The sequence below is a fragment of the Benincasa hispida genome, chromosome 1, assembly GCF_009727055.1.
Source record: "Benincasa hispida cultivar B227 chromosome 1, ASM972705v1, whole genome shotgun sequence".
NCBI lineage: Eukaryota > Viridiplantae > Streptophyta > Magnoliopsida > Cucurbitales > Cucurbitaceae > Benincasa > Benincasa hispida.
The window spans coordinates 34,622,381-34,686,302 of NC_052349.1; the positions used below are offsets into that span (position 1 = coordinate 34,622,381).

General features: G+C 33.3%; 4 protein-coding genes across 6 annotated transcripts; 2 read left to right on the forward strand and 2 right to left on the reverse strand.

Moving 5' to 3' along the window:
- Positions 1-26,052: 26,052 nt before the first annotated feature.
- Positions 26,053-30,188, forward strand: LOC120085424 (tubby-like F-box protein 8). 3 transcript variants are annotated; one of them, XM_039041395.1, is made up of 6 exons: positions 26,053-26,202; positions 26,680-26,757; positions 27,392-27,829; positions 27,948-28,035; positions 28,433-28,565; positions 29,174-30,188. In XM_039041395.1, exons 3-6 carry the CDS (start codon positions 27,479-27,481, stop codon positions 29,886-29,888), a joined length of 1,287 nt encoding a protein of 428 aa, XP_038897323.1. In that variant the 5' UTR covers positions 26,053-26,202; positions 26,680-26,757; positions 27,392-27,478; the 3' UTR covers positions 29,889-30,188. The 3 variants fall into 3 exon arrangements, with proteins under 3 accessions (XP_038897323.1, XP_038897328.1, XP_038897315.1); XM_039041400.1 differs by having other exon boundaries at positions 26,062-26,210; XM_039041387.1 differs by lacking the exon at positions 26,053-26,202 and adding an exon at positions 26,217-26,413.
- A 2,724-nt stretch (positions 30,189-32,912) lies between these two features.
- LOC120071869 (proline-rich receptor-like protein kinase PERK10) lies at positions 32,913-37,593 on the reverse strand. The gene is made up of 2 exons (XM_039024281.1): positions 36,388-37,593; positions 32,913-33,376 (listed from the first exon to the last, which is right to left on the reverse strand). The coding sequence occupies exons 1-2, from the start codon at positions 37,249-37,251 to the stop codon at positions 33,290-33,292; spliced, it is 951 nt and encodes a 316-aa protein (XP_038880209.1). The 5' UTR covers positions 37,252-37,593; the 3' UTR covers positions 32,913-33,289.
- A 1,529-nt stretch (positions 37,594-39,122) lies between these two features.
- Positions 39,123-43,379, reverse strand: LOC120089382 (pinin). The gene is made up of 10 exons (XM_039046834.1): positions 43,173-43,379; positions 42,961-43,068; positions 42,683-42,748; positions 42,261-42,434; positions 42,047-42,160; positions 41,074-41,145; positions 40,908-40,991; positions 40,708-40,808; positions 40,251-40,335; positions 39,123-39,842 (listed from the first exon to the last, which is right to left on the reverse strand). Exons 1-10 carry the CDS (start codon positions 43,254-43,256, stop codon positions 39,453-39,455), a joined length of 1,278 nt encoding a protein of 425 aa, XP_038902762.1. The 5' UTR covers positions 43,257-43,379; the 3' UTR covers positions 39,123-39,452.
- Positions 43,380-55,274: 11,895 nt separating this feature from the next.
- LOC120090408 lies at positions 55,275-58,448 on the forward strand. The gene is made up of 7 exons (XM_039048047.1): positions 55,275-55,712; positions 56,023-56,080; positions 56,313-56,393; positions 56,522-56,557; positions 56,681-56,920; positions 57,001-57,142; positions 57,403-58,448. Exons 1-7 carry the CDS (start codon positions 55,525-55,527, stop codon positions 57,885-57,887), a joined length of 1,230 nt encoding a protein of 409 aa, XP_038903975.1. The 5' UTR covers positions 55,275-55,524; the 3' UTR covers positions 57,888-58,448.
- Positions 58,449-63,922: the final 5,474 nt, after the last annotated feature.

Consider the following 63,922-nt stretch of genomic DNA (forward strand, 5'->3'; position numbering starts at 1 on the left):
GATTTTTTGTGTAATGAAAAAAAAAATCCCTTACCCTAAATGACTATAAAGATATATTTATATGGAGAAGGGTTAACCCTCTCCAAGAATTTTTCTTTATGCCCTTAGTGCTTATTAATTAAATAACCCTTATTTAATTAATTTGGTACATTAATTAAATAACCATATATTAAATCCTATTTAATATACATTTAATTAATTATCATAAATATCATATATTTATGCTAATCTCCAATCTATATTATTTCTTAATCAATTAAATAACTATATTAAATCATATTTAATATGGAGTTAATTAACATATAAATATCACATATTTATATGTATACATGAATCTAATTCATATGGATCTAATATTTTGAATCTTATTCAAATATATCTCTCTTACATAATTTGGATTATAGATCACATTTTTAATTAACCATTATATATTAATCTCATTTGATTTAAACAACTTAAATAATTCCTCATTATTATCCTTTAGCGAGCTAACGAGGGGACCTTATGGACCTATAGATTAGAAGCTCCAATGATATGAGATTAATTGGTTAAACTCCATTAATCCAATTAATCAATATTCATTAACTAGTGATAACTCTACTAAAGACCGATAGTTGCACTCTCTGCACTATAAGTATATTTTTGTGTCCATGGATATAACCAATCAACAGAACGATGACCCTTCAAAAATGCTCACAACTATAGTTGGGTCAAAATATTGTTTTACCTCTGCAGTTACATCTAACTCCTCAAGTACCACTGGCCCCTCTAATGAATAAACAATTTATAGTCAAACTATAAACTAGCACCTCTTGGGTCAATGAGAGGTTGAGGTCTCATTGTTCAAGACCCAGAACCATCTATTAAGGGATCAATTTATCTATTTTCTCAAGGAATGAGAATGAGTGAATTTCATCTTGTGCAGTTGTGTTCTCGGCTCCTAATCTAACTAATCCTTAAAATGGTAGGCTCATTGAGTCGGTTATCATGACCACTCTCACCCATACATATCAAAGGATTGTCGTCATAAATAGAAGTTCATAACTCATTCAAGATTAAGGTCAAGTCTCCTATGGTCATCCTAGTGAAATATTAGTTTCTTTAAGTAACGGTGTTATAAAGAGAAACTAATTATTTCGTGGTCCAATCTATGTATAAAGTCCTTTACACAGGATAATCCCACTCACATGTCTTTACATTAACAATGTGGTTCGTATTTTTTGTAACACTAACAATTACAAAGTGGGTTGTATCCACAGTGTTACTAGGATGACACCCAATCTTCTTCCATTTACTCCAGACCTTTTAGGTTATTACTTGAACAAGAACCACTTGTATGTCAGCCACATATTGTTCAGAGTGAACACTGACCCTGAAGTGGACTGCCAGCCATTTCTTAATGTTAGTAAGATACCCTACATCATTCCCAATGAGTAGGATATTGTCCACATAAAGTATTAGAAAAGCTACGTTATCGTTGATGATTTTCTTGTAAATACAAGGTTTATCAACATTTTGATCAAAACCAAAAGATTTGACCAGTGTATCAAATCTAATGTTCCAAGATCTAGATGCATGTTCAACCCATAAATGGATCAATTCAGTTTGTAAACTTTTTGCTCCTGACCTTGGACTATAAACCCTTCGGGCTGAGACATAAAGATATTTTCCTCAAGATTGCCATTAAAAAAAGCAGTCTTGACATCCATTTGCCATATCTCATAGTCATAATATGTGGCTATGAACAAGAAAATTTTTATAGACTTAAGCATAGCAACAGAGGAAAAAGTTTCCTCATAGTCAACCCCTTCCTTTCGAGTATAACCCTTTGCTACAAGTCTAGCTTTGAAGATATGTACCTTTCTAGCTACATCTCTCTTTTTTTTTTTATAGATCCATTTACACCCTATGAGTTTGACCCCTTTAGGTAAATCTGAAGGAAATCTTTTGGAAAGAGAATCTTGAGCGGGAGCAGATCGTGTTGGGGTTGATGTCCTAAACTCTCATAGGGTCCTGTAGTTTATAAATACCTCTATGAACAAATGCTTGTGATGTAATAATATGGGATATTTTCTTCACTATTGTCTATGAAATATGAGATATTTTATTTGCTTTGGAAGTTTCCCTGCTTAGTGCTTCGCCAGACTACAGCTCCTCCGTTAAGAGTGAACACTGACCCTGAAGTGGATTTCTGAGAATCCTTATCAGTCTAAAAATCAGAGTATGTGTATCCTATAAGGATCAAATCCTTAGATCCATACATAAGCATGTAGTCCCTCATTCTCTGAAGATACTTGAGGATGTTCTTGACGGCAGTCTAGTGACCCTGTCCTGGATTAGACTGATATCTACTAACTATCCCCACAACGTAACAGATGTTAGGTCTAGTACATAACATCGTGTACATCAAACTGCCAACAACAGATGCATAGGGGACCCATCTCATTTTCTCAACCTCTTAAGGTGTCTTAGGACATTGCTCCTTAGACAATGTAACTCCATGACGAAAAGGCAAAAGGCCCCTTTTGAAGTTCTGCATTGAGTACTTGATCAACCTTTTGTCAATGTACGATTCTTGAGACAGTGCTAGCACTTTATTTCTTCGATCCCGAAAGATCTAAGTCCCAAGAAAAAATTGAGCCACTTCCAAATCTTTCATTTGGAATTGGGTCGCTAGCCAGTTCTTAACTGAAGTCAATAAACCTACATCATTCCCAATGAGTAGGATATCATCTACATATAACACTAGGAAAACTACTAACTGTTGATGATTTTCTTGTAGACACAAAGCTCATCAATGTTTTAGTCAAAGCCATAAGATTTAATTGCAGTATCAAACCTTATGTTCCAAAATCGAGATGCATGTTTCAATCCATAAATGGACCGATTAGTTTGCAAACCTTTTGCTCTTGACCTTGGGCTATGAATCCCTCAAGTTGCACCATATAAATGGTCTTCTCAAGATTACCATTCAGAAAGGAAGTCTTGACATCCATTTGTCATATCACATAGTCATAATATGAGGCATTGGATAAGAGGATGCGGATAGACTTTAACATGGCAACAAGCGAGAAAGTATCGTCATAGTCAACTCCCTCCACCTGGGTATAACCCTTTTCCATAAGTCTAGCCTTGAAGGTTTGCACCTTCCCATCAGTACCCCATTTCCTCTTATAGATCCATTTACAACCTATAGGTTTAACCCCCATCAGGTTGATCTACAAAATCTCATACTTAGTTGAAGTACATAGACTCCATCTCGAGATCCATGGCTTTGACCCATTCATCTTTGTCAACATCTTTTATTGCCTTTTTGTAAAACTACGGATCATCAACATCGTCATTGACTACCATAGCCAGGATTTCAGTTAAACCCATATAGCGAACAGATGGGTTTGCAACCCTCCCACTACGTTGAGGTTCCCTTAACTCTAGAGGTGGATTTGATCTACAAGATGAACTCCCATCAATAACTCTTGTTGATGTAGCAGGCTCTTCAACAACTCTTGTCGAAGTTTCAGTAGTCTCTTTGGAAAGTTCTCTCAATACAATTTTACTTCTGGACTATGCTCCCTTCTATGATTCTTCTTAAGGAAGGTAGCGTTTGTCGACATAAACACCTTGTTTTTCGTAGGATCATAAAAGTAACACTCTCGTGTCCCTTTGGAATAGCCTACAAATAGGCACAACCTCAAACATGGTTCCAATTTCTTAGGATTAGCCTCAAGCACATGTGTTGGGCAACCCCAGATGCAAAAGTGACGCAAACTAGCTTTACGCCCTTTCCAACACTCCAATGGTGTTCTGGAAACACTCTTGGAAGGAACGCAGTGAGGATATAAGCTGCAGTCTCTACTGAAAAATCTCAAAACGAGTCCGGTAAGGAAGTTTAACTCATCATCAACCGAACCATGTTCAACAGGGTTCTGTTTCTCCTCTCCAATACACCATTTTGCTAAGGTGTACCAGGTGCTGAGAGTTGGAAAATGATTCCATGTTCTATCAAATAGTTCTGGAACTCAAAATCCAAAAACTCTCCACCCCGATCAGATCGAAGTGTTTTAATTCGTTTATCTAATGCATTTTCAACTTCAGCATTGAGCTCTTTGAACTTTTCAAAGGATTCTGACTTACGTTGCATCAAATAAACATACTCATACCTTGAGTAATCATCAGTAAAAGTGATGAAATACTTATAGCTTCCCCTGGCTCACACATTCATCGGACCACAAAGGTCTGAATGTACTAACTCTAAAGACACTTTGGCTCGATAACCTTTTCCAGTAAAAGGTCTTTTAGTCATCTTGCCTTCAAGGCATGACTCGCACACAGCTAAAGAATTTTCCTCTAACTCATTTAGAAGTGTTGGGATTGGTGTCCTAATTCTCCCGGAGTCTCGTAGTTCGTAAATACTGTACACATTGTTATGAATAAAATAAGAGTTATTTTATTTTGCATTTACTCATATCCAATAAACAAAGCTCCATGGTTATTGTATGTAAACTTAAGCATGTATATGAGATATACAAGTGGATCATGCCTTAAGTGATAACCTAAAAAGGTTGTAGTATAAGGATTAAGGAAGGATACCTGATCCTGGTGGCACTACAGATACAACTCGCTTTGTAGAGGTTTGCAAGTGTTGTAAACTACTACAAATGGTTGATCCTGACCATTCTTGTGGAGACATGCGAGCGAGGGTGTCCTATACAAAGAGTTTGTATAAAATCGGACCATTAGATGATTCATCTCTTTATATAACGTCGTTGATACTTGAGACTTACATCTCACCTAAACGACCATAGGTGACATGACCTTAATCCTGAGTTTTTTGGGAACTCTTGCCTTTGAGGGCGATCATTTGATTAGTATGGGTAAGAATGACTAGATTGCCAACTCAACAAGCCTACCTTTTTGGGGATTTGTCTGATTGAGGAGCTGGGAACTCAGTTACACAAGATGGAATTCACTCCTTCTCCGAAGTAGGGGTAAGTAGATAGATTCTCCCTTAAGGGCTGATTCCGAGACTTGAACATAGTGGTCACATCCTCTCTTTGGAAGAGATGACTTAGTCATAGTAGGACTATGACTTATGTTCATTAGAAGGGTCAATGGTACTTAAGGAGTTAGATGTAACTACAGGGGAAAAACGGTAAATTGGTCCAACTGTACTTACGAACGATTTGTGAAGTGTTACCACACTGTTGATTGGTTGATATGGACACAAAGTATATCTGTAGTGAGGAGAGTGCAACTATCAGTCTTTAGCGGAGTGTCCGGTAGTTAACGAATGGTGGATCCCATGACTAAAGAGTTTAGTCAGTTATTCTCGTATTGTTAGAGCTTCAAGCTACAGGTCCATAAAGTCCCCTTGGTAGCTCAATGAATTCAAGTTGAGAATCGTTCTTGGTGTTAATTTAAAGTGTTCAAATTGACAAGAGGAAATTCAATTATGTATGATATAATTGGTGTGATATATGAGATACATCAAGTGGAGGATTAATGTAAATATGATTTACATTAAGTACCATAAAATAGAAAAAGAACTATGGATTATATGTTTCATGAGATGAGATATTAAAACTATAGGTTATAAATATAATATGGTAAGCTGGTTATCATATATATTTATAATAATATTAATTATTTTATAATTATCTCTTTTTCTCTAATAACCAATTGAGTGGGAGGTTGTTGGTGATTTTTTGGTAACCGTGAGATAAAAGAAAAAATGTTTTCCTAAAATTGAAAGTTACTACTTTCGGAAAGAAACTCACGAAGAAGGCTATCAAGTGAAAGTGTTTCACTAAACGATAGCTAGTAGAGAGACTAAACGATTGTGGAGTATAACTATACGATAGTTCACTCAGCGGGTCGTAGCTAAACGATCGTGTGGCATTGCCTATCCAATAGGTTTCCATCTTCTACACGATCAAGCATATCGTCTATACGATAGACAATATACCATCTCCCACTTGCTTGATCATCTACACAATTGTTGTTCCTCCTGTCTCTTCCTCTAACCAAGTCTCTACAGAGCCCACAACTCATGGATTCTTACACTGAGAATACCAAGGTAACCATTGTGGTGGTGTCCTCATTCAACTCGATTGAATTCGAGGATCTAAAGGTCGTTCGTTGGGTTCGTGATCGTTGAGTTCGTTGTGTTCGTGTTGTACCAGTCGTGGTGTTCGAGTGTTCGTTTATTACTGTCTTGGACTCTTGGAGATTGATCGAGGGAATCGTGAAGAATGTTTCTTACATACTCTATCCCTTGACTCTCTCTTAAAGCGTGTTGTAATTTCTTGTTGTGCATGACCTATTAATTTTCGTTTATTGACTGTAATTGTTAATGTTCAATTTCGAATGGAATTTGGAACGATTCTTTCGTTGTTATGGAAATCCTCATGTATGATTTCCTTCAAGAAGGCCATTCTTCACCAATCTCTCAATCCTATTGAGATTGATGTGCCTTAATCGAAGGTTCCAAAGTTGGGCATTTTCTTTTAGAAAAGTTTAAGTCATTTATTTTGAGTTACGATGGGTTTAAACATTTCTGTGTCATGGAATGAATTTGTTGCTAACAATCTTAGCACATACAAATTATTTTCCAGTAAAGCTAAACATATCTCAACACCATCTTTTAGAATAAATACTTTATTCACAGAAAAGTTAAGAGTGTATTTACATTCAAGCAAACACTTTACACAAATCAAATTCCTCTTTAACTCGGGAACAACATATACATCATTTAAAATGATAAATCTATTCTGTAAAGTCAACTGAAGGCCTCCCACTGCCACAATTGAGACGACGTGCCCGATGCCTACTCGCATCGTCATCTAACCAGCCTCAAGTTGCCGCCAGGATCTAATCCCCTGAAAAGAAGAACAAACATGATTAGTGGCCCCAGAATCTATAATCCAAGCATAATCATCATTCTCCACTAAACAAGTTTCCAAAACCAGTAAATCATATTTACCTTGTTTGGCCTTGGCCTTAGCCTTCTTCTTTTCGTTTAGCCAACATGGGCAGTTCTGCTTCCAATGCCGATCCTGGTTGCACTGGAAACATTTTCCTTTTTCAACCAGCATTGGTTGCCTACCCCGTTGAGTGGCAGGTTATGGGTTAGCTTGTGCCTTCCCCTTCCCTCTACTACCCTTCTTCTTCTTCCACTTGTTAGTGTTGGAAGTATAAGGTTCAGACTTAGTTCCTGAGGTCGAACCTCGGTAGAACTTTTCAAGTGATGAAGCAATATTTGCCTCACAAACTGTCTTCTCCTTGCTGACATTTGCAACTCATTGAGGAGAGTTGTAAGGGTGTAATCAACCCTGTTCAGAATAACATTGCTTACAAAATGCAGGAAGCTTTCTGGCAATGTTTGCAGAATAATGCTCACCTGGCTGCCCACATCGATGCGGCCTCCATTCATCTTTGCCACATTAAAGTGGACGATCATGTTCAGAACATGTTCTCGAACAGATGTACCCTCCTTCATTTTGGAGTTGAAGATGCTCTTAAGAGCGTTATGCTTGAGCTGCCCGGACAATTGTCCGAACATTCCCTTTAGAGACTCCATGATCTCATGTGCAGTGACCATGGACTCATTCTTTTTGGCCAATACATCGTTCAGACTGGCCAAGATGTACGCTCAGGCCTTCTCATTCGCCCGTGTCCATCGCTCATACGCGTCTCGAACGTTTTGAGAAGTAATAGAAGGTGGAATAGGAGGACACTCCTCTGTAAGGACGAATCGGATGTCATCGATGATAAGTATTGTAAGTATTAAGTTTTTCCAACTAGCGTAGTTGTTGCTAATTAGTTTTTCGGCGGCTAATAAAGCTAATGTTGTGGTTGCCATAATTTAAAAGTTGCTAAAAACAAGAATAAACTTAATATGTCTACTTGCATTACCACTTTTTACACCAATTTTAGGTTTTAGCAAAATAGTTCTATTGTATCCTAAGTGAAAAGACATCTATTTTTCAATGATGCCTCGGCGAGGCAGAATAAAATTCACTGTTGGGGTGATCAAGTACCCCTTCACTGGGTTGAGACATTCTCAATCATTAGACAGAAACAACTTTTGTAACTGACTCTAGCAGTCACCATTGTTCGGTCCAGAATTTATTAACCTTTAACAATTTCGCGTAAGTGTAACCCCTCATTTTAGGCCCTAGAGTCTCACCTTACACGCCCATCGTAGGGAAAAAAACAAATTAGGATAAGAGACTAAAGCAACCTTATCCTTACAAGAGATTAAATAAAGAATTGTGCAAAACTGTCATCCTTTAGGGGGACACTCCCAGGGTGCCTCGAGGCGGTGCACAAAACGTTATCCAACCTAATGAGAAAGACCGTGGGATATGTTGTCACACATTCCGCTCCCACTTATTATGAACATTCTCTCTGTTCACCTTGGTATTGACCTACCCAAACACCATCCTTTAGGACGACACTCCCAGGGTGCCTCGAGGTCAAAGATAGCTCTCACAGTGTGAACTTTAGGGAGAAACGTGTAGAGGTTTAAGTAAAGTATCATATACCCCAAGTACCTCCCATTAAATGTTCTACCCAGGGATTCATTAAACTTAGACAATCTGGCTACTGATTTTATCTAAGTATGAGTTTAATTTGCTCAAAAACAATTGTTGCTTTTGATAATTAAACAAGTTTGAATCAAGTCTTTTTAAACACTTTAACAGACTATCATCAAATTTGCATGCATGCAACAAATCAATTTAATTCACCTTTCTAGGTAGGTTCCCAGGTAGGGGTGTTTCGTTTCCATCAACTTAAATACCCTAGCCTAGCCAGAATCCACCTTAGACAAAAGGTCCCTTATAGATAGATTTGGTACATATTTAATCTTTTATTAGTCGATTCAATCCTATTAAACTGATTAAAAGATTAAACTTAGGCTTCTAATTTCATTAGAGTCGTGATCTTAAGTCTATCTCAATCAAATTTTAAAACTCTTTTAAAACATGATTAAACCTAAGTTTGCATGCATGTCTTTCTTATTGATTTTAGTTCTAATTTCTATTATAACTCTTATAAAAGAAACAACTAAAACCATCCACATTGCTAAGCTAGACTAGGTATTTATAACTTTTCTAAATTAACCTATGTGTCATACTTCATGCAATATTCATTCATTACTATATATAATTTATATAACTTGTAATGAACTAAGTATACTTGCTTTCATACACCCTTATACTATAACACTTATAATATAAAGATGATGCATGGATATGCTTAATGCATGCATATATTATAACTCTTATATTATATGATGCATGAGCATGCTTTTAAGTAATTTTAGTCATGCAAGCTACTATATCATAACTCTTATAATATAAAGATGATGCATGACTAATGCATAACCTATGGTGGGTTTTAAAACTGTATGGCATACTTTATGACCTATAAATAAACGTACATCACATGTACATTCGTCAAGAATCAATGGACTGGGATGATTAACCTAAAAAAATCGGAAAAGTAAAGCTATGTATTACAAAACCAACGAGCCAACCGGTTCAAACAGGTGAACCAAGTCTTGAACTGCCCGAGTAAAGCATCATTCCTTTGATCGTATAGCAACTTCTTGTGATCATCTAGTGATGCTGAACAAGAATAAACGATTGTGTAGCATGTATCATGTGTTTATGACAATGCGATGAATCATGAAGGCCACGCGATCGTGCAGTGCATATCATGTAACGCATGCCTAAACGGCCAAGTAGACGACAATTATGCGGTGAAGCATGATCCTCTAAACGATCGAAGAGCAAGCGTCAAGTATCGTATACCAAGTGATCGAGTAGCCAGTTAATATGCGATGAAGCATGTTGGCTAACTCAATCGTTTAGTGCGCGCGTCTGCCATGCGACGAGTATTATAAACTCAACGATCGTTTACCTCAGCGTTTACATGATTGAGTAGCCAATGCAACATGACCAAGTAAACTCTTTACCCGATCGCTTAGCATCAGCTATGCGATCGTTTAGCAAATACTACACAATCGAGTAGAACTTTTCTACACGATCGCGTATCTAAACGATCGTTTAGCCTGGACACGATGCGACCAACCCTTGGTCTTCTTCCTTGATGAGAACAACATCTACACACGCTGAAGCTTCTTTACGAATGACTCTTACAGACTCAAACACTTTGAATACAAATAGCAATGTCATTATGCCCAGAAACACATGGACCCTTACAAATTGACTTGAAATGTAAAGAAAGGTTTAATAGACAGAGGCAATCATTCTGAAACATCCATCGAATCACATCCACAACTACATCTAACGTTTAAACACATTGCAGATGATATAAAACCCACCAAAACTTTAAATGTAATCTGATGCATCAATGGAATTTGGACTATCAGAACAACCTGGCTCTGATACCAATTGAAGAAACTTTATACAAAGAGAACCAGTGAGTGGAAGCAAGATCGTTCCAAACTCCGTTGTGACAGAACATACACATTTTACAATCAAACAGCATCAGTTATGCATAAACTCTAAATTACAGCATGCTTCATAAAAAATAACACTAAGGATCAAGTGAACTTACCCTTGAAGAACTTTTCTTCTTGTTCCCCCCGATCTAACAACATGAACATAACGCCTCAGCAATCTCCTCGAACAGGAACAAATAACTCTCGACCCTTGAATAACAAGTAGACACCACCACGAGGCTACCTTGGTATTCCCGGTGTAAGAATCCAGGAGTTATGGGCTCTGTATCGATTTGGTAGATGGAAGGAGGAAATGACAGATCATATAGACGATCGAGTAAGTGGGAGAAATTTGGAGTCTATCGTATAGACTGTGTACTCGATCATTTAGAAAACGAGTGTCTATCGTATAGCAAACTCAATGCATGATCGTTTATGCTCTCAAGCTATCGTATAGCTATATCATTTTATGCGTTCGATTACCAATCGTTTATTGATCGCATTATCAAAAAATGAAAACGATTTTCATTTTATCCATCAGTTACCATAACTGATCACAACTTCCCACTAAGTTTGTTATTAGGAGAAAAAACTGAAATTAATTATCCCATAATTGATTTAATTATAAATAAATAATATATCCATAACCTATAGTTTTAATATCACATCTCATGCAATATATAAACCATAGTTATTTTTCTCTTTTATGGCATTTAATAATAATTCCTCCAATTAATGTATCTAATACATCAAATCAATTACATCACATATAATTGAAGCCATTTAATTATATCATATATAATCAAATTTCCTCTTGTTAATTTGAACACTTCAAACTAACCCAAAAACAAATTCTCAATATGAATCCATTCAGCTACCAAGGGGACCTTATGAACCTATAGCTTGAAGCTCCAACGGTACGAAAATAACTGACTAAACTCTTTAATCACGATATCCACCATCCGTTAACTGTCGAGCATTCCACTAAAGACTGACAGGTGCACTCTTCGCACTATAGATATATTTCTATGTCCATTGAATGTAACCAATCAACAGTACGATGACCCTTCATTAATCGCTCGTAATTATAGTCAGGCCAATTTACCATTTTGCCTCTGTAATTACATCTAACTCTTTAAGTACCACTGATTCATCTAATGAACAATACTTCATAGTCCTACTATGAGTAAACCCTTCTCGGCCAAGAGAAGGTGTGGCGTCACATTGTTCAAGCACCGGAATCAGCCCTTAAAGGAGCAATTTATCTAATTACCCCTAAATCGAGGAAAGATGAATTTTGTCTTATGTAGTTGAGTTCCTAGCTCTCCAATCAGACGAATCCCCAAAGTTGCAGGTTTGAATCGGCGATCTGGCCACTCGCACCCATGTAAACTAAAGGACCGCCCTCATAGGCAAGAGTTCCCAACTCACTCAGGATTAAGGTCATATTACCTATGGTCATCCTAGTGAAATGAAAATCTATGTCATGAATGACATTATATAACGAGACTAAACATTTCATGGTCCGGTCTTATACAAACTCTTTTGTATAGAGCATCCCCACTCCCATGTTTAATATATGAATGGTCAAAATCAGACCATTTGTAGCACTTTACAACACTTATAACATCTACAAAGCGAGCCACACTCGTAGCGTCATCAGGATAAGGTTTCCCTCCTTTATCCATATACTACTGACCATTTAAGTTATCACTTAAAGCACGATCCACTTGTATGTCATCACATTCATGCTTAAGTTACAACGATAAATAGAGATCTTAGTTTATTGGTTTGTGGTTAATGCAACTAAAATATCTCATATTTCAAAGACTGGAGTGAATAACTGTCAACCCCATACTCTATTTTTCCTACAAAAATGAGTAACAAGCATGTTAAGTAAAATTATGAAAGGAGGAAAGAAAGTAGGAAGATGGAGGAAAAAAATTCTAAGTGTTAGAAATACTTAGTTGGGTAAGTTTTAGATAATATAACAAGTAAAATTTGGCTAAGTATGGAAGTAAAGTATAGGCATGCGTTGATGGAGAAGTGTGGACGCATGAGGTTGCGTGTGTAGCAACCAAGGCTTGTAGAGGCTAAGTGTTGAAGGCAAGGATAAGTTATGCGTTGGTGCTAAGGATGAACGCATGAGCTGAAAGCCATGATGCGTTGATAAGGTATGCGACCGATGGTATGCGGCCGATGGTATGCATCCACAGGTATGCGGCCAATGGTGTTATGCGGCAACGCTACCCGATGGCATGCGGCAACACTGTGCGATGGCACTATGTGGCCTATGCGATGGTGTCATGCGGCAGCAGTACTAGGCGACGAGCTAGGCGATGAGACAAACCATGGTGGATGCATGGTAAAATGTCTTGCGATACTAAGGCTTAACGCATGGTTGATATGATAAGACAACTATGCATGGGCTAGGACATGCGTTGGCTTAGAAGTATGCGACCAAAGAAGGGACGCAATAGCCTCTAAGTGAGCTATGCGTTAGCCAGATTGAGCAATGCATTGAGGAGGAGGTATGCAGCCATGGGGTTGCAAGCGTTGGCTTAGGAGCTGACCTTGCATTGATAACCAAGAGGGAAAGATTATCTTGGTGATTGATCAGCTAAGCCAGCTGTCATACTCAGGTTTGACATTATCCTTTAAGGATGAGGTGGCAGCTTGATGTTAAAAGGAAAGCATGCAGCTGTTAGTTTAAAAGAGAAGCTCGACTTCAAGCAAGGGAGAGAGAAATTCGCTTGGGAAAATGAAATAATTCCAGAGCCATTCAAACCCTGAGTATGTCTAGTTGCTGAGGTTGATATGCCGGAGGAAGATTCTAGCGGAATCGAGCTAGAGTATGAAGAATTCGGCTGGAGGTCAAATTCTCGGGTAAGTCGAGCTAGTCTTTATAATCTAAGGATTCCGGCACAACCACGAGGAATTCTAAGCTAAAATTTTAAGTTAAGCTTGCTAAGACATTTTAGAGAATGTTTGTAGAAGGAAATTTCTTGAGAAAAGGCCTGGAAAATTAGTTATTGAAATTGTAAGTTAAATTTGAAATTTTGAGCAAGTAGGTAACTGCTTGGGTTGAACAAGCAAGTAGCTTTAAGGGCTTGACGATGATGATGAGCACATGCATTGGAGATTGAATTGGCCTAAGGACGCGCTGAAAAGCATTAGACTATGCAACACATATTGAAGCCATAAGCGCAAGGTTGCGTTGGAGCTGATGGGCACAATCGGACGACCGTATGGGGCATGCGTCGATGTGCCACAAGACGAGCGCATGAGCTGAACGATGGGCGCAAAGGTTGTTATGCGATGGGCAATGGGCGTGAGTTGAAGGCTTGGACGTATAGGAGGCTTGAACGCCTAACGCAAGGCATGGATGCATGGTAATAAAGTTGCTGCCTAGTCAAGTTAAGGCCTAAGAATTTGGCTAAGTGTTCAACGCACAATAAGCATATACATGAAGAGGATTGCCAAAGACTGTGAGTGACTCTAAATGTTTTAAATATTTTAAGTAAATTCCTAATGCTTTTGAATATTTAGCAATGCATGTTTACTGAAAGGTATTTATGACAACTATTCTCAAATAGTTACCAAGCAATGCATCACACATCAATGTTATATTTATGCTATGCTTTACAATGACCATGAGGATGCGTTAGTATGGGATGCGTTTAGGCAACTAAGTCATTAAGAGATAAGAATATGCAAGTAAGTATAAGTAGCTCAGTACTGAAGTACATGGAGAAAGTACTGAAGCTCAGTCCTAGAATGTGAATAGCTCAGTATTGAAGTACACGGAGAAGGTACTGAAGCTTTGTCCTAGAATGTGACTAGCTCAGTACTGAAGTACATAGAGAAGGTACTGAAGCTTTGTCTTAGAATTTGAATAGCTCGATACCGAAGTACATGGAGAAGGTATCTGAGCAACTCGATACTGAAGTACACAGAGAAGGTATCTGAGCAGTAGTACCCAAGGTATGACGGTGCTTAAACTAGAATTACATGAATGAAAGAAAAATTGTTATTGGTAGTGTCGAGATGACTCCACATTCGCTATGAATTGACGTTGAGGAATTGAGTAAGGGTACTCTCTCAACTAAGGATGTAAGTTATGATTGTAGGAAGGGAACAGAAAGGGTTCCTTCCTAGTTAAGTTGTAATGCAGTAAAGGATAATAAGGAGTGAGCAAGAGGACCACTCTAGACTGATAGATTAAGGCATAGTCTAGCAAAGCATAAAATAGTGCTCCATGATGTTGATGATAACATGAATAATAGTTACCAAGTTTATGTTTTCAGTGAAAGCTTTCAGTTTTAATATGAAATTTATGTATGAACGTTATACTTTATATGTTAGTCACTCACTGGCCTTCTAGCTCATATTTTCAAATGTTTTCCTTTCAAGTAGCGGTCAGTTCCCAAAAGACTTTTCTGCTGCTGCTCTGCCACTCAAAGAAACAGGTTGAAGGAAGCGTAATTAAAGACATGTATTAGTTAGTACATATGTGTCTGTCTAGTGACTAGTATTCTAAATGTAGCTCACTAAGTTGTAATATTCATGTATAAATAATGTTGTGAAACCCTGTAATGTAAATGTATTAAGTTCTAAGTTAATATGTTCGTATATTAATGATATGTACATATTCAGGGTTTGAGCAAAATTTAACAGGTTAGATAGGTAGTAAGTGCTAGCAAAAGGATTGGTAACTGCTGCAGTCACCATTCCATCCAGGTTTAGAGGGTAATCTGAAGCTGGGTGTGACAATAACATATCTCATATTATTACATGACAAATGTTTGTTCATACAAATGTTTACAAACTACAGAACCCTGCGAGATTTAGGGCATCAACCCCAACAGAACATTGATCCCTGTACGTCTCTAGATACAGTTCAAGATTCATAAGACAGCCTTGGTTGTTAGTTTATTAGATTTAGGGTTATTAAGACAAAATAGACAACAATACAAGGAATAACATTTATTGAATCGATATCCATAACTTTTTATTGATGACGGTCAATTAATAACGTTTACTATCTATGAGTTTTAGGGCATAAAACCTAACAGTCTAAATACCAAATAAAATATCTTTGATTTTATTAAAAAAATAATTTGAGCTAACAAAACTAAAAACCACGAGATACACTAGATTTAGGACATCAATCCTAACATTTTTCACATTAGTGAGTGGCATCTTCCTAACAGGATGATCAGACAATTTGGCTTCCAGCAAGATGTCTCATTAGAGTGCAATACTGAATATCGATCGAAGAACTGCAGATTGATATGAAAATGTTACACATTTAGTAGTGTGATGGCACTATCGTAGAGGGTTTATTACAATGGGGGTTCCAATTGGGCAATTTGATAGAGATGCAACTCAAGATTACATCAATTGATATAATAATATTACAAGACGATGCATTACTCGTCGGGGAGCAGTTGTGGGTCATCTGGTACATAAATAAATATTGTCTAATTATTTTAAATTTAAATTTATCTTAAATATTATCTAATTGTTTCATAATTCACAAAGAGCGAGCAACAATAGCCTTTTTTATGTTGCAAATGATCCAAACCAGGTTCTTACTATATAATAAGAGCTACATGGAAGAGGTACATTATATGTACGATATACCTATTACACCTCAACCAGCTCCTAGGCATAGGGGATATGGTCAAGTAGAAGAAGATGAGTTTGATGAGGTTGATCACAATGTGGAAGAGTTGCCTCCTAAGATGCAAACGCAGAACCAGACGGGTTATATTAGTCTAATGACGATGATGACAACATTTGGTTTAGGATATTATGATTCAGAGGTTGGTCTATCGTCTTCATAATGCATGGACATTAATGCCTGCAGAGGAGCCTCTAGAGGATCAAAAGAAACCATAGCAACCTATAATTCAAAGTCGATGAAGACAACCAGCTTGAAATCGACGACGTCCGCCTTGTGGGACACATTGATTTTTTTAATTATTTTTAAATGAATGAAAAATATTTATTTTTTGTATTAATATGGACATTTTAATTTACATTTTATTATTTTCAATTACGAACTATAGTTGCAATATGGAAAAAAAATTGAGAATTTATTATTTACTATAATGTCTCTTAAAGTTAGAATAGTTAAAGATAAAACAACTGTAAACTTTTCTTATTACTAAGAAATAGAACAGTAAATTTTTATGAAGTACATTTTTTTTTAATTAAAAAAGGAAAAGGAAAAGTATAAAAAAAAACATTTTTTCAATTAAAAAAAAAAAAGAAAGGAAGAGTATTTTTTAGAAAAAGGGAACAGTTGAACATTGCATAAAAGAAAAGAAAAGAAAATATGTTGAGCGACGAACAATTAAAAAAAATCCGCCAGTCACATCACAAAAACTACCATATTTTCATAATTATTTTTAAAAAACTACGATATTTGAATAATTATTTTCAAAAGTTATATCTTTTCAATTTTTCCTCTATAAATAAAGTAGATTACTTTTTTTGTTATTTAATTTATAATATACTTATTTAAAATTTTATATGAATTGAATAACAACTAATGGTATTAATCTAAATTGTTTGATAAAAAGTTTTTTTCTAAAAAAAATAATTTTTATAAGATATTAAATCAATTAAATTTTGAAAATAGATGTGGTAAAATAAATTAATATGAAAGGGTAAATTTGAGATTGGTTAGTAGTTAGAAAGGCACTAGACTTTTAGGAAAGCTAAAATCAATAAATCTGTATCTAATAGCTTTTGCACATTAAAATAAATTAAATCGTAATTTTAGATAGATTTATAAATAATTTATTTTATCACATAGTGGAAGTGATGGAGATTTTTCTATGATCACTTTTTATACTTAGGCAATCAATTTATAGTTTAAACAAATTTGAAATAGGTTAGAATTTTATTTTATTTTGTTGATAGGACTCAAATTAGTGTGAAAATGACGTCATGTCAGAGTAGGTTAAAAATAAAAAATAAAGACGTAAAGCAAATGAAACCTAGAAAAGATTATTATTATTATTATTATTATTATTATTATTGGGTTCAATGTTTCGTTAAATAACAATAACGATAAAAGCATTAATAAATAATAATAATAACAATTAAGGAGTGAGGTTCCTGGAAGTTGCTTCATTTCCACTGACCAATTGTTGCATTAGCGTGGCTGAACCATTATGATTAGTCAAACCCAAAACTCAAATTAACGGTCCAATAAGATCCTTTAAAAAAAAAAAAAATTTAATTATACCATTAAATTTTGGGAATTATATCCATTTAAACCCTAAACTTTCATAACTATATCAATTTAAACTCTGAACTTTTATAAATACATCAATTTAAACCTCGAACTTTCATAAATCTATCCAAATACATAATTGAGGGTTTAAGTTGATACAATTATGAAAGTTTAGGGTTTAAATTGATACAAATATTAGTTTGGGGTTTAGGTTGATATAAGCTCAAAGTTCAGGGTTTAAATTGATACGATTATTAGTTTGGGGTTTAGGTTGATATAAGCTCAAAGTTCAGGGTTTAAATTGATACGATTATTAGTTTAGGATTTAAATTAATACAACACCTAAAGTTCAAGGAAATAAAGTAATATTTTAAAAAAAATAACTTTCCAATACTTCTATTTTATCAATTGAATCAACATTTTCAATACATCTTAAAAAATATTCATAAAACACGTAAAAATAAGAGACAAAATATCGTTAATGTAAATATAGTATAAAAAAATAAAGAAATTTGTTTTAAATGGCGAAACTACTAAGAATATTTTTAAGTATAACAAAAATGTCACGCAGTCTATCAGTCATAGACACCCAATGTCTATTAATGATAGAAGATAGTAGTTTATCAGTGTCTATCACTGAATGATAGTAACATTTTGCTATATTTGTAAATATTTTAGTTCATTTTCCTATATTTGAAAATTCATTTTACTATATTTGAAAATAATCCTTTTATTCTTATTACCTTTTGGGACTTTGATATTTGGACTAGTTGCATAAATAGAATTCAAGCCCAAAATAATAGAATATGTAGTACAAGGATAAAATAATTGCATATATAGAACAAAAAAATGGTAAAAGACTAAAAAACTCACTCCCAACCACCATTTTGCTCGTTTCTTCCTGGTTTTCTCAAATTAAAAGTTATCATTGATAGCAGCTACCAGTGATAACTGCTATCAACTGCTATCACTTATAGCTGCTATTAGCAGCTATCAGCTACTATCATGATAGCTTCTATCAGTTGTTTAAAATTATAGTTGCTATTAGTGGTAGTTTTGAATTTGAGAAATATTAATACAATATTGAAACATTAGCTTTTAATTTGCTATCAGTTATTAGTGGCTATCATTGATATACTTTCATCAATTGGAGTCAACCTTGAGATATTAACACTTAAGGCTATCAGTTGCTATCGATGATAGATTTATAAGTAGTTATTAACTTTGAAAGAAAACCAACAACTTTGAAAGATTAAGCTACACTAGTGATGGAAAACTATTAGTGGCTATCATGGATAGACTTTCATAAAAGACCATCAACTTTGAAAGATTAATACGGTAACTATCACTAATAATTTTTTATCACGGCTATCACTAATAGCAGCTATCAGTCACTATCATTGATAGACTTTCATCAAGTAGAATTAACCTTGAAATATTGACACTTAAGGCTATCAATGATAGACTTCTATAATTGGTTATTAGCTTTGAAAGAAACTCGATATATAGATATCACCAAAGTTCTATCACTGATATCACTAATATCACTCAAATTGTGATTATCAGTGATAGCTTCTTTCACTCAATTGGAATCAACCTTGAAATATCAACACTTAAGGCTATCAATGGCTATCAATAATAGATTTATAAGTCGTTATCAACTTTGAAAGAAAACCAAAAACTTTGAAAGATTAAGCTATACCGATGATGGAAAGCTAGTAGTAGTTATCACCGACAGACTTTCATAAATGACTATCAACTTTGAAAGATTAACACAGTAACTATCACTAATAATCTTTTATCACGGCTATCACTAATAACAGCTATCAGTCGCTATCACTGATAGACTTTCATCAATTAAAATCAACCTTGAAATATTATCACTAAAGGCTATCAATGATGGACTTCTATAGCTGGTTATCAACTTTGAAAGAAACTTGATGTATAGATATTACCTGAATTATACTACGGATATCACTAATATCACTTATATCGTGGTTATCAGCTATAGCTTCTTTCACTGATAACATCACTAATAAGATGCTAATAATGATCTCACTGATATCATGTTATCAATGATCTCATTGATATCATGCTATCAGTGATAGTTCTCTATCACCGATAACGTGCTATCGGTGATAGCTTCTATCACCCATAACGTGTTATCAGTGGTAGCTTCTATCATTGATAACATGCTATTAGTGTTAGATTCTATCAACGATAACATGTTACCAGTAGTAGCTTCTATCATGATAGTCACTAATCACCTTTTTGCATATTCTTGTCCTTTCCAAACATTTGTATGGCCGTTTTCTTTCCAATACCTCCTAAGGGCACTTATGTAAAAATGGCGAACAACCAAACCAAACCCTTCTTCTTCATTTGATTTTTTCCACTGGAATTTATTAGGTTTTTTTTCCTTTCAAAGATAATCTTTTCATCGAAAAATGACTTGACTGACCTCAGGTTTTGTCTATAAGTGTTCATTTTAAGCCATCAAGTCAACCATGGGATAAACTGGTGTAATCTGGCTTCAGAGAAGTTTGGACTCCAACTACCCCAGAGTTTAGACACGAAAATTTCACTAATATGGTTGCTATGGTCAGGTCGTCGTTTCATCAGGTTTACTATCTCTTTCATATCATTGATGTCACTGATATCTACCTATCGTTGGCTATCATTAATAGACTTTTATCAATGATTGTCAACTTTGAAAGATTGACACTCAAAGCTATCAATGACTATCATTGATAATCTTATATCATGGAAATCACCGATGTTTCTATATATGACTATTAATTTTGAAAGATTAACACTTAAAGCTATCAGCGATAAAAAGCTATAAGCGGCTATCACTGATAGACTTTTATCAGTGATTATCAAATTTGGAAGATTAACACTTTAAAACTATTAGTTTCTATCACCGATGAACTTTTATTAATGGCTATCAACTTTAATTAGCTATCATTTGTTAGCAACTAAATTATTCAGGTTCAAACAACGCTCTCCACTAATACTTCGTCTCGTGTTGGTTTCTCTGTTTATAATGATGATTGATCATGATTCTTTGATCATCAATAGTTACCAGTGGCTATCACCAATAGACTTCTATTAGTGACTATCAACTTTCAAAGATTAAGATTTAAAGTTATAAGTAATAGAAGTCTATCATTGCCTATCACTGATAAGCTTTTATCACGTGCTATCAACTTTGAAAAACCATAAATTTTGAAAAATTGACCCTTAAAATTATAAGTGATGGAAGTATATTTGTGGCTATTAACCTTGAAATATTAACACTTCAAGCTATAAGTGATAGAAAGTTTCACAATGACATGAAAACCATCCTAAATTACCAAAGTAGAAGAAGAAGCAAAACATAAAAATACATAAAAAAAAATTTTACTTCCACTAGTAACAATAGTAGAAGAGCCTTCCATAATTTCAAATTCCCCAAAAAAAAAAATGATGAACTTCTATATATTATTATCAGTGATAGACTCCCATCATATATATCTTTGATATCACTGATATCTATCTAAGTTTTATCATTGATATCACTTATACACGAATATTACTAATATCTACCTAAATCCTATCACTAACATCATTGATACATAGATATCACTAATATCTACCTAAGTTTTATCATTGATGGGCTTTAGTCAATAATTGAATAATATCATAAGCTATTAATAGACTTCAATGATATCAAAGGTTATCACTGATATCACCAATAAACTTCAATCACTGCAAACCCACTTTCTGGATGAGAAAAAATGGATTAGAAAAGGGGGGAAAAGGGATCTTGAAAGTCCAATAAAGCATACAGACCTTTAGATGGCAAAGAACCCAAAATCGAGGAAAGAAAACGAAATTGGACCCAAAAAGATGGAAGCGGAAGAAATCAAATAGGATGAAAATAGAAGAGCGAGATTGTTGGGAGAAAATATGGAGAAGAAGAAAATGGAAGGATATTATTATTGGAGAGAAAATAGGAAATTAAAAACTCAAACCATGAACATCCTTGTAAGTCTAGATTAAAATGATCGGGATGAAATCACACAAAATCAAGATTTAAGAAATTGAAAGAAGGGCAAAATTGGAAAAAAAAAAAAAAAAAAAAAAAAAAAAAAAAAAAAAAAAAAGAATAGAGCGGGCAAAATCTGTCATATACACAAATATTTTTGAAAAGTACTACAAATGTAAAATTAAAATACCCATTATAAATTTCCTTGATGTTTTGACGTTTAAAACATAAATAACACCAATTATTTTTAAAAAAATTTATTTTATCACTTCACTTTACTAGCTGACTTTCCATATTTTGTAAATAAATAAATAGGATTATTTTTAAATATAGAAAAATAAATCAAAATATTTACAAGATATAGTAAAATTTCAGAATTATCAATGATAGACATTGATAGACTTCTATCAGCGTTTATCAATGTACACTGACTATCAGTATCCATCATCGTCTAATACTGATAGTTCTAAAATTTTGCTATATCTTGTAAATAATTTTATCAATTTTACCCTTTGAAATAATTTTTCTAAATAAAATAAGAAATGAAATGGTAATAAATAGCCTTTTTTTTTCTTTTGTTGAAAGAAATTGTAGGTGAGAGACTTGAAAAAAAAAAACTAGTTTTTTTTTAACAGAAACTTTGAAAAAATTAATGAAATACAATTGGCATTTGGTCACTTCAACCATGTTCATACGTGCCTGATTTGGTTTGGTTTATACAATTTTTTTAATCCTATATTTAGTTTTAGGATATAAATGTTTACAATGTGTGAATTTTATTTCTATTTTGGTGGTTTTGACTTTTATTATATATATATATATATTTGTAATTTGGAATAATTTTTTATGGTCATAAACTTTGCAAGAAATTTGATTGAGTCTTTTTCATTAAATTTTGTAGTGCATTGAAGAAAAATATTGCATAGCCTTGTAGGTGATGGAAATCTACTACTCCATTTGGTTGAGCTGAAATTTTTAATAGAATTTGGGAGATTATAGAGAAATACTTTAAACGAAATTTATGAACGGGTTATGTTTAAATAAATTAATATAATGGTCTAAATCAAAAGTATACTTTGACTGGTTGTGATTGTCAAAAATATGTTATCGCAATTGTCATAGAATAGGAATATGAGAAGTGAAATAATCTTCGTTACACGAGATAATGATGTATAACAACATGAAGCTCATATATATTGGGTTTGGTATCAGTAAAACATATAAGAAGAGTTAAACTTTTGTCTGAAATGAAATTCATGTGGCTCATAAATCATAAGTTAAGATCAAGCAAAAATTACTTGTTTAATCTCACTTTTAATCAAGTCATGCCAAGTGGATAGTTCATATTATTTGGTTAGGTGTGTACCATTGACTTTAATTAACTATGTTAGGTTTCTTTTGTTAGGTCAAACTTAAGTTTGAGAAAATAATCTAATATTTCTAATTTTAGAATCTTAATTAAATTATAGTGTTTTTATTTTTATTTTTTAAACAAAATTTGTAGAATAAGATCTTAGTATAGTCATATTATAATTTGAGATAGTAAATCGCAATAGAAAATATTGCATGTACAAATAATTTTAAGATAAGTCCAAATTTAAGATACAAAATAATAAATAGTTTGAATTCACGTAGTCTTTTGCTCATATAGCACAATAATTTGGACTCCTACACTATCATTTTTATTTTGAGTAATAAAGTGTGAGTGACTTACCTTTTACCATAAAGACTAAATAATGTACTTCCAAGATAAAGGGGGACTTACTAAAGCTTATCAAAGAAGTAAAATTAATTATAAGGATACAAATGGTTGAAAAACTCCTAAAGTTAGCAAAAATAAGAAAAGTGCTACAAATGGTAGAACTTTTAATTATTCCAGAATGCATGAATACGTTTTGCACACAATTTCTCCCAATGCAGCAAATTTCTCAATTAATAAATATGGTTTTAAAGTTTTATAGGTTGATTTTTTCGGAAAGCAAACAACAAATCATTACAAAGACAAGAGAGTATTATTTATTTCAGTCAAACGACAGAGTCAATTAGGAAAATCATCCGACCAACACTAAAAATCGACCTCATTTGTTGTCCAATGAGTTATACCATCAACCACCCTATTCTAAGATCGTCAAATGCGACAAAACCGAATCTCCTACTACCCCACGAACAGTCTTTCACCACAAATTTCACTAGAGTTAACATATCTTCTTCACCTGTTAATAAATGCATTGTTGTCACGCAATCTGATTCTACTACCAAAAGTATATGCACAGTTGAACCCACTTCCCGTATTCTCACTGCTATCACACAAATCTCTACAAACAACACAACACTAAAATTGAATAATTTGAGAAATTACATAATTATATTTGTCAGTAAGAACAGATCTACCACACATCGTCTCACAATAATATGTATTATCTACTTTGGTAGCACCCTTTCACTATTTAAAATTTTAAGAAAGTACTGACAATTTTCTTTTTTAAAGATCACACCAGATTCAGCAAATAAAATGCTTGATATCAAGTAACATAAAATGTTCAATTAATCCTACACCCACACGAGAGAGAAAAATTGGTGGGTCATACCTAGTTAATCCCAAATCTTAAAATAAATAAATTAATTAGAAAATCACTAGAGTATTAATAGACTAAAGACTATAGAAAATCAACATAAATGAAAGTGGATCAAGATTCAAATAAGTCAAGAATCAACTAATCATTGGGTTAATAAAACTTATACACAATTAGGAAGAACACACTTCCTAATCCTAAGAGGATCAAGATGAACACTAAGTCAATTCTCCTAAATTGATAAACAATTATGCAAGATTTTGCCTTGGAGACCAATGAAATGAAAGTTTGATTACACAAAAGTTCTTTGAAGGCCCCTTCGCTTCAGCTTCTTAAAATACTTTTGATCGCTTATTTAGAATGAAGTTAAATAACGAACAGAAAGACTTTACACAAGACCCTTACACAATAGGGCGAGAGAGAGAGTCTTTGCATACCTTTTTAACCATGCCCTCCTATTATATCTTTATCTCCTTTCCTTCAGTTACATCAAATCTTAGTTGTACTTCCAATTGCTGATGAGAGAAGACTTAGATATATAACAAGAAACAATAAGCGGAACCCAACTCCAATTACTTCTTCAAGTGAGGTGAGGTACTCTTTCGGTTTGAAAAGGAGTCGTCCTTTTTCGGTCATAATCAGTTTGAACACATAAATGCAGTCCACTTACAGTACAACTATGTTGATCAAAATGCAAAAGATTCATGATTTGGTCAGTCACTTGTCCTCGTATTAGAAGATCACTCACTCTATGGTTGACATTCCATTCTCCTTAGTCATAGGTGCTCATTTGATTTTGATTTGAATGGGTCAATTCTCCCATGTATATGGTCAACACTTCAGGTGTCTCGATGACACAAACAAAGAAAAGACGATTTCAATCACGTCTCTTATCACAACAAGCCAATAGATGAGTAAGTTATTTTCACAATTCATATAAGAGTCGGACTGCCATTTCTTTGAGAGTACGATTCTAACCTCGCTCCTTGAAGTTTTTCCATTCTTTAGTTGATCCATTCTCCTCCAATCGAATGTTTACTTGTCGTTTAGGTCAATGAGTGAGATTTTTGCTCATTACATATTTGAGTTAGATGTTATTACAAATTCGAAGTAAAAATTAATCAATAGGCCTACATTGCACTTTTTATAATCATTTTCTTTTTCTTTCATTGATAGTTACTATTTCTAGTAACTTTTACTTAAGACATCAAAAAAAGATTCCGTGTGGAATTATACATACAAACAACTTCCTCGCTATAACATCGAATAGTGGAAATCAAAAGATGTGGAAAAAAAATGAATTGAAGCAAAACATCCCTTAATTGGAAACAAAAAATGGGTTTGACTTTATTACTTACAACCTAAAGACATGGAATTATTAAAAATACAATATCATTACTCAACTAAAAGGAAGAAATAAAAAACAAATATATTTTTTATTAGTATAATGAAAAGAAAAAAAAGGAAAAGGAATAATATCACATGGAGGAGGAGAGGAGAAAGCAAGTGATGGAAAGTACAATTGACCAAATTAAATTATACAATACAAACGGCCACACCCAATCAAAACCCACCAAAAACCCTTTTTTTTCTTCTTCCTCCTCATCAGACAATACACGGGAAAAGTCAAATGGCCATTTGGTCATGAATTGTTAGTGGGAATTATATTAATTGAAGTGAAATAGTTGAAATTCAATTTATTAAATGAAAAGAGACATAATTTTTATTGTGAATTTGCATAAGAAATTACTTGAAATTGAAAAATTTTGGGTGGAAAATGGAATCACTGTAGCTATTCTTCTTTGGTCCTTGATTGTGAGCTAAATTCAATGAGCCTTTGGGGTCCGCACGAGAGAGAGAGAGAAAAGGCCTGATAAAGGTAGCAATGTAATGTTTCTGATCCAGAGCTTTGATTTTCATCTTTCTTTCTGTTTTTCCATTTCTGGGATTTCATTGTTCATACCCATATCTTGGTTTCCTCTGTTACTTAGCCAAAAAGTTGAGTGGTTTTCGTTTTAGATTTTCCCCTTTTTCTTCTTTTGTTGTAGCAAAGGGAGTTTTTTGTTGCCAGTCCTTTATTAATCATTCAGGTTTGGTCTTCGTAACCCAGTTCTGTTTTTTTTCAAATCTAAGTACTCAACCCCATCTTTTACTTTTCAAACGTTTTCCCAGATTCTGAAAACCCCCCCTCTGATTTTCCGGGAAAATGTTGGGGTTTCAGCTTTTTTGATGATGGGGTTTTCTTCTCTTGTGATTTTACCCAGAAAAACTTTCCACCCACCTTCATTTCTCTCTTTCTCTCTTCAAAAAAGTTGTTGAAATTTCTCTGGCTCCTCATCCTTTCTTTTACTGGCAGATCTTTCGTGGTTTGTTCTCAGTTCAAGAGCTTGATCTGATTTTAGCTTCCTGATTGAGCTCGAAACATCTGTTACAGGTTTGTGTTTCAGCTTAATGATAGAGATTAATGGACTGAATCACTTGGTTTCTTCATGATTTTTAGGAGATGACTTGTCCTTAATGAACTAGTTTGTTCTTTTAGCTCATTTAGTCCATGAAGCCCTTCCTGATGTTGAATTTTGACCAAGTTTTTTTGTCTATGATGATGAAAATTAATGATTCTGTTGGTAACTTGCTTTAATTCCTGCACAATACTGTTTGATTTTTCTCATGTTGAAAGTGGAAATATTGATGGATTCATTTTCCATTTGGGTTGGAAAGGTTAAGTTTATATTTTGTTTTAGATCTATGTAGTTTTAAATGTTACTATTGTGCTAGATTTTCCTTTTGGAATTTGTGGAGTAGTCTTACTATCCCATGTTTATAGCCAGAAGTTTAAAGCTAAAGATTAGAATAAAGAGCCTGATTGAGTTACACTTGCTAATCTTGCCTCTTTAGACTTTATTGTGCATCCTAAAGCAGCTTTTTTTATTAATACTTCCAGCTTTTTTATGAATACTTATCTCTTTTCTTTTCACTTTTGGCCCTTTTCTTGAATTTTTTTTCAATCTTTTAGCCTTCGTTTACAAGATTCTGAGGCACTTTATGAGTTGCTTTGTATCCTTTGGCAGCCATAGGCACATGACAACTGGTATATAATCTACCAGGAAATTGTTGTAAAGAGGCGTCAAGATTTAGTATTATCAGTTTTGTGTAAAATGTCATTCCGAAGCATTGTTCGTGATGTGAGAGATAGTATTGGGAGCTTATCTAGACGGGGGTTCGAGGTCAAGTTGAGTGGTCATCATAGAGGAAAGTCCAATGCATCGTCACTGAATGATCTACATGACCAGCCTCCTGTTGTTCAGAATGGCTGCTGGGCCAGCCTTCCACCCGAGCTGTTGTATGATGTCATTCGAAGACTTGAAGAGAGTGAAAACACGTGGCCTTCACGAAAAAATGTCGTTGCCTGTGCTGCAGTATGCCGTTCTTGGAGAATTATGTGCATGGAGATAGTTAAAGGTCCAGAAATTTGTGGGAAGCTTACCTTCCCAGTGTCGCTAAAGCAGGTACAGCTTCCGGTTATATGACATTTCTCTTGATATACCTAGACGAGAAGTTTACAGGCTCAAATATTGGAAATTAGATACTCATTGTACGTTCTTTTTTTTGTTTTAAATTTTATAGCCCGGACCACGCGATGGATCTGTACAGTGCTTCATTAAGAGGGATAAATCCAACCTAACATACCATCTCTACTTGTGTCTTAGCCCTGGTAAGGAATATGCTTCTCTGCTTGATTTTGTGTGTGCCAATCTTTTCTTAATATGCTGATTGACATTGTAGATAGAGATACACTACCAGAATACTTAATTTTGGCATTATGACAGAAAAGTTTTTTCTGATCAAAATGAATTCTTGACAAGGTTTTTCACATTAACTTGTGCACTTCAAAGTTGTACTTGTTTTATGCATTCCTTCAATTGCAAGTTTATGCAAGGCGCTGCAAAACTGCTCGTTGATCAAGATTCAAGAAATTCTAAATGAACAAGATAGACCATGTTATGTGATTACTAATAGGCTTGTGAATTGGAAATTGCCTCTTGTTCTGCTGCCATTTAATTTGTTGAAAACCTTAAATCTGTTTATAATTCGGTACTTAAATGGTACAGCTCTGCTGGTTGAAAATGGGAAGTTTCTTCTCTCTGCAAAGCGTACACGAAGAACTACTAGCACAGAGTATATTATCTCGATGGATGCAGAAAACATTTCGAGATCAAGTAGCTCTTACATCGGAAAACTGAGGTGAGACTACACTTGAAGAACAGATGAAATATATTGTCTGATTCTGATTATTCTTATACATGCGTTAATTACAGCACTGAAAACTCACATTTTTGAGGGCACAAATTATGGTTTAGATCATATATAGTATACATTAAGTCTGAGAATGATTTCATATGTGATATAAAACTTAGGTCTACACTGTTGAATCGAGTAGTGTTTCCAGTAATGACATAGTACTGCAAGAGATTTTGTAAAATTCTAGCTGTCGAAAGAGAAACCGATGAAGGCAAAATGGAAATACAAGGAGGAGAATTTCCTATTTAACCCCTTAAACTGAATTTATGAAAGGTGTTGATCGAGCAACAACTTCTTTTGATAGTTAATTTTCTTTTCAGTTAAAAGACTTGAGGTGATAACTAGTTTTCATTTTATTCTGGTCTTCCATGATTGGTTTGATTCTATATTGGTGTGAAGTTTTGAACTCTTTGAGTTTTGTTCTTCATGGTGGCTTTCAATAAGCAATTTTTCCGCCAATCCTTGATGGGATTTTTTTTTTTTTTGGTATTCATCATTCATCCATATAGTCAAAATATCTTCCCTGATTCAATTTTTGTGTTTATTTCCAGGTCGAATTTTCTCGGAACAAAATTCATTGTCTATGACACTCAACCTCCATACACCGCTGCCCCGCTCCCTCCTCCTGGGAAAACTAGCCGTAGATTTTATTCAAAAAAGGTTTCGCCAAAAGTCCCAACTGGCAGTTACAACATAGCCCATATAAGTTATGAACTAAACGTCTTAGGCACACGGGGACCCCGGAGAATGCACTGTATAATGCATTCAATACCAGTGTCTTCTCTCGATGCTGGTGGCACTGTTCCAGGCCAACCCGAGCTCCTCCCTCCCAACTCTCTCGACGACTCGTTTCGTAGTGCATCCTTCTCCAAGGCCCTAGATCATTCCATGGAGTTCAGTAGTGCTAGATTTTCTGAAATTGGGAGGGCAGCATTGGATGGCGACGAGGAGGGAAAGATGAGACCTTTGGTTCTAAAAAACAAGCCCCCAAGATGGCACGAACAGCTGCAATGTTGGTGCCTCAACTTTCGTGGGCGAGTAACCGTTGCATCAGTGAAGAACTTTCAGTTGATTGCAGCTATACAACCAGCCGCTGGCGCTCCAACACCGTCTCAACCAGGCCCACCCGAGCACGACAAGATCATTCTTCAGTTCGGGAAGGTTGGTAAAGACATGTTCACGATGGACTATCGATATCCGCTGTCTGCTTTTCAGGCCTTTGCTATATGCTTGAGCAGCTTTGATACCAAATTGGCTTGTGAATAAAGAAAAGTATCCAAAGCTAATGCATATGATGAGCAGAAAAGAAAAAAAGTAACAACACCCCACTTTTATGCCTCTTTTTTCCCCCCCTTTTTTCCACCCCCTTAACTTTTGGATTTCACTCTATTAGTTGTATTCCTCTTCTTGTCATTTCATGGTTAGGTTAGTGAAATAGTTATTGTTGTGGCTATTGGTGTAAAAGTTAATTGTAACTGGGACATCTTCCCTCATAACAGCTCTTACATGTGCAACTTCAAAAACTTTGAAAAGGAATGAAGGCAAAAAGCCCTTTTTACCCCTCTCCCTCCCTCTCTCTCTCTATATATATAAAGCATAGACAATAAAGTAAAAAAGAGAGAGAGTATTGGTTTTTATGTTAAAAAGTTTGTGTAAAGTTGATATGATATGACTTCTTGAATCTTAAGAGATGCTTCTTGGATACAAGGTAAGTTTTTTATTATTTATTATAATTAATAGTTTTCTTTTTTCTTTTTTTTTTTTTTTTTTGAGATACTCATTTTAGGAGGATTTTCAAAAATTAAAAAAAAAAGTATTTACATAAAATAACAAAATTTAATCTTGAATTGGATTTGGAACTTGTGATTTGTGGAAAGGGTTGTTCAGAGAATATTCTTGAAAATACTTTTTTTTTTTTTTTTTACTTATTAGAACAAAAGTTTGGGATAATTTTTTTCTGGAAGAACTGATCTTAATTATAAAATTATGAACAGTAATTTCAAACACAAAATAGTCTCTACTTTTACAAATCATTAAAGAAAGGCTCACTAAACAAATGTTTTTACAAAGTTCTCGAAAACAAGTGAACAGTGCCTAAAATTTAGTAGCTTTCCTCTAGCGAAGGACAAAATTGTGCTAATCAATGCTTTTTTTTCTTTTAAATTATACAAAATATTGATTATGATTATCCTCCTGGACTTTCAATATTGCGTATAAATTTTAGGAAAAATTTCACTTGTGTATTGATAGTGTTAAATTTATATTAATCCTCAGCCCTCCAAATTGTTTCAAATTAAAAAACAACATCACTAGTTTCTCTATTAAAATGAGGGCTAACTTACTTCATAATACAACTGATTCATGGTTGACAACGCTTAGTTTAGGAATTGCAACAATTTTAAACTAAGTTTTAGAAGATAGAGTTTTGATTGAAATGGCAGGAGAACCACATATCGTGATTAAAGTAATTCACCAGAAAAGAAATCTACAATCTTCTTTTACTACGAAAAATTAAACACTAGAAAAGTCAAACACGTCTAGGATAGAAAAAATCTAGAAGAGTGGAGTCAATTGAAAGCGTTAGTTTGAAGGTTGAAGAAAAACAAAGAAATGGGAAAAAAAACTATGAAGAAACAATTGTCTCAATTTGTTTGGTAAAAAAAATACTTTTGGTCTCTAAACTATAATGAAAGTGACAATTTAGTCCAAAAATTTTAGTTGATAATAATTTAGTCTTTGTATTTTCAAATTTATAATAATTTAGTCTTTAAATATTAATAAGTAACAATTTAATCATTGTACTGCACAATTTGTAACGAATTAGCTTCTGTTGTGAAAAAGATTATTACGACTTAATGAAACTTCTACACATGTAAATCGATTAGTTGATCGGAAATCAATTTTTTTTTTTTTTTTTATAAATTATAAAGACTAAGTTGTTAACAAAAGTTGACATTTAATGAGTGGAAGGAACTCAATTATTACTAAGATTAAAAGTACATAAACTAAAATTGTTACTATCCTTTATGTAATGTCATTTTGAATGCGACTAAGATTTGCATTTGATATATTTTATAGTTCAAGGTCATCCATTTTCATCTTCATTTTAAATAGTTGTCTAAATCCAAAAATTAAAGTTAAAAATAAAAATTTTAAAATGATAAAGAGTGTAATTGAAATGATAAGTGTACCACTATTTTAAATATTATTACTATCACATCATATTTTTCATCTCCATTTCCACAAAAAAAAAAAAAAAAAAAAATTGTATGAATTGTTATTTTGAAACAAAATTAAAGCTTAAAATTAAAAGTTAAATATTGAAAGTTTAAGCATTATTGAAATTAGAATTTTTGTATGTTACATTCTTTTTCTTTAAAAAACTTTAATGACAAACATTTTTAAATTATTAGATTTGTGAACCTTAATATTGGTATTTAACAGGAAAAAAAAACATGATTTTTTTGTGCAACAAACAATGACAAATTTCTGGTTCACCGAATGGAAGGTAATTGAGACACCACCAAATGGTTGGTTCAATAGAAAACATTAAGATTACTTATAATTTCAGCCCTCAAATTTAAAACGGTAAGCAAGCATAACTCAACGACAATTATTATGTACTATCTCCCTTTAGGTTAGAGGTTCAAATTCTTATACCTCTATTTGTTGTGCTAAAAAAATGTAGTGACCAAAATTTAAATTTCAACACAGATTTAAAACGCAGTCAAACAAAACAATCAAGGCCATGTTTACTCAGGAAAACATAATAAATCAATGGTAATCTAAAAAGTGGATCCCATTTGATTACGTTAGGTGTTGTTTACTTGTATTTCGTACTCATACTGACATTTGGGGATCGTTTCCAAATCCGTAATAAAAAAACACAAACTAATTGATGAGAAAAGGATGTTCAATCCAATTGCATTTGAAAATTACATCAATATTGTTACCATTATCGTTACATTACAACATAAGAATTATGAATTTGTCACGTTTATCGTCATATTTACTATTATCGTTACCGTTTGATCTTAAATGGTAACAACAACAACAACGATAATAGTAAATATGGCAAATTCATAATTATAAGTAATTGTGATAAAAAGCAATCTAATTATGTTTGCGATTGTAGTCCATTACCATTGGTCTATCAATGGAATCTCATTACAATTAACAAATTTTCATTATAAATTGGTAAACATGACCTAAATGGTTCAACTCAAAATCAATTCAATCAACTCATGAACGAATGAGTTAGCTTCAAGATCAACACTTGGAATGTAAATGGATCAAAAATCAACTAAACATTGAAATTGATCAAACAAAGAGGACAAGTGAAGAAATACAAACTTCCCAAAATATAAAAGAATAAAGTTTTCTGATTCTCACCATTCCTTTTTGTTTTTAATAATAAGAATCAGAAAAAAGCATTGCTTTTGAATGACTCATTCCATGTGAAGTACTGAACAGAAGGATTGCTTGTTACTTTTAAACACACCTAATTGTTCTCTTTTTTTCCTTTTTTCTTTTTTTTGTGTACATTTTTTTTCTTTTTCTCCCCAATCATTCCAATCTCTGTTGAGTATAAAATGGCAGAGATAGAGAGTGAAGAAGAAGAAGAAGAAGAAACCAGTTAGAATAGAAAAAGAAGTGGGGGCAAAGAATCATAAACTGAACCCATCAAATCCACATTGCTTGGAACTCAGAGACTGATTCCTTGGACTTATCACTATTGAGCAATCCACCGACACCTGTCAATCATCGATATTTTTTCAATTTCGTCGTCGTTGTCATCAACAAAACAACAATATTTCGCTACGCACTAATTAGTAAGAGCTCACATCGAATTTCTTATATAGTTGACTTTCAATTAGGAATAGCATTGTCAAAACAACAACATCTAAGTATGGATCGTATTCGCTAGAGATAATACATGATATGCCTCAAGCATTTATCATATAAGAGTAATAGATGATGGCATAGTTTGGTTATCTTTAGAAATCTTTTTCTAAGAGTTATAAATCAATAACAAAAAATAGAAGCATGTTACAATAGTGTGTGAAATGATTAATATGTCAAGTCATGAATATATTTAACATGTTATTTATAGGTTTAAATTTCTTTTAAACATTTACTTTGGTTCTTTCTTGGTCTCTGAACCTTCAAAAGGTCAGTTCCAAGTATTCAACTTTCATACTGTAATTTTACTCTTCTTCAATGTTAGTTCATGTATTTTTTAAATTAATCTTCAATTTAGACCCTATTATTAATTTATTGTTAGTTTTCTCAAAAAAAATTTATTATCTATTAACATTTTCACTATAAATTTGAAAGCATATTCACACATATTGCATTTTCTTGTATGAAAATTATTATTCAACCTATTTAGATAGAAATATTAAATTCAAGATTTAACAAATTGCAAATACTAAAATTGGATACTTGAAATTTAGGCTAAAATTGAAAAACAAAGATCCCGTTTGGTAATCATTTGATTTTTTATTTTTGTTTTTGAAAAATAAGCTTATTTTATCCACATTTCTTACAATAATTTACATATTTCTTAAGTACAATGGTTGAATTCTTAGCCATATTCAAACAAAAACAACTTAGTTCTCAAAATTTAACTTGATTTTTTAAACCAATGATGAAAAGTAGATAACAAATGAAGAAATTTGGAGGTAAAAATAGTATCTATAGATTTAATTATCAAATACAAAAATAAAATAATTAATAAATGAGATCTAAAATGATATTTTAACCATTATTATATTACGTAGATGAATAGGGACAACACATGGTGGATGAAAGGATAAAGCAGTTTTGAATAAACTATAAATGTGAAAGTACTAAAAAAAAAGAAAGAAAAAAGCCTATAAATGTGAAAGGGTTGAAAACAAAAGTAGTTTTGTTCGGTCGGTATGGCCCACCAATTTGGCGCCTCCCTGAATGACCGCGTAAAAGTAAAGCAATTAAGCGACACCGTTTCCTTGAACAACGGTTTCTCGATGTTTTTTTCTCTCGACTTTTCAACCCTTTTTTTTTCTCTTTTTAATTTTAATTACTCTTCGGCTCCAATTTTCCTTTTCTACTTTTCAGTGTAATTTCATTTTTCTTAATTATGATCTTTTACATCCTTCCAGTTCCATTATAGTTTATTATTAATTTTTTAATATGATTATTTGGTGATTGTTATTTTTGCAATTTTTTATTTATAAAAACAAGAAAAGCATCCTCCAAACAATTATTTTCCTTTTTCCTTTTTGGAAAAATATACCATAATTATTTCTCTTCTTCTTGTGTTTGCATTTTTTTTGGGATTGAGAATTATTTTGGACTTCAGGGTTGGCCTATATATTGACTTTTGTACTTACTTTTGTTTTCTTATGTGTTTTTCCTGGTTGGTCTGTTATCCTAATTAAAGTTTGAAACTATTTGGATCATATATATTATAAAATAGAAGTAACAATTTAGTCGCACTCTAAACGTACTCACTCACTTTTAATTCTATAACAATTTAATCATTTTTCTAATATTATATATATATATATATATAATATTAGAAAGTTTGAACCAATAAATAATTTTTTTTAAAGAAAAACTAATAAATAAGTTGTTACAAACTATAATTTATGGTCTAAATTTTTACTTTAAAAATCATTTTTAATTATTTGAACAAGCACTTATAAAACTACCTTTTTCTATTTTTTTAAGTTAAAACTTTTATTGGAGAGTATGTAGTTTTGAAATCTTCATATCAACTTTTGTTGGGATTAATTTACAGATTTTCCATAGATTTCAATTAATTTTCATTTCTATTTTTATCTCTATATTTTCTAATATTCTAATTCAAATATAGACTTATGAATTATATAATTTCCTTTTCTTAATACTTTTAATTGAAATTTAACTGCATTTTCAACACTTGTATATAACCTTCGACAAATATTTTATTAAAAACACATCTAATGAACAAAAAGATGGGTCAATCTAAGTTTTATATATATATAAAAAGGTATTTCAACTAACACGAAGTTTATACTATCAATATAAGATCAGAGATTCAATTATCTTGAGATGAAATTTTTTTTAAAAAAAAATCTTAAATAAATCGTGAAAAATTAATAAAACTAGGTACTACACGAAATACTAATAATTTAAAGCAATAAATTGATTATTTCCCCTATAAATTCTTCATTTTAGAGTTTGGTAACCATTTTATTTTTTGTTTTTGTTTTTGAAAATTAAGTATAATTCTTCCTATTTTTTATAATTATTTGCATATTTACCAAGTACGATAGCTAAACCCTTAGTCAAATTCTAAAAATAAAAACAAATTTTTAAAAGTTATTTTTTTAGTTTTTAAATTTTAGTTTGATTTTTTAAAATATTGATAAAAAATAGATAATTAAGAAAGAAATGAAGAGGTGGAAGTAATATCTATAAATTTAATTTTCAAAAACAAAAAATTGAATGATTACCGAATAAAACCGAGACCTTTTGTTTTGTGGGTCTATTTCTTTTTTCGTGGCAATTGAGCTAGTTTCGTCTAATTCTTATACACACATTTATTCTTTTATTATTTTGTCCAAGAATATATTCATTCATTACAAAGAATCTAAAATCTATCAATCAATTATCTAAAAATGTGAAGTACGTGCTCCATAATATTCAAAAGCGAATAAAATTTAGGGGGAAAATAAAATTTCAAAGCAGGGTGAAAATGGTAATTAAGAAAGAAAAGAAAAAAGAAAGAACAGACCTGGACGCCGGGCGAATCAAAGTCCAAGACGCGGATCCTGGCGCCAACTTCCCCCAAAACCCTCAGTTCCACTCGATCGTTTAACGAAGCGTCTCTGATCAGATCGGCGGCGTCCGCCTGAAGCAAATTCACTCGATCCACCGCGATCGTCGCCTCCACTTCTCTCTGACTGTGTGCCTCTTGGTAAAATCCAGGAACTATCGCTTTCCCTAACGGAATCCCTCGGTACATCACTGTAAACCTCGAATTACCGTATTTGATTCCGACTTTGTTCGGATTCACCGCCGTGAACAGCAATCGAATGTTGAGTGATAACGATGCGGAGGTCGTCGCCGTTGTCGCGGAGGTCGTCGCCGTTGTCGCGGCGGTCTCGGCGTCGGAGGAAGACAATGAGAAGAGATTTGGAGCGGTTATCCCCATGTATTGAACGCCGACTCGTTGGAGATCGAACTGAGGCTTTTTAGGTTTGACAGCGAGGAGAATGACAAGGACGATGGCGAGAGCGAGGAGAGCAATGAAGGAGAAGAGGAGACAGAGGCAACAGCAGCAGCCTCGGAAGGAAGCTGATGAGGAAGATGACGACGATGCGGTGCCGTAACCAAAATGTTGCCGACGAGAGGTAGGCGGTGAAGGCGGAGACGACGGAGAGGGATAGCGAGTGTTGTGAGCGTCGGAATTTGACCTGGACGGTGGGAATGGAGGAGGAGAACGGTGAGTGTTGTGGACATTGAAGGGAGCTCTTGAAGGTGGAGGTGGGAGAGGACGGTGGTGGTTGTCGTTGTCGGCTCTTCTTGACGGTGGCGGTGGAAGAGGACGTTGCGTGTTGCGAGGGTTCACATGAGGCCGTGACGTCATTTCCTCCATTATCGATTCTCTCTGGTTTCTTCTTCTTTCAGTGAATCCTTTACTCTTTTTTTTTTTCCTTTTCTTTTTTTAAGTGAGAATTACAATAGACACTGTGTGTGGGCTTCGGCTACTTTGCTTAATACTTAACTAAAGCCACACTCGCACTGTGTCTAAAGTAAAAGTTTCTGACCCTCCTCTTCTCTATTTTCCCCCTTTTTCTTTTTCTTTTTTTCTCAATATCTTTTTATTCATTATTATATTTGAGAATATTTCACTTTCACCTAGTCAGGTTAAACTTCATGATTGCATGCTCAAGTTAAATTTTCAAATTTTGGTTTTTACAATTTTGTTTTTGTTTGAATTTTCAATATTCGTTTTGTATTGCTGGGAATCATGATATAGGTTTTCATACGGAGTTTAAATGTATGACGTTAACAAAAATGTCTATAAAAAAAGTCAAATTATTTATAGAAATAGCAAAAAAAAAAAAAAAATACAAATAAGCATGGATCGATTTCTATCGACATATTAAAGATAATAAACTTCTATGAGTCTCTATCTTCTCTATCAAAGAGATTAAATTTTACTATTTTGTATAAATAATTTTTCTTATTTTTCTATTTTTAAAAATCTAACAAAAATTTATGAAAATTGTATAAACAAACATTCAAAGAAAAAATATTTAGTTTAATAAATAAATATTTTCACGGTTATTATTTATACCACATCAAAAAACATATAATGAAAATGGACAGTTGAAAATATAGATATTAGATCCAAAATATTGATCATGGCACTTCAATTTTTTTTAAATGGTGTTATACACTTGGTTATTATTCTTAAAAATACTACAAATTACAATTACCTAATGAAAATACCAATTCACGGGTGAATAAAGATAGAAATGTTGGACATATGAAATTTAATACATGCCTAATCCTGAAATAAGAGCTTGATTTTTTAGAACGTTATGAAGCACTCCCATTTTTGTGGTTTAATTTGCCACCCAGCAATTTAATATACACAATTGTTAAAATAATTCTTTTTATTATTATTATTTTTTTTTAATTTTCATAATCTTTTTAAAATTTTATATTATTTTTTTCAAATCTCATTTATTGAAAAATAATAATAATTCACGAAGCCATCTCTGATTTACAACCATTTTTTAAAATATTAAAACCAAAACAACACAATATAATACATCAAACAATTTCCATAATTAGAAGTACTAAATACAAAATAAATGTAATCCTGAATAAGATTTAGCCAAATTAAAAGATAAGTTTGAGATAACTTTAAAAAGAACGCAATTTTTTATATATATATTTTTTAAAATTTTAACAAACACAATTCCTTTAGTAATCTAATTGGAAAGGACGATAATATTACATCTCCCCTAAAACTTTTGATTCAGTTTTCCCCAAAATCAAGAGTCTAAATGCTCAATTTGTCATATCAGCCAAACATCAATTGAATAACTTAATTGTAATTCAAATGATTTCCATTCTTATTTAAAAATCACTCTATTTGAAGAGAATCCTCTACCTTAATCCTGTTACGAAACATCGAAATTGGCGCCTTATCAACAAGCTCATTTTAGCTTAAGAACATACTCTTCCTAAAAACATAAAATCAAACAAGGCATCAAACATGTAATTTTTGTCATTTGGTAATATTGAATCTATAATAAATAGACCAATTTGTCAACTATTAATAGACCATTTACTCGCATATTAGTAATAGATAAATACAAATTGTCTTGTGAGATTAATTGAAGTGTGCATAAGCTGACCCACCAAACACTCAAAATAAAAAGATAAATATGAATAAAATACCCCTAAAACACCCTTTAAAAATTACCATGTAACAGAATGGAATAAAGAAAATTTCATTATGTCAATCAAAAGAAAAGGTCGATTAATATTCAATAGAAAAGAAATGGCAACATAAGTACGTTTCTGATGTCATGACTCGAAAGAAGTTGAGATATTTTTACAAGTCATGCCTCGAACAAACTTGGTGACTAAGCATCTACCAATTCTATGAAGGCTGTGAAAAAGTAGAATGAAAAAGAGTGTGTGGAACCCCATTGGTGCCATTTAAAAAACACAAACAATAATTTTAAAAAGCAAGAAGAATAAAACTAGTAAGACAAAGAAAGGACAGATACAAACACATAGGACTACTACGTGAAATCAAATAGGTACTTACAGCTTCTACTGCACAGTATTATCAGCTTTTGGACTTGCAACATCAGCTTCGGGTTTTGCTGTTTCCTCGCCCCTACGCCCATTATCTTCAACACCAAGTACGTCATCTATCATGTCATCCTCTCCAACGTTAATATCTTCCACGTCATCCTCGTCCTCGTTGTTGCTACCACCAGGGATATTCCTTTTCTTTGGACCATGCTCAAGTCTATGGGTGTCCAATTCTTTGTCCATGGTTTCCTGCAAATTCGATACATCGTTATTTCCTTTTCTTGCCCTCCTGGCATTTTGCCACCTCTCCAAGTCCTTCTCAACATTTGCAATATACTGTTCTCCTATCTGTTTCTGATACTCGGACAACTCTTCCCTTCTGGAGGTTTTCCACTCCATAAAAGCCTGAAATGCATTTTTGTTATAAAATGAGTGAATGGGCAAATACTTATGATATCAATATGTAAATAAACTATCCCGCTCAATGGCATCATCGAGATGCAACCCCCCACCCACAAAAGAAAAACCAACTTCACCTTTAGTGATGTTTTATTTTATATATCTGTGTGTGTGTCCCAATCCCCATTCTCTCAGTAACAAACGGGACTCAACTATATTCCGAGTCAAACAATTACATCAAACAACATCTCCCAATTTGATTAAAAGGGTACATTAAGTTCAAACTAAACGAACTTGGCCCTTGGAGCGGAATACTCGAATAGTATTAGGATCTCATAGGTTAAGGCAGTTGATTTGCAGAAGATCTCAAAGCAAAATTGCCTTTTCAAGGAAAATATCAAACTAGGCACTAACCTCGTCTCTTCGCTGCTCGGCCAAGGTTGCATCCTCGTCCAATGGTTTATTTGGCAAATAATAAATTGAAGGTTCAGTCTTTGTCCTGGAAAACACAAACTTCGTGAAAAAGTACCCTCAAAACTCAAAATGGAATTCTATTACTAAAAATAAAAATAAAAAAAAAAAAAAATATTAAAAAAAGCCTTCAAATGCAATTTAAGTTCCAGCATAAAAGGAAACATCTACTAGTAAGGTTAGTATTCTTTAATCTTTTTTAATCAAAACCCATGAATTTAGTTCAGCACTATTCATGAACAGAAACTTATCTTTGTCTCAATAAAATGTGAATATGGACACTTTTGGACCAAAATTAAAAATAACCTGCATAAATAGGAAAGCGAGATCAATGATATAGCTTGGTAATCTCAGAAGTGACATCAGTGAATGCTTTCATGAAAATTAAACACGACCAGACCTTATAAAATTGCAAAGTTTCTTATGATGCTCGCTCCATCGAAGAAAAAGTAATTCCAACTTCTTTTCTTCTGCCTTGGCAGCCACGCGAGCTCTGAGCATCTAAAGAAGTGGAAGATAGAAGTGGTTAAAAAAAACAATAATTATAGATTCAAACCTCATAGATATTTATCTAATTTAGCCTTTCATTAAATTACAGACCAGATCTCTCTTTCGTTTCTCTGCAATTTGTTCACGCTCTTGTTGCCTCAATCTTTCGCTTTCCTCTCGTGCCCTTTGCTCAGCCTTTCAAAAGTTATCAAAAGGGGAAATCAGCTTCAAACATGCTAGGAAGTTAAATTTTTAAAAAGGACATACAATAACTCACTCTTTGTAAGGAATCCGATCTTCTCATAAAAGCTTCCGTTCCTGAGAGTTGCTTGTCTTCCTTCCTGAATTTCTGAAGATATATAAAAATACCCCCCACCCCCCCCCCCCCCCAAAAAAAAAAAAAAAAAAAGCAAATTATGACGGACACAGTTATTGAAACTAGGCTAATGACGGACAATTATGATATAGCAGCTCTTCGGGAAAGATGGTTTTGAGCAACATCTTCATGAATAGAGAACCCACACAAACAGGATAAAACTTAAAGACCTACAATAATCAATGTATTGTAGTTTATTCATGATTTCTGGCCAGGTAACACAATACTTTAAATGTACATGCATCTACCTTTTTTTTTCCTTTCTTTTGGGGAATGGAAACAAGACATTTCATTGATGTAATGAAAAGAGATTAACGCCCAAAGTACAACAGAACATGTACATGCATCTACTTAAGGACCTAATCAACATAAAATCTAGATTTACAGCTTAAATTTTATTTATTTATTTATAATTATTATTATTAGTCGATAAGAAACAAATTTCATTAATGTATGAAATTACAAAAGATGGGCAAGAAACCCTATCCAATGGAGTTACAAAAGACTTCTCCAATTGGGCAAAAGAGATGTATGATCATATGAATTGAAAAAGGATGTAGCTTAAAATTTATTTTCTCTAGCCTATCCTCAACATTTCAAGTTCTTCGTGCATTGCATTCACTTGCTCATCCAGAAATATCTATTTATCTTGTCCGTAGATTGATGGATTGCATGCATCTACTTCCCTTTTGGAATATTTTCACCAATATGAGTAAATGCTCGATGGCGGGGACAAATTTGTTAATTAAAAGATTGGAAACATAAAAGATACATTTTCTACCCTTTTCTCTCGAGTGCAAAGATTAGAGAATTGAAGCTGGAAAAATGGTGCAACACATGACAAATTTAACCCAATCAATCATTTTACACATACCTCTAACGTTCCCAAAAGCTGACCCAGCATTCTCTTGTTCCTGCTAACTAAGCTAGGATCCTCATTCTTAGGCAATATCCTTGGAACATTTTCTGCTGCTGGAACTTCAAAATCCTGATATAAATTATAAAACAGAGCTTTGAGACTTCCTGCTGTGGGGCATCAAACCAAAGCATTGTCTAGATGATTAAAAGACAGTATATATGGAAATTACCATCCTGGCTCCTCTTCTATTCCCATCCAATCTAAATGAACCACTCTGCCGTAAATGATTTTGTTTCACATCGTTCTGGAAGGCTGTATCACTTCCAGAAGTTTCTTCCCGAGATGTATCCTTCATTGCATCCTTTCCTTCAGCTTCTTCATTTATCTCCCCATCCTCCTCCATCTGTGCTCCAATATTTATTAAAAGGTAGAGATAAAAAGGGTAAATGTTAAACTATGCAAATGAACGACATGGCAATCATGGTTTGAAGAAAATTATGAGGCCAACCAAGCTCATCTTTCATGTTCATTAGGTTATCTAGCATAATTCCTAGCTCTAGCAACAAAACCCAAAGAAAATAAAACATTAAAAAATGTTAAGAACACCCCAGCTAGAAACCCAAAGAAAACAAACCAATTTCTGAGCCTCACCTTAACAACAGCAGATGATAGCCGCCGCTTAGCAGGAGGCTGGTCTTCAGCATCGTTCCTTTCCCCCTGAAGCGAAACACTCGAATTATCGGTATATCCTCAATTATTTACAGTGCAATAAAAAAACGAAAGAACTCGTCATGGTCTCCACCCAAATTGCCAAAGGGATGCAATTAAAACTAAAACCAAGCTTCATGAGGTACGAAATAACAAGAAACATAACGAGTAGAGAGATAATACGCGCGCAAAATAGATACAAAAAGATGAGATTATATTACAGGTCGAACAAATCCCCGACGTGGTCCATTAGCGGCGAAGTTTCTTGGGCCAGGTCCGGCAAATCCCACCCTCCGGAGTCCGCGAGGATCACGAAGCCGTTCTGTAATCTGAAACACCAGCAATGCATCACTGAGTATCGGAAAAAGGAAAGAACGAAACCGAAGAAGAAAATTTGAAGAAAGAGAAAAAATGAAGAAGAAAAAGGAAGGACCTCCCGTTGTTGACGTTGAAGCTCATCGATCTCTTTGCGAAGATCGTCCTCCGTTTTCTCGACGGCAGCGGCGTTAGTTCCCATTGGAAGGATCTTGTATGGAACTGTGAACAGAGAGGAGGAAGAAGAAAGTAGAGACTTTCAAGTTCCAGTGTTTCGCTTCGCCAAAAACCCTTTCAAGGAGCTGTTTTCTCTTTTTCTTTTTTTCCCTCGGACTCTCAAAAAGTGCGTTTTTCACTCTTTTGTTCGTTTGAATTCATTGCGGCCCATTTTGCCTAAAGCCCAATATGACCCAAAAGGCCTCAAACCGTTTTCGTTTGCTCAATATATTTGAATCGCACTTTTATGAAAAGTAGAGGGTAGAAAATCAAAACTCTCAACTTAAGGTTGATAGCATTCAACTATGTTCGTGTTGGTTAAAATTATCGATGAAATATGTAAACTTTTTATCAATTAGTTAAGAAGAAATGTTGCACTCATCTCCATGCATTCCATGAAGAGAGAAAAATACAATACATACATAGGTATGTACTATATATATAACAACAAATTTAACACACCAACTTGTGATTAGACATTACAACAATGAAAATTTGACATATATTAACTTGTGATTAGACACTTGAGTGAACTATAACAATGCATGTATTCGAGTATTTTTTTTCTTTAATTAATTTATGTTGTTATAAGCAAATTAAGATCTAAGGGATATAATCGATATTAAACATACACATAGTAACAAAACTAATAAAATAACAAGCTACAAAGGAAAAGCAACAAATAAGGTCATAACCAAAATCAGTTTTAAGAAAATGTATCAGTTTGAGTTGTGCAATCGAGGGCGAGACCAATTAAATGTCCAATGGGGCAAGCCATTTGCTTGCCAAGCCAGTAAATACACCAACGACTTACGTAGAGACAATATATGTAATCTCTCATTTCAATGCAACATAACAACCTCTATTAAGAAAGCTTATTGAGTAATATTATTTTTCTAGTGTATTTGTTAAGTGTTGTTTTTGTGAAAATTGTTTTATGAAGTAAAATAAGCTCAAACATTCAACCATATATTCAACAGTAGTTCACATTTCTTTTTCTTTACAGTTTGTTATTGTAACTATTTGTATCAGACAAATGTATAAATAAGCATCATTTACAATTTGTAGAAAAACATACAAAGGCTTACAAGAAAGCTAGTAATTTGTAAAGAAAAAATGTGACTTAGCTCTTGAATAAAAACTCTTATCCTTCCCGTGGATGTAGGCATCGTTTGCCGAACCACGTATATCATCGTGTAGATCTCTTCCTTCTCTTTTCTTTTACAAGATTGCATGTTCTTCATCTTCTTCATTCACACGGAAATCGCTCGAAACAATCAGAAAGAAAGAAAGGGTTAGCAAAGTATTCTGCAAAACGATAAAGAGAATGAGAGAGAAAGAAATTAATTGTTCTGAAAATCTCATCAGAAACAGAATAGCCATTCACTTCTATCAGACAAAAGATCGTGGACAAAGGAGGATCAAGTTTTCTACCAAACCAATTTAATTTTGGGGCAAAATAACTTGGTGGATCACGATTTGGATCAGCAAACAGGGCCAACATTTTATCATTTGGGCTTTCCCAATTCATAATTTCAAGTGTGCAGACCCAACATTTTATCATCTGTGTAATTATTTATGTTATTCTCGATATCTTATATATAGAGTTCACTATTTTTTTTTTATCATAATATATAAATATCAAAACCTTTTATGACAATTTCATCTCTCTCTGTTCAAAACTTTAGATGGTACCAAGGTTAGAGTTTAATGACTTCAAAGTTTTTTTCCACCAATATTGGTGTCATCTTCAACAACATTCGATTTGATTTGTTCTTCTCAAAATTCAAAGCCAATTAATCCTTGAAGCAAAGTAAATACTATGAGATTAGATGAAGAAAATTATCAACTACGGAAAGTTAATTCTTGTTGCATTTTGTGGCATGACTTACAAAGTTTCATTGATGAAGATATTTAAATACTGGCAAAGACGATAAACATTGAAAATGAATCTTCTTCTATTCCTTCTCCAAATCTTGAGTATGCTTTCTAGGTTCTCTGGGATAATTTAATCACTTCCAGTTCTTTGGATCTATGGAAAACGAAGTGTTATTAGAAGTTCTTGATTGCAAAATTGCCAACGAAATATAAAAGAGTCTTAAAACTCGTTTTTCCTCGAAGAATGTTGCTCGTGTGATGCAGTTGCAATCAAAGCTAGAAAACGTGAAGAAGAGTAATCATACTCTCAGAGATTATTTTCAAACCATCAAGATTCTTGTTGATTCATTAACATTGCACATTTTATCTAGCTTGGAATGAAATATGATTCCACTGTTTCTGTAATGTCTGAAAGAGAGAAACACTCCATGTCTACAAAAAAAAAGTCTATTCTATGTTACTCATCCAAGAGAGTTGGATTGAAAGTCACGCCTCCATTAATTTAGATGGAACTTTACCATCTGTGAACTATGTTGTTTAGGTCATCCATCTTATATTACTGATAAACACATTTTTTATTCTTGTAAAATTTCTTACCCTCGTAATAAAAAATGTCTTTTTCATACATGTGTTGTTGGAAAGATTCATACTGTACATCTTGTTGACTCCATTACACAATATTCTTCTTCTTCATAATCAGTTGTTGTCGATTTATGTGGACCAACTTTTGTCACTTCTAAAAATGGCTTCCAATACTATATTATTTTGTTGATATATACAATAACTTCTTAATTGTTTTATCTTACATCTTCAAAATGATGGAGGGGCAGAGTTTCGTCCTTTTATTCCTTTTCTTAAAACCAATGGAATAACGCACCGTACTACTTGTCCCTATACTTCTCAACAGAATGGTATCGTAGAACGTAAGTATAGACATATTGTAGATACTAGTCTTACGTACCTTACATTCTCATGCATCTTTGAATCTAGAATTTTGGGATGATGCATTTTCTCTAGCAATTTATCTCATTAACAGACTTCCTACTATAGTTCATCCATTTATTTCACTTTTGAAGAAGTTATTCAACATCAAACCAATTTATTCATTTCTTAAAATGTTTGGATGTCTATGTTAACCACCTCTACAACCCTATAATCATCATAAAATTGAACCAAAATCTATCCCTTATATTTTTGTTGGATATAGCAATGTTCATAAAGTGTATAAATATTTATCTTCTTTTGGACTTTCTATACATATCAAGACATGTCCGATTCTCTGAATTTTTCTTTCTAGCTTTATCCCATCCTTTTTTTTTATCTAATTCATCTAGTTCTCTTCAACTATTTCCTCTACTCTTTTAATTAACCCTAAACTTTCCTCATTTTTTGCTGCAAATAGTACTTTACGTCACTCTTCTCTACTACCTACTACCACTATGTGTCCTTTATAACCTACTCAATCTAGTTCAATGACAAATCCTTTATCTTATCCTCAATCTCAACCTTTTATTTCACCCACTTCTAATGGTTCTTGTCATCTACTTTGTTGTGATCTATCTTCTTCTTTACCCATGACTTCTTTGTCTTCAAATAACTGCTCTTCTTCTAACCAATTTTCATCTCTACCGACTTATTCTTCTTTGGCTCCATCTAATGATGATTCCCCATTACCTGCGTCTATTTCTAATGAGATTGACAACCAACATTCTATGATTACTCCGTTTAATGCTAGAATTTTTTAAACCAAAAGTGGTGCTGACAGAATATATTAAAATTGAACCACCACAATGAAAGATGCTTTGAAATGTCCTCATTGGGTCAAAACGATGAATACTGAACATGATACTTTGGTGGATAATAAAACATGGACCTTGGTTCCACCTCCAAATAATAATATCATTGGTTGCAAATGGTTATTTAAGATCAAACACAACTTAGATGGCACCATTGCTAGTTATAAAGCAAGATTAGTAGCTAAAGATTTTCATTAGGAAGTTAATCTCGATTATACAAGAACTTTTAACCATGTGGTCAAACATAAAACTATTAAAGTATTGCTAACTTTGTCTCTTGTCGTTTAGATGGCAATTAAAGTGGATATAAACAATGTTTTCCTCTGCGGTTTGTGTTGGATTATTTCACATTTTTCTTTAGTGAAAGGCCCATTAAATGGGCAAAATAGGTTTTATTTTAAGACTTATAAAACAATCTGGTTTTGTGTATTACAAAAATCGAGAGACAAAAAGCAGTGAAGAAGAATTAGAGAAAAACTTTCTTCTGTACAATAACGTATTTCAGCCATTTGGGGATCGATTTGTGGTCCGATCAAACTAAAATTTTGACAGTGTATTTTTGGCATGAGCGTTTTCAAACTGGACAGTGGAGATTTCATTTGGAGCTACCTACAGTTAGATACTGTGGATAATTAGTTGTCACTTCAAGTGAGACATTTTTAATTTTATTCATCACTATTTGTTGTCATTTGTTGTCGAGATTGTTAATCTTGAGATATTTATTCGTGTGTGTCTCTAGTTGTGACTAGGAAAAACTTGTTGTAACCCATTATTGATCATAGTGGATATTTTGACTTTGGTCCGTAGTTTTTCGCTCCACACATTGAGGGGGTTTTTCCACATTAAAATTCCTTGTGTCCTTACTTGATTATTATTGTTGTTGCTAGTTGATTAGTATTCTATTAGATTCACACAAGAGTGAGATAATTGATCTGAAAGACATAGCGTTTTATCCCAACAACTTGCTCATTGAAGAAGTTTTTAATGACAACTTCCTGTTTTGATTCTTCCAAGAATAATCAGATGGTGTGCAAACTCTATAAGGCTTTTTATGGACTCAAACAAGCGTCAAGGGCTTGGTTTGAGCAATTAACCTCTTATCTTCATTCTTTTGATTGCTATATCTTGGTTTATGTTGATGATGTAGTATAATCGAAAATTCATCAATTGGTATAAATAATATTGTTAAACATTTACATAATCAGTTTGCTTTGACAGATCTTTAAAAGCTTTTCTTGGAGTATAAGTATCTTATACACATACTAGAGAAATTTCTTATCTCAAAAGAGCTATATCTCAGATCTTCTCTATGAGACTAAGTTGCATGAAGCAGAACAAATTTCAACTTCTATGCTTCGTGGGTCTATTTTATTAGTTCATCAAGGTGAAAAGTTTCATGATTATCTTTATAGAAGTACTGTAGGGGCACATGGATTACATGTTCTATTAACAAAGTTTGTTAGTTCATGCATGCCTCTACATTAGCTCATTGGCAAGATGTAAAGCATATTTCTGTGCTATTTAGAAGCTACTCTTGATCATATAACATTTTTAAGAAGCCTGTTATTACAAGGATTTGATCTGATTCAGACTAGGCATCAAACCCATATGAGAGAAAATCAACTTCTGGATACTATGATTACTTTAAAGGAAATACTATTACATTTTCTTCAAATAAACAACATATTATTTCAAGATCAAACACAAAAGCAAAGGGATTGTTACAAGGGATTGTCCTTTGATTTGTATGGGTGAGAGTGGCCAGTTCGCCGGCTCATTAAGCCTACCATTTTAGGGACAAGATCGAGTGGGGAGCTGAGAACATAAGAATACAAGATGGATTTCACTCCTTCCCAACTTTAAGGTAAGTAGATGAATGTTTCTTTAAGTGGTGTCTCTGGGACTTAAACAAAGGACTCTATCCTCTCACTAGCCCGAGTAGGGTTTTCATTTAATGGTTGAACCATAAACAAGTTATTCATTAGAGAAGCACTGGTATTTAATGATACAGAAGTGACCTAGGGGTAAAACGATAATTTTAACCCAGCTAGTGTCACGAACACTCGTGAAGGACTTGCTGTTGTTGGTCTATATCCATGGACAGAAAAATATATCTACAGTGAGAATGGTATAGTTGCGGGTCTTTAATGGAGTGTACCCACAGTTAACGATTACTGACTAATGTGGTTAATGAGTTTAGCCAATTAATCTTATATAGCTGGAGCTTCTGATCTGTAGTTTCATGAGATCTAATTCCTAGCTCGTAAAGGGAATTGAGATAACCATGTTTTGAATAGAGTTTTAAATGTTCAAATTCACTTAGAAAAATAATATAATGTATAATGATACATTATAATATAAACTTTATATATTATTTACACTTTATAATAAAGTTAATTTTGAAAATGATTCAAAATTAATTTGTGGTAGAATTAAATATTTGAAGCAGTGCAAATATTAATTTAATATGAATTAGATTCATCTTAAAATTATAGGTTGAAATTAATGTGTATTTGATGCACATTAAAACTATAGGTTACAAGAGAAATACAACTGGATATGATTCATTTGTATGTTAAATCAAATATTTGATATTTAATTTGATAATTATTTAATTAGAGAATTAAATAATTATTTAATTTGATTTAATTAATTGAATTAAAACTATAGGTTGTATGAGATATGTTTAATTTAAATATGATTTAAATGAAATCATTGATTAAATAAGATTTAATTAATTATTAATTTATTTAATACAAAATTAAAAGTTAACTCCTATGTTGGGAGTTAACAGAAACATGGAATGATTCCCATGTTTCACTCTGTCTCTCTCTTTGTGATTATAATCGTGCAATTTTTTGAAGAACGCAAGGTGATTGATTTTTTATAGACACAGAACGATTTTGTGAACATACTTTCTCTCCAAAAGAAATTCTCCTTCCTTCTTCCTAGTTGTTATTTGGTTCCCACAAACCTATAATCCTCAATTCTTAGAGAATAAGGAGGAAACCTTTTTTAGTGATATTGTTCTCAATCCCAATTGAAAAATTGGTGTTTTTAATTTAGTTCTACAAAAGTAAGCAACGTTTCCCTTTTCTCTGTAGATTTAATTCTATAGCATGCTTAACCTAGTTTAATAATACAGTAGGCTGTTTATTTTTTGTCTCTGTAATGTTTTCTGAATTTCCCAATGTATTGGTATGTCAAAATACTTAAATTGATAGCGAGTAATGGTCCTTGATTCTTCCACTGTGTTAGGGTTTTCAACCATTAGTCGAAATCCAAAATTGGTCATCGGAGTTGGTCGCACGAAGGTGGTTGTTGGAATTGGGTTACCGGAATTGTCATCGAAGGTGGTTGCCAAAGCTTGGAATTGGTCGTCGGAGTTGTTATCAGATGTGGTTGTCGGAGCTCAAAGTTGGTTCCTAGAGTGTGGCAGCGATAATTGTCGACAACAGTCGATGGGTGGGGTCATTAAAAATATTGAAAGAAGAAAAAGATTAGGCGAGTTGGGATGAGTTGGTAAAATATACCAACTCAACTCCACCAACATTTAAAGTTGGTTGGCCAAACATTAAGTTGGTATATTATACCAACTTAACTCAACTCATGTTGGCAAGCCAACTACCTCCATACATATATATACCTACTTTTACCATAAGTATAAACTTTTTGGGCCACGTTTACCAAATCGTAATGAAAAGTGGCAATTATAACGAGTATGAATCGCAAATGTAATTGGGCTGTTTTGTTATCACATTTACTTATATAAATCTATCACATTTACTATTACTGTTACCGCTAGACCCTAGTGGTAACAATAACGATAACGATAATAATAATAGTAACAATAAATATGAAATATTCACAATTCTAATACTATAACAACAACAATATTCATAATGGTAAAGTAATGGAAACGATAATATCTAATAGGTCCTACGTAAATTTCAAATGCAATCAAATTGAGCATGTTTCATTCCTTAATTAGATTGCGTTATTTGATTACATAATTCAAAGTAGACCCCACATTTCATAATAATTGCATAATACAGATAAACAATAACAAGCGTAATTAAATGGGACTCACTTTTTAGATTACCATTGATATATTACATTTACAAGTGGGTAAACGTGATCTTAATGTAATCCTTAGATGAGTTTTCTAATTAGTTCCTAAATTGTGTTTATTTAGTTTCTATATGTATAAATATTTAAGGTAACTATTAAGTTTTCAAATTAACATTATTTCATTGGAAAGTTATTCTCTTAAAGTTTACTACTTATACAGGTGATAATCTTGAGTCAAAAGACAATCTTAAGTCGAAAGACGATATTAGTAAGAGTAATTCTATAAATACAAAAAACATAAGTATTTACAATCTATAGCAAAAAAATTGTCAAGGGAAGTGGAGTTTTCTTTCTTTCTTTTTTCTTTTTCTTTTTTTTTTTTTCAAAATTCTTAAAATATCCTTGCAATTTGAAATCTGTGTGTCCTCACCTATGGCTTCTTCCTCATTATTCTTCAACTTCTTCCTCGACGTTCTTCATCGAAGACATTCTTCCTCGACCATGATACAATTTCTTCCTTGATTTTTTTCTTTGATTTTCTGCGCGTATAGGTTTATGGTTCTTCCGCGATTCTCTTCTTTGATTTTCTGCATGCGTCCGACTATGGCCTCTTCCTCGTCCATGGTGTCGTGGTTCCTCGACCACGCTATTCATCTCGTGAAGTTCGTTTCACAAGATGAACTTCACGAGACAAAAGATAAAAATGATATAAAGTTGAGTTCATTGAGTTCGTTTCTTGTGAAGTTCGTCTCATGAAGTAACTTCACGAGACAAAAGATAGAACTGACGTGAAGTTGAGTTTGTTGAATTCATTTATCGTGAAGTTTGTCTTGTAAAATAACTTCACGAGATGAATTTCACGAGATAAAAGACAGAAATGACGTGAAGTTGAGTTCGTTGAATTCATTTCTCGTGGAGTTCGTCTCGTGAAATAATTTCACGAGACAAATGACATAAATGACGTAAAGTTAAGTTCATTAATGAGATGCATCTAATTGCTTTTTTATAGTTTGAATTACATCTAATGAGATGCATATTGTTATCCTCAAATGCTTGTTCTGGTATTGCATTATTGTTTGATGTTCATGTTTCTGTTCCATATGTTTAAACATATAACAACCAGTCTATATTCTATCATTGGTTATCACTCACTATTAGCATTCAATAAACATTGGTAAACTTCTATCACAGTCTATTGCTAATAGACAATAATGTCTATCAGCGATAGATAGATACTGTCTATTGCAAACCATGAAATGTGATATACAGTGATAGTGTCTATCACTGTCTATCAAGTACCTTTTTATATACTAAAGCACGACATCAAGTGTAAGTAGTCTATGAATGAAAAAAATACAAACTGTAAAAGAAATACCAATTGTAAGTAACCCTCAACTAAACATATCTAAGAAAACATATGTATACATTGGTAATGGTATGAATGATAGACAACATACAACACTTAATGTCGCATATAGACACTGATAGTAGTCTATTAGTGTCTATTTGTAATAGATATTGCTAGAGTTCTATTACTTTCTATGTACTTCTTTTTTTTTGTATTACAACATGACTAAACCATGAAGTGGATCCTATAAGCAAACTAAACTAAAACAAAACAAATATCAAAACATATACAATCTAATAATTAGCCCCTAGACAAACAATCAAATATGAAAACATATACAACCAGACCAAATATATATGAGAAAATGTTCCATCACTTTATATCATTGATAGACAGTGATACACGGCTATCAATGTCTATCATAGGTTTGTTTATACCTTCAGTTTTAGTTTCCCTTGCTCTATCTTTTGAGTTTTTATCTTTTTTTAAAAAAATATTTTTTAATTTTTTTTAATGATTCTTCTTATTTAATTATCTTTCTTTTGATGTTGCTTACCATTTGTATACAAAATTTATGGTTAATAAATATTACTACTAAACAAGAAATTAGAATTAGGCTTAATAACTATAATCATTCATAAATTGATAAGAAAAAAAGATATACCTTTTGAAGTTGAGTTATTACCGGTGTAGTGAGAAGAAAGATGCAGCAAGAAGCACAAGTGGAATAAGGATTAAGAAGAAGAGGAGGACCAAGAAATAGCGGACGAGGATGGAAATGAAGCAGTGCATGGAAAAGGACGTAAATAAAAAAGAAGAAGTGAACCAGCGTCGATGGAAAAAGAGGAAGAATAATAAGAATAAGAATAAATTGATTTTGAGAGAACAATGAAATGGAGAGGATTGGAGAATATGAAGCGTCGTTAGTTGGAGGCAAAGATATTCGGAGAAAATCGTGTCAATTAATTGTGGTTGGAGTTTCAGGTCGGGTCGCCGTCTTTTCTCTCTCTCTTTTTATTATTATTATTTATTTTTGCATTTGGGCTGGGGGTATTTTACATCATTTTTGAGTTTGGTTTGGGCTGTAATCGTTTCTTAATCTATTTTACAGTATATTTTTTTGCTATAAATTGTAAATACTTTGGCCCACTTTTCTATATATAAAAATCCCCTTATTGGTAATTCAAATCTAAATACAATATTAGTAATATTATTTATATATTTTTTTAATCTTGGTCATAATAGTTATCTTAGTATTTGTATTTCGAGGTCCATTCTAATTTAGTATTGTTATATTCAAATGTCTAAATTTAATCTCGTATTTTCAATAAAAATTGTAAACACATTCATATTTGAAAATTAGTAATAATAATTTACATTAAAGAAGTCCCAACATAATTATATTATTAAAATTTCAAGGGTGAAAATTGATAGAGATTTTATTTTATTTTATTTTTTAAATGATAACTTTAAACCAACTATAAAAGTTGATTTTAAGATCTATCATAATTATGAACTAAGTTTAGATCTTCGAAATTATATTGACTAAAATAATATTTTAGTCTTTGATTTTTTTTAACTAACATCCAAATAGAGATTATATTTATTTCAAATATTTTCATTCAAAATATGACATTATTTTAAACCATGGAGTTTAGAGCCCCTTTTATGAACTTCTTTAATTCCAAATAGAGGGTAAAAAAAAAGTTTAAAGTAAAGGATTAAGGCCAATCTTAACGTCGTTCAATTTCGATGCAAATGTCATGACTTAGAAAAGAAAAAGGAAAAGGAAATTCAAATAGGAAGAAAATAACTAAACTTTATTCATTGGATAATTATTTGAATTTTAAAATGTAAGTTATAAAAATTATTTCCATTTTTTTATCCATTCTTTTAAGATTTTTATGAAAACTAAAAAAATAATAGTTTTAAAAAATTTGTTTGTTTGTTTTTATAGAATTCAGTTAAGAATTCAAATGTTTAATTTAGAAAAATGGAGAACGTATTTGAAATACATTTCTAAGTGTTTAATGTAAAAAAGTAAGTTATTTTGGAAGAAATTGAATTGTTTGACGATCATTCAAAATAGTTTTTCAAGTGTATTTTAACAAGTTTTTAAGTTTAAAAAAAATAATTTTTTCCTTGAGTGAATCCAAACGGTCCCAAAAACTATTGTAAAGAAGTTGTCAAAAAACGTGTACATTTAAAAAAACTAAAAAAAAGAAAAAAATGTCATCAAACAAGACATTAATTATTAAAAAAAATGGAAATATTAATTATAAAGTAAAGTAATAAAAAAGAAAAAACTGAAGCTATCCATTGTGATTAAAGTATCATGCCTAACAACCAAAAATAGCTACAACTTAGCTGCTAGTTTAAAATGGTTAAATGTATGAGAAAAGAACCTTTAAAAATAAGCAAATAAAAACGTGCAACACAAACGAACAACACAAATAAAATGCAGATAATTATTTTAATATATATATATATATAATCAAAGCTTGAAATATCGATGTCGATAGAAATATCGAAACTTTAATTTTTTAGAAATTTAAATTATCAAATAAGTTTTTTATGGTTTTTAAATATCTATTATTTATATTATTAGTGATATTTTGTTGCTTATTTTATATGTTTTGTAGATTTTTTTATTATCTAATAGAAATATCAATTTACCTTTTATGTGTCGATATTGAACCTACGAAAACAAAATATAGAGATGTGAATGGAAATTTAGTAACGGGTTGAATAATTTTTTTAAAAAATTGGGAGCCACGAGAAATTATGCAAAACGGCGTCGTCTGAACTATCACAAACAAAGGAACTGAAACGAGCGACAAAAACTTATCCTAAAGCGTTGAGCGAGTGTTAGGATCTGCATTAATAATGGGGTCCCACTCCGACGAAGAACAAGATGAGAGAGAAAACAGAGAAGAGTCGATTTTCCCAGCACCACATTATTGATTTTATTGATAATTGATGAACCATCGATTTTGTTTTTCCCCAACTCCCATCCACCATTGCAGCGCCTCTCATCCACGTGCCAGATATCTCACACGCTCCGATTCCAATCCTTCGAATCTTCACTCCAAATTCCCTCAAACCCCTCTTCCCAAATCGTCTCTACCTCTACTGGGTCGAAATTTAGTTCGAAAACCGCGATGTTAGGCGGTGGTGTTGGCGGTGGAAGCGTTTATTGGGGAACGAGAAACGAGCCCCGAAATAGTAGAGGTCTTGTTGTTCTTTTCGCTTGGGTTTCGATTCAGCATCGTCACTTGGATAAGTTTGTTCATCTTTATGCCTCGCTTGGATGGAATTCCCTTGTTTGTTATGCCGATTTTCTTAATATGTGAGTTCTTTTGCTATTTGGGTCATCGATGTTTTTGGTTTTCTTCGTATTCCTGGAGGTGGATTTTGAATTGTGTTGGGCTTTTTCATCTGGGTACCTTCGTTCTTCAATTGGGTATTTTTGGAAGACGATTTCGCCGGAGGGTTTCTCGTTTTCTGCGTCGAATTTGGTTTTTGTTTGGGAAATTGTTGTGATTGACCCCAAGTCTATTTTCGATGTTGCTCGTTTCATGGTCAGAGAACGTCAGTTACCTTTTTGTTTTTAAATGTCTAACGTATTGTTCTGTTTCTCCTCACTACAATTCTTTCAGATTTGATCCTGAAAGAGCTACATCACTGGCGTTTCTTGTTATTAATGAGCTTGTAGAGGTTAGTGCCCTTGTTCTCTCTCTTATGTTGGATGTTTTTTCATTTTGACCTTATGGTTAATCTGGGTTGAAGTTGAACAGGGTAGATATGAACTTATGTGTGATGTTGAAACAATTACTAAATTGTACCCCAATTTTTTTCCAAAAAAAAGTACAATGGACTATTGTAATGAGATGGAAGTTTCAGTGTGTTTCAAATTATCTCATAAGATCCTTTTGGTATTTCTTTACAGGAGCTAAGACTGAAGCTTCGTCCTATAGTTTTTGTAGCTCTAAGTGGTGCATCAAAGGCTTGTATGTGCAGGGTTTTGCAGGTGACTTAGCTCAATTACTGAGAATTCTTCATTTAATGCACACATCAATTTTCTGTTTATATCCATATTGAATTAGTAATCTTATTGCAACTATCGCATTATTAATAAATTTACTTCATGAATTGCAGATTATCGAGGGAAGATGTGGCAGTCCACTTTACATGGTTAGCTTATCATTGTTTTGTATTCTTTAAGTTTCTCTTGTAAAAAAGTCTTCCTTGTGATATCAATTCGAATTGAAATCGAGGTGGTGAATGACAGTTTCCTCATTTCCTTTTACTGTGAAGAATGAATGTCAAATGATCAGAACTTGTGTTTCTGGGCACATATATGATTCCAGTCCTGTTGAACTAATAAGTGACTTGGGTGCTCGATTTGCCATACATCCAACTATTCTGAAAATGCCTGGATCATCTCAACTTATCTCCTGGCTTGCAAAAGGCGTCTCTTCTGGTCTTGATGCTCTATATCTCACTAGATTTGATTCACAGCGTGATGAGTATTGGCGGACATTGTGCTCGTCTGTTGTAAGTTTCCTAGTTTCTTTTCACCTTCCCTAAACTCGATTTCATATTCACAAGTTAATAAGTTTTCTTGCTCTTATTAGAACATTGGTGCTCCATTTCTCATTATGTGCTCTGAAAAGGATGATCGTGCTCAGTATGAAGTTATCTGTAATTTCACCAAGAGTATTCAAGAATTAGGGGCCGACGTTCAGCTTGTGAAATTCAATGGCTCCCCACACTTAGGTTTGTCTCAAACTGACTCTTTCCTTTGTAGTACTTCATTTAGAACAAAGAAGTGCCCTGTTTTCAATGTTATTATTACATTTTCAAAATTTCTCTTCAGAAGGATTCAATTCCCTTTAATTGAAACAAAAAGCAGCCTTTTAAAATAAAAATTTGGCTGTTGATATGGTTGTATTGGGCTAATTTTCTCCAAGTGATACTGTTCCTTAGACAGGAAAATGTTTATAATTAAATTATATGTGATATCTGTTTCTTGTCAGGTCATTACAAAAATTACCCAGCTCAATATAGAGCTGCTGTGACCATATTTCTCGAGAAAGCGTCATCTGTTTATTCGCACAAAATCCTACAATTTAAAGGAGAAAGAAGAGACATGGAAGGTGATGAAATGCCTGAATTGATATGTGACCTTCAGAATGCAGCTGTTAATTCAAACCAGAGTTTTAGAAGAGTGGCAGTTGGGCCAAGCGATCACTTCTTCTTGCCAAGCTCGGCAGATACTCAGGATGGTGGAGAGCATCCATCCTCACCTGACCCAAAAGAAAGAACATCTCCGCTTTCAAGCCCCCCTGGCATCAGTGCACATAGTGTCCTCGGTCAATTTCTCTTCGATGTTTGTGTGCCCAAAAATGTTGAAGGTTGGGATATTAAATTTCACGGCTCTTTAAACGGGCAACCACTTGCTTCAGCTCGCAGGCACTCACCTTTCTCTGGTACAAAGTTCATCCGACGCTCTAGACTATGACATAGATAATAGATGAGAGTTGGAAACTGGGCTTTTGTCTGTGAGTTTATTATCATCTAACCTCTATCTTTTGAGGCATTAGTAGCACATCTAATTTAAATTTTAGACAAGGAATCCCTCCTTTGTGGTAATTGCAAGATTTGGAGGTTGTACCTCATTAGGAATCTTTTCGGACCAAAGGATGACTCCGCATCACCATGGCCTCAAGTACTGGAAAAACCGTATGTACAATTTACAATGAGGTATTGTAACATACAAAGAGGTAGAAGTTTCAGACTGCTCTATTGTGTGATAGGGTATGACCGACGAGTTCGAAGATTGGTTAGAGATGTGGTATATTGTATGGTGATGTCCACATACAGTAACAGACTGTTGATGGTATTGAGGAAGGGATTTTTGTTCATAGGTTTTAGTGTACAGAAGGAACTGTAAAAAGGGAAACTCCAGTATGTTGACAGACTCTCACTTGGATGTTTGAATAATGTATACACTTGAACTGAACGAACAAGACATGTTGATTTTGAAGAGATATGTGTTTATTTTTTTTTGGGTCTTGCTTGACATATGGGATTTATATCATTTAACATTGGTTGTTGTTCTGGCTTCATGACATAGGATGTAGAGAAGGGGAAGAATGGTTAGTTTTGGTAAGGAAACAAGTTTGAGAGTAATGGGCAGATTGGGAAGGATTCAGCAAGTACTTGCAAAAGGTCAAGAAGTCATATCAACTCAAAATCAATAAATGATCCTGCTTTTCCTCTCTCCCTCTCTTTTTCTCAAACTACTTTTTTTAGGGAAAGGGGCAAATCTCCATCTTTTATTATATTGTTGTTTCATCTTTCATACATGTGGAATTGGAGAAGGAGAAAAAGTCTTCATTGTTTGTTTGTTTGTTTTTTTTTTAAATCACTTTTTTACTCTTTGTGCTTGCATGATTCAGATTTGTGAGACTACTAGTTTTTGAAGGACTTTTACGCAGTACAAGTGTAATCCCTGTCCTTAGGCAAGGCTATTTTAATTTCACTTTCAAGTAGGCCTTTAATCATTCAGGTCACGTTTACATTAATCATAATGAGATTCTATTGAAAGATGAATAAGAATGGAGATGTGAAATTAAAAATGTGTTTTATGAAAAAGAGATGAATTAGATTGTAAAATATATGTGAAGAAATCAACAAATATAAAATTACTTAGTAAAAAGGTTATATTTAGATACATTAATGAATGAGAACAAAAATGTATTTAAACATATAGTTTTCTTTTTCTTTCTTTCTTTTTTTTTGGACAAAGAACAAAGGGGCAAAAGCCCCACCAATTACAAGAAAACATATCTAGACATAAGCAGAGTAAATCATGTAGGATAAGACAAATAGAGAATAGAAGTCTTGCAATCCTCCAAAGCTTTTCGTGTAACACCATGTGCAAGGTTATCTGACTACGACTAATATGAGTACAAGCGGCAACCTCTAATGCATTACCCTGCTCCTTTGCCTCTATAGAGAAGAAAGAGACTTCAGAGAGATCAATAACACCATCATTCAGTAGATAAATAATCTCCAAACAATCTGACTCAACCAAAATATTTGAGATGCTTAATAAAGAAATACTCTCTAGCCCAGAGCAAATCGTTATAGCTTCAAGAAGCTTCACCTTTGACAGCGAGAGAAGAACTTACCAGTTAGACGAGCCCATCCCAAATTATCTTGAAGCATCAACCCAATCGACATGAATTGGAGCCTGCGTTCCAAGTAGCATCCGTGTTCAGCTTCCAAAAGAAACTAGAGGGGGCTGCCATCTATTCAACATATGGTGAGATTAGGATAGATTGCACCTTTGCCTTTACCATAAGATCTAGCATCAACATCATGAACCTCAAGAATATGTTTGACTATGGAATAGCAAATAGACTCAACATCAGCATTCTACCTTTGGAACACCATCTTGTTCCTAGCTTCCCAAATATGCCATGCAATTATCACGATCCTATCCAAGTCCATAGTAGACACAAAAAAAAATCTAGTGTCATAAGTCCTGATAGGTCCATTGAGGACTATGATCCCAAAGAACATCAATATTAGTTGAGATAAACCTACATCAGATCTCTCTGAAAATCGATCACTCCAATACAATACGTGTTGCGGTTTCCACCTGTTTCCTACAAAACATATACAAAACATTAGAATATACTCCCTTTTTAGCAATATTAGATTCGGTAGGGAAAATGTATGGGATAATTCTCCAACAACGGATCTTTGCCTTAGGGGGTACTTTAGTCTTCTAAAGAGATTTCCATAAAGACTTAGAAGCATTCCTTACAGACGAAACTAGCTGCATTCGAATTAGCAAGATTTAATCCTAAAAAGTAAGTGCTTTTAAAGGTGAAAACTCCCTGTTTATCAAGGTTCCAAATTATCTCATTATCATGGCGCCCTCTTAGTCGTTGTATTTGAAGGATAGTGTAAACATCATCATTAATGAATCTTGATTGGATTAGCTCCTCGTTTTAGTCTCCATTGTCGGAGAAGAGATATGCAACATTTCTTCTTTGTAAATCAGGATGAACCTATATAGGTACCTTGTTTTCCTCCCTCGGAAGCCAAGGATCACTAGAAATTTATATAAACTATCTGTTTTCCACCCGCCATCGATAGCATTTCTTAAACAAAGATATTCCCCATAGGATGCTCCTCTAAGCATAGGAAGAGTTATGACCTAGACCTATATTTAGAAAATTTTTAGTTTTGAAATTACCTCAGAGTACCTTAGTAAGTAAACTGTTAGGTTGCCTAATGATACACTAGCTTTGCTTAGCCAACATAATCAATTGAAGATATGCAAGTCGCGGAAGTTGAGACCACCATCCTTTTTCTTGACACACATGCTAGACCAATTGCGCCAATGTATTTTGGCTTTGTCGCTAGCTGATCCCACCAGAACCTTACGAAAATTTGGCAGATCTCCTCACACAAGCCTTTTGGAAGCTGAAAACAACTCATCGTATAAATCACGAATGCTTGAGCCACCGCTTTAATCAACACTTCTTTGCCACCAGTAGAGAAGAATTTCTCCTTCCATCCTTGAATGACCTTCCAGACACGCTTTTTAATACTCCAAACACCTCACTTTTGTTTCTTGAAATTTGGGATGAGAGGCTTAAATATCACCCCAACGATGCCGTGAATTGAATCCCAAGTCCATCCTATATGTCTGGATAATATATGGTCTAGTGTTCTTGTTAGGCTTTATGCCCTAAAACGCGTAGATAGTAAATGTTATCAATTGATCATCATCAATAAAGAGTTATCAATGTTAATCAATAAATGTTATTGATTATGTTGTATTCTATTTTGTCTTAATAACCTTAAATTCAATAAACTAACATCCAAGACTGGCTTATGAGTCTTGAACTGTATGTGGAGACATATAGGGATCAATGTTCAAGCTACAACCTAAAGGATCTATAGTATAAGGATAAGGTTGGGTACCTTGTCCTGATGACACTATGGATACGACCCACTTTGTATTTGATACAAACGCAATGATCTAACGCGTCTGTGTAGATGACACGCAAACGGGGGTATTCTATGAAATAAGTTTGCATAAGACTGGACCACGAAATAGTACCTACTAGATGTAATGCCATTAACTAGTTTGGTTCCTATTTCAATTGGATGACTTAGGCAATTTAGTCTTAATCCTGAGTGTATTATGAACTCCTTTTCACGAGGGATTGTCCTTTAATTTGTATGGGTGAGAGTGGCTAATTTGCCAACTCAATAAGCCTACCATTTTGACGATAAGACCAAGTGAGGAGTTGGGAACATAATAATACAAGATGGAATTCATTCTTTCTCGACTTCAGGGTAAGTAGATGAGTGTTCCCTTAAGTGGTGTCTCCAGGACTTAAACAAAGAACCCTACCCTCTCATTGGCTTGAGAGGGGTTTTTGTTTATTGGTTGGACCATAAACAAGTTATTCATTAGAGGAACACTAATACTTAAGGATATAGAGATAACCCAAGGGTACAATGGTAATTTGACCCAATTGGTGGTATGGACACTCATTAAGGACTAATTTGCTGTTATTAGTCTATATCCACGAACACAGAAATATATCTACAGTGAGAAAAGTGCAGCTGTGGGTCTTTAGTGGAGTGTACCCACGGTTAACGAATATTGATTAATTTGGTTAATGAGTTTAGCTAATTAATCTCATATCGTTGGAGCTTAAGATCTACAAGTCCACTAGATCTCCTTGTTAGCTCACTAAAGGATATTAAAGATGAATGATTTGAATTGTTCAAATCAATTTGAGGAAATTGTTTATTAATGTGATTAATATGTAATTGATTATGGATGTGATCTATAATTTAAATTAAGTTGGAGAGAAATATTTGAATGAGATTCAAATATTTAATTCAAGTGAATTAGATTCATAAAGAATCAATTAATTAAATTAATAGAGAGGTGATGCACATAAACATACGATGTTTATTTATGTTAATTAGATATACACGTTAAATTAGATTTAATGTATAGATGGTTATTTAATTAATGTGCTAATTAATTAAATAAATGTTATTTAATTAACTGAGCACAAGGGTAAATTGGGAAAGACTTAGAGAAGAGGTTAACCCTTCTCCATATAAATTCTTCCTTGTGGCCCTTTTAGAGTAAGATATTCATTTTGGTGAGGTTTACCCTAGCCACCAAAACACAAATCCTTTCTTTATTCTCTAGAAAAAATCTCTCTATCTCTTCCTCTTCCAACTAATTGGATACCACCTACCATTCTATTTGAATCCTTGAGAATAACAAGATTATTCTCACGATTGTGTTCAAGTTCCATCAAGAAGAAGTTTATTCCAAGATCGAGAGGATTTTTCGTGGAGCTCGGGAATCTTCAAAGGTAAGAATGGTTCTCTCTTAGTTTCTTTTCTCCAAAGCATGTTATTTCATATATTTATCCTTCATATGTTTTGTTTTAAAACATTGTTTTTGTTTCTTCAAAAATTGATTTTTGAGATGCAAGGTATTCACATACTTTCACTCGGGATTTGATCTCTACAATTAGTATCAGAGCCAACTTCTTGCATCTTTGTTCATTGTATTTTGAAACAAAAATTAGTTTAAAGGTGGAGTTTTAAATCTGCATTTTGAAAGAAGGTTTGCAAGATTGGATGTTTTCAATTTTGGCACTTAGATCACTTTTAATGTGATTAAAATGTAAGGGCCTATTGTTTTTTTGGGCATTTAATTTTTGCTCCGAGTTTGTAAGTTCATGTTGACCATAAGAGCAAGTGTTGTTGAAGAGATCAGGAAAAATAGAGGTGTTCGGGGCAAGTTTGGATTAGAAAACACACAAAAAGGAGGCATTTTGCCTTTTAGCGTTGCAGTGCTGCAGTTATAGCGTTGCAACACTGAAAGGCAAGGCATAATGCAAAGGAGTTGTAGTGTCGTGACGCTGCTCCTCGGCGTTGTGATGCTACGAAGTTTGACGGAAGCTGGCGGCGCGCGCGAGCTTAAGGAGTGCTGAACTTTTTTTGACCTAGTTTTTTTTTTGTTAATTATAGGATTAATTAATTAAATTGATATAAAATTGATATTAATTTAATTAATTAATTTTTCATTAGGGTGCCAAAATTAGTCCAATTTTTTCCGTTTAAATTAATTTAATTATGCATTGGATGTATGTTTAGATTAATGTTTGAATTCATATTACATATTGTATGCCATATAGATTCAAAAAATCGTACTTAAGGATAAACATGTTCATGCATCATAATTAAATATAAGGGTTATATTTTATGGATCCATGACTGAATTAGCATACTCATGCATCCCATAAATATAATTAATATTTGAATCATATTCAAATATTTAATTCCTCTCAACTTATTTATGGTATTTAATATAAATCATATTTATATTAAATTTAATTACATGAATCTCATTCATATAATTAGTATTTAAATTATATTCAAATTCTTCTCATATTACCTTATATTATAATGTATCAAATACATTATATTAAT

Coding starts and splice junctions, on each gene's coding strand:
- LOC120085424 (XM_039041395.1), top strand. CDS start 27,479: ATGTCATTCCGAAGCATTGTTCGTGATGTGAGAGATAGTATTGGGAGC. Junction 27,830..27,947: donor TCCCAGTGTCGCTAAAGCAG/GTACAGCTTCCG, acceptor TAAATTTTATAG/CCCGGACCACGCGATGGATC. Junction 28,036..28,432: donor CTACTTGTGTCTTAGCCCTG/GTAAGGAATATG, acceptor TAAATGGTACAG/CTCTGCTGGTTGAAAATGGG.
- LOC120071869 (XM_039024281.1), bottom strand. CDS start 37,251: ATGGAGGAAATGACGTCACGGCCTCATGTGAACCCTCGCAACACGCAA. Junction 33,377..36,387: donor TTGATTCGCCCGGCGTCCAG/GTCTGTTCTTTC, acceptor GATGATTGACAG/GTGTCGGTGGATTGCTCAAT.
- LOC120089382 (XM_039046834.1), bottom strand. CDS start 43,256: ATGGGAACTAACGCCGCTGCCGTCGAGAAAACGGAGGACGATCTTCGC. Junction 42,749..42,960: donor GTCGGGGATTTGTTCGACCT/GTAATATAATCT, acceptor GTTTCGCTTCAG/GGGGAAAGGAACGATGCTGA. Junction 40,809..40,907: donor AGAAACGAAAGAGAGATCTG/GTCTGTAATTTA, acceptor CCACTTCTTTAG/ATGCTCAGAGCTCGCGTGGC.
- LOC120090408 (XM_039048047.1), top strand. CDS start 55,525: ATGTTAGGCGGTGGTGTTGGCGGTGGAAGCGTTTATTGGGGAACGAGA. Junction 56,394..56,521: donor GTATGTGCAGGGTTTTGCAG/GTGACTTAGCTC, acceptor CATGAATTGCAG/ATTATCGAGGGAAGATGTGG. Junction 56,558..56,680: donor GTGGCAGTCCACTTTACATG/GTTAGCTTATCA, acceptor TTTACTGTGAAG/AATGAATGTCAAATGATCAG.